The 65,461-nt window shown below is 46.8% G+C and overlaps 3 protein-coding genes across 9 annotated transcripts in view; 1 reads left to right on the top strand and 2 right to left on the bottom strand.

Annotated features, from left to right (window-relative positions):
* Positions 1–17,826: 17,826 nt before the first annotated feature.
* gng13b (guanine nucleotide binding protein (G protein), gamma 13b) lies at positions 17,827–31,896 on the bottom strand. Its single transcript, XM_072694296.1, has 3 exons — positions 31,485–31,896; positions 27,139–27,275; positions 17,827–20,735 (listed from the first exon to the last, which is right to left on the bottom strand). Exons 2-3 carry the CDS (start codon positions 27,234–27,236, stop codon positions 20,630–20,632), a joined length of 204 nt encoding a protein of 67 aa, XP_072550397.1. The 5' UTR covers positions 27,237–27,275; positions 31,485–31,896; the 3' UTR covers positions 17,827–20,629.
* A 6,980-nt stretch (positions 31,897–38,876) lies between these two features.
* On the top strand, positions 38,877–59,789 carry traf7 (TNF receptor-associated factor 7). Its single transcript, XM_072693908.1, has 21 exons — positions 38,877–38,938; positions 43,608–43,737; positions 43,935–43,992; positions 44,301–44,392; positions 45,566–45,682; positions 46,222–46,314; positions 47,937–47,970; positions 48,542–48,725; positions 49,633–49,767; positions 50,057–50,274; positions 51,197–51,270; positions 51,865–51,913; positions 51,996–52,123; positions 52,714–52,796; positions 53,356–53,395; positions 53,503–53,619; positions 55,515–55,637; positions 57,028–57,147; positions 57,512–57,643; positions 57,809–57,928; positions 58,120–59,789. Exons 2-21 carry the CDS (start codon positions 43,645–43,647, stop codon positions 58,132–58,134), a joined length of 2,025 nt encoding a protein of 674 aa, XP_072550009.1. The 5' UTR covers positions 38,877–38,938; positions 43,608–43,644; the 3' UTR covers positions 58,135–59,789.
* Positions 59,790–60,379: 590 nt separating this feature from the next.
* The window catches only part of caskin1 (CASK interacting protein 1), a 118,743-nt gene continuing 113,661 nt past the window's right edge, over positions 60,380–65,461 (bottom strand). For all 7 annotated transcript variants that reach the window (XM_072693898.1, XM_072693900.1, XM_072693901.1 and 4 more), the window contains one exon: positions 60,380–65,461. This exon is cut by the window's right edge and continues 618 nt beyond it. The gene's annotated coding sequence lies outside the window, so the exon portion shown is untranslated.

Genomic DNA, 65,461 nt, shown 5'->3' with positions numbered 1-65,461 from the left:
GGGTTCCCCAGCTTGATGACCAGCTTGGTCATGTCGGTCATGTCGGTCATGTCAGTCATGTCGGTCATGTTGGTCATGTTGGTCATGTCGGTCATGTCGGTCATGTCAGTCATGTCGGTCATGTCAGTCATGTCGGTCATGTCGGTCATGTTGGTCATGTCAGTCATGTCGGTTATGTTGGTCATGTCGGTAGATCTGCTAGTGGATCAAACTATGAAAATCTACACTACACTGGTCAGAAGCCAGACTGGTCCACCAGTTCACCCAGTCTGTTTCCAGTATAGGGTATGTTCTCACCTGCAGCTTTTCGGCCACCTGGACCATCAAAGCTTTGGGCTTTCCAGCAGTAGTGGAGCTAAAGTTTCTGCTACTGCACACCACAGGGTGGCGCCGCAGCGAACTCATTCAGACAGTTAAACACTGGGAAGAGTCAGACACTGTGGGAGGGGTCAGACACTGTGGGAGGGGTCAGACACTGTGGGAGAGGTCAGGTAGGAGTCAGCCAGCACATTGCTGCTTGTGTGAAGGACAGAGGTATTGATGATCTCTCAGAATTAGTAAAGACTGCCCCGCCTCTCCGCCTCGAGGCTGTCTCGTGATGACGGGCCGTCCTGTAGACGTGACTGTAAGAGGCTCCTGCTGATTTACTAACAGCTGGGCTTCAATTCGCTGAAAGGATAGAAACTCTTAAGCTCCTTAGCGAGCCGGGTCGGGTGCGGGGAGCATGTTTGGCCGGACTGGGAGGTACTTAAACACACATTAGAGGAGAAAGGCTTCAGTGGATGGTGGGATCGCTCAGCTGTGTTGTTCGGGAGCTAAGCTGCTTCATCAGCAGGCCGAGCTAAAGAGCAGCTCCGCTCTGTCTGACTGTGTTTTAGTGAGGGCCACATCACCGGATTAGGGGTTAATCCTCCTCACTCTCTCGAACCGCGGCCACGGATGAGTTCAGTTGCAGTACAAACCCATTTACAATTACATTACAGTTACATACAGAAGAGCTGTACAGTGCAGTACAGAGAGTCACTGAGTACTGAGTGAGAGTACTGAGTACTGAGTGAGAGTACTGAGTGTGAGTACTGAGTACTGAGTGTGAGTACTGAGTGTGAGTACTGAGTACTGAGTGTTAGTACTGAGTGAGAGTACTGAGTACTGAGTGTGTATTCAGTGTTAGTACTGAGTGAGAGTACTGAGTGAGAGTACTGAGTATGTATTCAGTGTTAGTACTGAGTGAGAGTACTGAGTGTGTATTCAGTGTGAGTACTGAGTACTGAGTAATTACAGTCAATAATACACAGTTTATTTAGATGCATTAAAGTGGAAATGAATATTCATGGAGATTAATTATTATCAAATATATTAAATACATTATTAAAATATATTCTATATAAAAGTATTTATGCTGAGTGAAAGTGAGGGTAGAAGTATTTATGGTAGTGAAGGTAAACATATACTGAATGAAGAATAATAGTGAGCATATAAATATGAGTATATGAGTATTTATGATGAGGGATGGTAACTGTATTAGTGTTTATAGTCAGAGTTACTAATCATACTAATCAAGTATTTATAGTTACTGATATTAAGTATGTGTAGTATCTGTAAGTATCTGTAAGGGGTCGGTGTGTCCTGCTGCCTACCAGCAGAGGGCGGCAGCAGTGAGGCACTGTTACCCAGGAGAACTTCAATTCCCAGAACCCCTAGGGGTAATCAGTGCCAACCATACACACCTGGTGGTCACAGCATTTAAGAGGGTGAGAAATGGCCCTTCTCTGTCACACCTTTGTAGATGGGTGACCGGTATGGTACACAGAGCTGAGGGGGGTGCTTTGCTTTGCTTTGCTTTGCTTTGCTTTGCTTTGCTTTGCTTTGCTTTGCTTTGCTTTGCTTTGCTTTGCTTTGTTTGCTTTTCCCGCCTTTTTTCACATTGTTATTCTAAAGGGTTAAACTCCACCTGTTACCTGTCCTTGCTGGAGGTGCAGTGGTAGGGTGTTGGACCTTCACTGCCAGGGTCTGGGAGCAGCTTTCCTCCCACAGTGCACAAACATGGTGAACATATGGGGGTAGCTGTGGCCCAAAGGTTCCAGAAGTGGGCTGGGGGCTCGTTCAGGCCGCTGGGCCGGGTGAGAAGTGGGTGGGGGAGTGTTCACCAGGTTCTTCTGTATGAAGATAAACCTCTATTACAAACATCTCTGTAGCACCAGCACGAGTTCCACTACTGCCTGTGTGTGTGTGTGTGTGTTAGAATGCAGTCTGTACACGGGCTCATGTCGGGCGCAGTGTTTTTGCAGTATCAGCCCTCGTGGTGTTTACCGCCCGCTGCCTGTTGTGCCGGGTGGGTCGACCCTCTTTGCTAAATGACTCTTAAATCTCCTCTGGTGGTTTTAGCTGGGGGCGGAGTCTGCCGTGGCTTATGGACAGAAGATGCCCTAAATGTGTGTTCATGTGGGCTAATGCTCCAAGACGGAGCCATTAAAGATTTAGCGTGACGGTCATGTTTTATTGAGCAGCATCTCAGAGCAGAGAGGAGGACCTCCGAGCCCGAGCAGACACGTTCCTCACTTCAAAAAAATAAAATAATAAGATCTGGGCCTGATTTCCTTACGCCGGCACGCTCCCATCCTTACCCAAGTGCTGATCTGACCTGAGAGGGTCTCCTGTCTCCAGAAACCCTTTATTTAAGATCATACTCAGTGGCGATGAATGGAACCCGGTGTCGGTCACCATGACAACAACACAGATAGATTTATATGGAATGATGAAGATGAAGATGAGGGTAAAATAGTGGCGAATCTGAACTAATGCAGTTTTCTTTAGGGACTACTTTCTGTAGCTGCACTACACCCTGCAGCATGTATCCCTCCACCATTTTAATGATCTGGTTCTAAAAGCAGGTTCTAGAGCCAAACTCTTCTCAGAACTCTGTTAGAACAGTGTCTCAGGCATCAGGCAGCGTCTTCATCACCATTAGGTGAAGAACTTTCTGTGAGGAGCTTTTAGTAGAGCTTCAGACGTCTGCTTCCCTTCACCTCCACTGTAGAACCACAGCTCTGACTGGGGGAGCTTATCTAGAACCTCCACTGTAGAACTCCAGCTCTGACTGGGGGAGCTTATCTAGAACCTCCACTGTAGAACTCCAGCTCTGACTGGGGGAGATTATCTAGAACCTCCACTGTAGAACAGCTCTGACTGGGGGAGATTATCTAAAACCTCCACTGTAGAACTCTAGCTCTGACTGGTTATCTAGAACCGAGCGTTTTACACTAAACCCCCTCACTCACTCTGAGTTGGTTCACCTCCTAAAAGAAGAAATTAGAATCAATTAAAGTTCTTTTATTAATTATTATTGTGTAATTTTATTATCATCGCTCTTCAGATCTCTGAATCTTTGATCAGATACTCTTCATGTTAATGTTGGCTGATAAAACAGGATAAAAGGGTTTAATAGTTTTATAATAGACAGTTTTCTCAGTCTGGCTCCACCCCCTCTCTGAGCCCTAACAAACTGAAGCAAGGTGTAGGACACCCCCCCCCCCCCCCACCCCCCGGACCCCCATATTTCACACTTACCTGTATTTCATATTAATCCTAATATTATGTTACATTTTAAAATGAGATACTTTAAGATTGTTTAAATTAAAGCTTCATATAATCCACTGATGTGTTCAGAAGCAACTTTTCCAAAATATGTTCTCGCTGTCCAAATACTTCTGGTCCTGACTGTATACACACACGTCTTTAGAGGCTGAGGAAGTAAAGGGCTGCTTTCTCCCCGTGGCCGTCCTGCTTCTCTGCCCCGTCTGAACATCAATAGTTAATATCTGTGAACTGGCTGAGTGCGCTTTAGCCGAGCCTGTGCTGCTTAATTAGGCCTGAGGGGCGAGAGAGAGAGAGAGAGAGAGCGGTGGAGCCTCTTGTATAGAGACTCGGATGGGTCTGATTCAGGCCGAGGTTTAGAGAGCCAGTGGGTTTGGACTCACCTGCAGGCTGGAGTGGGTTTTTAGAGGACGCCAACACTTTAGAAGGACGGGTGCAGCCTTGGTGCCCAAAAACTGCCTTCACTGATCAATATTTCATGTTGGGCGAGTTTTGCTCGGCCTCTCCCCGTCAGCACGCCTGCATCTCCCCTCATTAATAATCTACAGCAGGTTTATGTGCTCTATTTTCAACTATTTCAGCTGGAAATAACAAACAAGCTGAAATCAGGCTTCCCTCATAGGCAGGGTTAACTGAACCAGACTGTGGGGGGCGCTGTAACAGTCACTGAACAGTCTGTTAAATCCATACAAACTCTATTCATTCAGATCAGTTCTACACCGTTTAAAGCAGACCAGCTCTCCCACCTCAACACATCAGAATATCTACCCATCACATCTACAGTACACTCCTGACCCACCATCACATCTACAGTACACTCCTGACCCACCATCACATCTACAGTACACTCCTACTGACCCACCATCACATCTACAGTACACTCCTGACCCACCATCACATCTACAGTACACTCCTACTGACCCACCATCACATCTACAGTACACTCCTGACCCACCATCACATCTACAGTACATTCCTGACTGACCCACCATCACATCTACAGTACACTCCTACTGACCCACCATCACATCTACAATACACTCCTGACTGACCCACCATCACATCTACAGTACATTCCTGACTGACCCACCATCACATCTACAATACACTCCTGACTGACCCACAATCACATCTACAGTACACTCCTGACTGACCCACCATCACATCTACAGTACACTCCTGACCCACCATCACATCTACAGTACATTCCTGACTGACCCACCATCACATCTACAGTACACTCCTGACCCACCATCACATCTACAGTACACTCCTGATCCACCATCACATCTACAGTACACTCCTGACTGACCCACCATCACATCTACAGTACACTCCTGACCCACCATCACATCTACAGTACATTCCTGACTGACCCACCATCACATCTACAGTACACTCCTGACCCACCATCACATCTACAGTACACTCCTGATCCACCATCACATCTACAGTACATTCCTGACTGACCCACCATCACATCTACAGTACACTCCTGACCCACCATCACATCTACAGTACACTCCTGATCCACCATCACATCTACAGTACACTCCTGACTGACCCACCATCACATCTACAGTACACTCCTGACCCACCATCACATCTACAGTACACTCCTGACCCACCATCACATCTACAGTACGCTCCTACTGACCCACCATCACATCTACAGTACACTCCTGACCCACCATCACATCTACAGTACGCTCCTACTGACCCACCATCACATCTACAGTACACTCCTGACTCACCATCACATCTACAGTACGCTCCTGACCCACCATCACATCTACAGTACACTCCTGACTGACCCACCATCACATCTACAGTACACTCCTGATCCACCATCACATCTACAGTACACTCCTGACTGACCTACCATCACATCTACAGTACACTCCTACTGACCCACCATCACATCTACAGTACACTCCTGACTGACCCACCATCACATCTACAGTACACTCCTGAGTGACCCACCATCACATCTACAGTACACTCCTGACTCACCATCACATCTACAGTACGCTCCTGACCCACCATCACATCTACAGTACACTCCTGACTGACCCACCATCACATCTACAGTACACTCCCCAATTTGGTTCTGGGAGTTGTTAGGGATCTATACATGATACAGAACCCTTGAGGAACAATTTTAGGAGCATACAGCAACACAGGGACTTAATAGAGCAGCGATCCCAAAGTTGCATCAGTAGGTTGCAGGTTCGATTTCCATTGATGCCATAGCCATCCGCCAGTTACCAGGAGTCCCAGAGGGCATAATTGTCCTGTTTCTATGGTCCCACCCCTCCCTTGATCACTCAGTGTGGGCGATGCTAGCTGACTGACAGAATTAGCAGTTAGCGTCTCCTCCAGGCTCCAGGGTTAAGCTCCGGTGGTGTTGTGCTGGTGGCAGTTGAGAAGGTGGTGGAGCTTCTTCACGTGTCTCAGTGGAAGATCATACTAGCCTTCATTCTTCCAACACAAGTAACATTGTGTTATGGGGGTTCTAGATAATGGCGAAACTGGGAATAATAAACTGGGGAGAAATCCCAAACTGACCTCCTCTGTGACCTCTGTGCTAAAGCAGTGTCTTCAAAGGAACGACATCAAACAGCTGTTTGTTTATTGATTGTTTATCAGCCCTCTTTATTCCAGTGAGCCACTTCCAGTTTCTGGGCAGATCACACACACACACATACAGATACACACACACACACACACACACACACACACACACACTGCTGTCATTACTCTCCAACAAGACGTGTGTAAATGGGTTTGCTGGGTGGGCCTTCCCAACCCACTAAAATAGGTCATGGTGGTGGGGGTGGAGGTGGGGGTGGGGGGGTTGTATTTTTCTCTGTATCAGTAATATGAGCGAGACGGTGGGTGATGGCAGCTCCAACACGCTACACACACACACACACTCACTCTGCTAACAAAGCACCAGAGATTACAGACTGACAGCCTGGGGCTTACATCTCCTAAAGAGGGGCCTGTGGGCCACCAGTAAGTCTCTCTCTCTCTCTCTCTCTCTCTCTCTCTCTCTCTCTCTCACACACACACTCTCTCTCACACACACACACTCGTCTGAGGGAGCCTAGAGGGCCGCTGGGTATTGTTAGTGGAAAGCTTTAGCATTAGCTTTAGCACATTGGTCTCCCCAGTCTCTGTTAAAGTTTCACTACTGAACTGTAGGGACTGCAGCTCCCTGCAGGGGGCAGCGATGATGTCTTCTAACGTCTGCTAATGTTTTTTATGTTCTACCAGTTCTACATTCTCTACAAAATTAAACAGTTAGGATGAACTGAGTCCAACAGTGTTCTAGATAACCTCCCCCAGTCAGAGCTGTTCTACAATCACATTAAAATGGTGGAGGGATACATGCTGCAGGGTGTAGTGCAGCTACAGAAAGTAGTCCCTAAAGAAAACTGCATTAGTTGAGATTCTCCACCGTTTTACCCTCATCGTCATCATCATCATCTTCATCATCATCATCATCCCATATAAACCTCAGAAGACTCGTGTAGCTGCACTGGTGGGTTGAGCCTCTGTTTGAGCAGGGTTCTGAGAAGAGTTCTAGATAGTGAGGGGAGGCAGAGTACTCGACTGGAAAATGACTGGGTGATGTATGATTGATGCTTACCTATATATATAAACCCCTATAATCAGCAGCTCAGTCCCCAGTGTCAGCCGGCCCCCACCCGCTGCACCCTCTACACCTGAAAATCACTTGTTAGGGGTTCGATAATAAGTTTCTGGAGGCGGGGCAGGATGGAAAGCAGCCAATCAAAGGACAGTATTCTGATTATTCGGAAGCTTGCCACTCAACGCTACGTGACCGGGATAATCATCACTATTGATTTATCAGTAGAGGCGGAGTTACAGATGCTGCAGAATTGAGTCTCCAACCACTAGGGGGCGCACTAGCCAGGTTTGGTTCAGCTAAAGTGTCACTGATCAGCATGAAATGTCTTAATTGGATTAATCACAGGTTTTAACGAGGAGTGCGAGTGTGAACATCAGTGTTTAGAGTTTACTCTGTTTAACACCGTGTTCACGATGCTGCTGCTAAACAGCCACAGTAAGCAAGCGTGTGCAGCTATGCAGCTGTTGCCATGGTGATAGCAACTGCCCAAAACTGGCAATGATCAAAGGAGAGCTTCTAATTTCTATTTGTTTGAAGTTGAATAAAAGCACAAGGAACAGGAACTTTGTGTTTATCACATTTTATTGAGCTTGGAGAACTAGAATTTAAGAATAGTGAGAGGGCCTGGCTCAGCCCCCTTCCCCATATCACCCTGGTGTGAGGCTGTGGTGGTGAATGTGGTCAGTTATTGCAAATCAACAAAGAAACATCAAAGTGTCTCTAAATTCTTCATTCTGGACTCAGATTCCCAAAAAGCGCCGTAATGTTCAGATCATGTAAACTGAGCGAGAGAGCGAGAGAGAGAGAGAGAGAGAGTTCTTTCGGGAAGCCCAGCCCAGTATGACAGGAGTGTGTCCCGGTGGGGGAGGTGAGTCAGGGCGACGGTGTAAACACTGCGGCTCTGCGGGGGTTAACTGAGCCGGGTAATGACCCCTCAGTGGAATACCCCGGGCCTGTTTGTTTTCGTCTGTGGTGTGAAGTGTCGTAATTACAGAACGCTGACAGCTGAGTCCAGAGAGTCGTCTAACGCTGTTCCTCTGCTCTGATCACAGCGAGTTCCTGATAGAGATCCGGAACAGTCTAAACACAGGAACCTCACGAGATAACATAGGAACCACTTAGCAACACCGGGCCCAGGGGGCGTCAGAGGGGTGTTCAGTAGAGAAGTGCCCCACCCACCTCATCATCCCCCGCTAAGCGTGTTTAATATGATTCATTATTGTTGAATTCCTGACTATACCTCAGCAAGCCCACCTGAGATACCACAGCAACCGCACAGCAGCACACTACCAAAGACCTGGGATAACAACACCCTGGCAACACACTGGCTACCACTAGAACCATACAGGATTCCCCAGAGAAACACCCTACCCAACACCTAGGACAACATCGGTACCACTTAGCAATGTCCTAACAACCACATAAGTTACCACTGTAACCACTAGGCAACAACCCAGCAACCACATGGGTTAGCAAAGCTCACATAGCCTGGGGTAATAGGTACTGCTTAGCAAGACCCTGTGAACCACACTGGTTAATCACTGTAACCATCAGGAAGCACCATAGCAACAATGTAGGATACCACAACACAATGGAAACACCCTAGCCACCACCTAAGATAACATACAAACTGCTTAGTAACATAGATAACTGCAACCACATAGGTTACCATTGTAACCACCTGACAATGACAACTATCTGGGATACCACAGCAACCGCATAGCAACATCTGTTTAAACACCTGGAATAACATAGAAACTGCTTTACAACACGGAAATCACACAGGCTACCATTGCAACTACCTAGCAACAACCCAGAAGCAACTTGGGAGACCACAGCAACCACTTGGCCACATGCTATCAACCACACAGGCTACCGTTGTAGACCTAGCTTCACCAAATCAGACACCTGGAATAGCATATAGGCATTGCAAATGTCCATATGGTTGCTAGCATAACAGCCACATGTACTACCACTGCAACCACCTGCAATCCCAAAGCAATCGAACAACAACACACTATCTAACACCTAGGATAACAAACTGTAGGAACTACTTGGCAGCACCTATATTGTACCCATCCGGCAACATGCTAGCAACCATCCGGGAACCACAGCAACCACATAGCAACACTCTATTAAACACAGAGGATAACATAGGACAACTTAGCAACCACATGGACTACCATTGTAACCATTTGGCAACACCCTAGCAACCATCTAGAACCGCATAGCAACACCTTATTAAACAACTGGAGTATCTCTTAGCAACCACAGGGAACTTGCTTGCCCTGTGAAGTCACATGGTAAGGTCGTGTTTAGGAGTGCTGGTTCTGCTCTGAGAGAACCGGTGTGTTTTCCTGAGCCCGGTTCTGATTTGTTCCACAGCTCGACTCAAATAAGCGCTTTCTAACTGGACACTGGGCTCAGAACTGGGCTGGGCTGGGAATTCTGACAGGACCTCAGACCCCTCGTCCTCACAGGTTCAGTAAAAGGACACGGTCCGGTCCACTCAGCTGCCGCTATCAGCGGTCCTACAGGGCTGCCAGAACTGGGCCAAAGGTCGAGCTTTCAGCCCAGATCTCCTCTCATTTAATTTACATTCAGCCGGTTCCAATTAGCCCGGAGCAGAGCGAGCAGGAGCCGGGAGAGAGAGAAGAGAGGAAGGAAGCCACTGCAGGTGTCTCTCCACCATCTCCGCTCTGCCCTCGTTTGAGGAAATGAGGTGCGGCCTCGGCTTGGCCTGTGTCTCAGGTGTGTGTGTGTGTGTGTGTGCGGGGGGGCATCATAAGGGTGGACGTGGACTCTGCGGGAATCCGTTGACAGAACTGGATCATGCTCTGCCGGTCAGAAGTTTGGGGACACCTTGTCTTCTGACATTTTTACTGGTCAATTAAAGAGCCAGTCCTGACATAAACCCAGTGTTCAAAAAGCTCATATCCCACAATTCCCCTGGAGTTCACCCCCTCCTCTTACAGCCCACAATTCACAATTCATTTCTACACCAAGCTCTCCACATCCCTCACACAACACACACACACACACACACACAACACACACACACACACGCCACCACCACCACCACCACCACTTCAATTCTATTATTTAAATGTATTGTTAATTCAATGTGAATTACAGATAAAAACATTCAGGGTACTGCAGGTTTAGAACCAGGCTAATAGAACAGTGCTGCAGTGGGTTGTTCTATAGCTGATGACAGAGCAACGCTTAGACAGCTGCGCCACCCAGGAGCCTCAGAGGGTCAGGTTTAATGGTCAGTCAATGTAAATAAAGCAGGTATAGATAGTAAGACAGGCAGAGAGAGTCCGGCCTGCTGAGCTGAAGCAGAGTGTGTGTGTGTGTGTGTGTGTGTGTGTGTGTTGGGGGAGGGTCTAATGGAGAACTGAAGGCCGAGGCAGCTCCTGAACTTAATCCAGATATGAGGGAAAAGCAGGTTAATGGGAGATATTTTGCTGTTAGCAGCCACACACAGATGGAAGCACAGCTCCCAACACACACACACACACACACACACACACACACACACACACACTGTTTACTGCCTCACTGAAAAGCAGCTGCAGGACAAAGGAGGAATCGGGAGTTTGGGAATTTTGTCCTTGTATGGAGCTCGAGCAGCAGCTTGGCCTTAATTGGTCATGTGAAGTGTGTAGGGCCGAGGTAACAGGGTGGACTGCAGGGCGTGGAGGTCTGCAGGGGCTGAGAGAGGGGTCAAGCACTAATTAAGCTGAGCTGACCTCTACTGGAGTGACGATGCGCTGAGCTGAGACATGTCTACTGTCTTTCCCAGAAATATTCCTTCAGTCCAGTGGAAGCTGTAGCAGAAAGTCAAGTCAAGTCAAGTCAAATTTATTTGTATAGCGCTTTTTACAACTGTTGTCGTCACAAAGCAGCTTTACATAATTATTACTTAATAAAGAACAGAGACAGAGAAGAAAGAAGGAATAACATGAAGCGTCAGAGACCCCCGTGAGCAAGCCAACGGCGACAGTGGCAAGGAAAAACTCCCTCAGAGCTGGAGGAAGAAACCTTGGGAGGAACCAAGACTCACAAGGGGGACCCATCCTCCTCTGGCCAGACTGTTTTAAACATTAATGATAAAAATTACCAAAGCAGGTACAACAGAAAGTTAATAGTGGCAGACAGACACGAGTCCATCTAGGTTTCAGCACGGCCACCAAACAGGCAGCAGCGGCAGGCGGGTGAGCCATGGGTGGTGGCGGGTTGGGGGGGGGGGACCCGCTGGCCGGAGTGGTAGGTGGCAGCCATTTACTCGGGGAAGGTAAAGAGAGAGAAGTTAGTTCTAAGAGGAATTTTATGGAGTGCAGAGAATGTTGAGAATCAGCATCTGGGTGTGTCTGACGACTCCGGCAGGTCTGATTATCACAGCCTAATTAAAAGGAGAGAGCCAGAAGGTAACACGGACACGGGCGTACCCTGAGAACACCAGCATCTATCTGCTCCACCGTCAACAAACCTGAGTGATCGCGTGTAAGCAGCGAGACGACAGCTCCAGCATCTCAGAGTACTACAATTCCCTGGGTCCGCGAACCCCTGGACCTGCAGCCCTTATCTAAGAAACATTAATTACCAAAAGCTAAACTAAACATATAAGTTTTCAGTTTAGATTTAAAGACTGAGACTGTGTCTGAGTCCCGAACATTATCTGGAAGGTTATTCCAGAGCTGGGGGCTTTATAAGAAAAGGCTCTTCCCCCTGCTGAGGTTTTCAGAATTTTGGGAACGCGTAAGAGGCCAGCACCCTGAGATCTAAGTAGTCTTGATGGTTCGTAATATACTATAAGATCCTGCAGGTACTCAGGAGCGAGGCCATGTAGGGCTTTATATGTTAATAAAAGAATTTTGTATTCGATACGGAATTTTACTGGGAGCCAATGAAGTGCTGATAGAACTGGACTGATATGGTCAGATGTTCTAGTTTTAGTAAGGACCCTGGCTGCAGCATTTTGCACCAGCTGAAGTTTATTGAGGTTCCTGCTGGAACAACCTGACAGTGGTGCATTACAGTAATCTAGCCTTGAGGTAATAAAAGTGTGTACTAGCTTTTCTGCATCCTGTAGTGATAAGGAGTTTTTTAGTTTAGCGATATTCCTAAGCTGCATGAAGGCTGTTCTACTAATATTAGCTATATGTTGCTCAAATGATAAATCTGAGTCGAATATGACACCAAGATTTTTAGCTGCTAAACCAGGAATGATGGGAGAATCAGCCAAGTCTAACATTAAGTCTGATAGTTTATTTCTAGAGTCTTTTGGACCTAAAAGGAGAACTTCGGTTTTGTCACTGTTGAGGAGAAGGAAGTTATGTGACATCCAGAGTTTTATATCCTTTACACAGTCCTCCATTTTCTGTAGTCTAAATTTATCGTCAGGTTTGGCTGATATATAGAGCTGTGTGTCATCTGCATAGAAATGGAAATTAACGCCATGTCTGTTTATAACTGAGCCCAGTGGTAACATGTATAGTATAAATAATAGTGGTCCTAAAATGGAGCCTTGCGGAACTCCATATCTTACTTCTGCGTAGTTTGAAGATAAATCTTTTATCTTTACAAATTGGAAGCGTCCCGTTAGATATGATTGGAACCATGATAGGGCTGTCCCTGTGATTCCAACCATTTTCTCTAATCTTTCTAGTAATATAGAATGATCTATTGTATCAAAGGCTGCACTAAGGTCTAGTAGGACTAATAAAGATACGTAGCCTTGATCAGAGGCAAGAAGGAGATCATTCGTAATCTTCACTAGGGCTGTCTCTGTGCTGTGATTGAGTCTAAATCCAGACTGGAATTTCTCATACATGTCATTTTTACTCAGGTATAAGCAGAGCTGTTGGGCCACAGCTTTTTCTAATATCTTAGATACGAATGTTAAGTTTGAGATGGGTCTATAATTAGATAATACGCTAGGATCAAGATTTGGTTTTTTGATTAAAGGTTTTATAACTGCTATTTTAAGGGTTTAGGGTACATGGCCAAGCTAAGGAATGAATTTACAATTGTTAAAATTGTCCGATTATAATTGGGAGAATTTTCTTTTAGAAAGGGTTCCTGTGGAGTCCAACTGGACCAGCCTGACCTTACCTCCCTTAACCAGTCAGGTTCTGACTCCAGACCTGGATCTACTTCATCAGCTGCTCCACCTTCTGGAGCGCAGTGGGCGGTGTGATACACACACTGTGCTGAGGTGAAGGTGGTTCCGGTTCCTCCAGTGTTCCTCAGCTCTGTGGTTCTGGTTCTGTTTGGGTTTATAGACTAAAGTCAGTCCCACCGTCTCCTAAACCTCATCCATCTACCAGCTAATGAAGATCTGGAGGAGATCTGAGAGACGGGCTGGTGATGGTCTCAGCAGTGTTAGCAGTGTTAGCCTAGCATCTCCTGTTGTAAACTGGAGAAGTACTGGTCAGAAACAGAACGGGTCTCAGCTGATCGACTGATAGACTGGGCTCAGAGGTCAATCATGGTACCAGTGGAGGAAAAGCTCCTCCTCCTGCTGCTGCTGCGGCTTTGAGCTGCACGTTTCTGCACGGTGACTTTCCACTTCCACACCCTGGGACTGTTCCTCTCACACGGCCTGTCTTTTTTGGGATTCTCTGCGGAGGACAACTCGCTCAAGTCCGAACCTGCCGTCCAGCTTCACACACACAACTGCAGAAAGAGCTACACACTCACATTGTGAAGTTCTAGATAAGGACAGCCTGCCAGCACCAGATACAGAACATACAGACGTCTGTCACTGTAGTTTTATACTGGAGCTACAAGGCTAATGTAGCTAGTACGTAATGGAAGTTTATACCCCACCAGTTAGCCCTGTATGACCCTGACTCTGTATGACTCACTGTTATCTAGAACCTGGCTTTTTTGACTGAAGGGTCTCAAGCTCCCATAGACACTCTCCAACTGGAGGCCCATCGAGCTCGTAACTCGTAACCTGCTTCTGTTGGAGTAACTGTCTCTACTGTCCAGAAGAAGACTTTCTACTAGATTCTGGAGAAGCATTGCTGTGAGGATTTGATTGCACCTGTCTGCACCGGATACAGATTAGAGGTGCATTAGTATGGGGTGTTAACGGCGGGCGGTTTATGGCCATGGTCTGGCAGGGCGAGGTCAGCGGGGCTCCTGCTGCTGGACGTATATGTGCTGTAGAAGGCCTCAGCAGAGCGGGGCCATATGTGTTTATAAATGGAGATTGGAGTGAGGGGTTTCTGAGCGAGCGGATTACTCCGGGCGATTAGATTAGAGTGTCATCTGCTGCAGGTTTCCCAGCAGCGCAGAGAGCAGTCACACGGCTATGGGCATCGCTATGGCGACGGGCGGCCGGATTAACAGTCCTAATCTGAGAGAGTGAAGGGAGCAGGGTCGGAGCCGCGGCGCGTTATCTAGCGGGTTTAGCCTCGCTGCGCTCAGAGCGGCGTAAAACACAGCGCTGAGTAAATCTTTAAGAATGGAGAACACGGTGCTGCGAATGGGTCGCCGGGTCAAATCGAGCACCTCCACAGCGCTCCACCTTCCTTTAGTCCGTACTTCTTCCAGGAGAATAAAGTTCCCCCAAAACATCAGACTGCTGAGATGTTCCAGAGTTCAGAGGGTCAGGAGTCATAACTGTGAAGCCCTAATGATCTTACCCTGGATTTGTAGTGACTTGACTCGGACTCAGCTACTACAAAGGCTCAGTCTTGACTCGGACTCAGCTACTACAAAGGCTCAGTCTTGACTCGGACTCAGCTACTACAAAGGCTTAGTCTTGACTCGGACTCAGCTACTACAAAGGCTCAGTCTTGACTCGGACTCAGCTACTACAAAGGCTTAGTCTTGACTCGGACTCAGCTACTACAAAGGCTTAGTCTTGACTCGGACTCAACTACTACAAAGGCTTAGTCTTGACTTGGACTCAGCTACTACAAAGGCTCAGTCTTGACTCGGACTCAGCTACTACAAAGGCTCAGTCTTGACTCGGACTCAGCTACTACAAAGGCTCAGTCTTGACTCGGACTCAGCTACTACAAAGGCTCAGTCTCATGAAAGGACAGTCTCATGGAGGCCCCGCCCCCCTCAGGCCTTACAGGACTTAAAGGATCTACTGCTAACGTTAGTCTTGGGGTCAGAGACCAAAGCAGGACACCTTCAGAGGTCTAGTGAATGGCCATGCCTGGACAGCTGTTGTTTGGGCAGTATGAGAGGGACCTACACAGTATTATGTGAGTGGTTTTAATGTTGTGGCTGTTAGCAGAGCGGTGGGGTTTTGGGGGATAAATAAACTGGACCGGTGCGTCTCTACTGGTAAAAGTAGACACTGTAAACATGTCGTGTTGACGAGAGATTAGACCTTCATTGTAAAATATTTAAAAATCTCTGCCTGTTTCCATCATTTTGGCCGGTAGAGCTGAGTGGGTTTCCGTGTAGAGGATGCAGCTTCACTCTCACAGCCTCGTCCATCTTCTATTATTCAGAAGAGGAGGATGGAGCTTTTCGCTGGGGAGGAGAGGAGGATGATCTCAGCACGGTTGTGGAACTGCTGTAATACTGCTGGTGGAGTGGCAGAGTGGCAGAGTGCTGCAGTGTGGGGGAGCTTCAGGACTGTGTCCTGTATCAGACAGTGTTTTACTGTAGTGTTACATGCCTGCAGTTTTCAGACTGTTCTAGCAGTTTCACTACCACGGCTAAAATGACCCAATGCCCCTATTTATATAAACTATAATGCCAAAAGTATTCGCTCGCCTGCCTTCACACGCTTATGAACTTGAGTGACTCTCATTCTTCCTCCTCAGGGTTTAATGTGAGGTGGGCTCTCCCTTCACAGCTAGAACAACTCCAGCTCTTCTGGGACGGCTTTCCACAGGCTTTAGGAGTTTAGTGTTTATGGGAATTTCTGACCGTTCTTCCAGAAGAGCATTTGTGAGGTCAGACACTGATGCTGGACGAGAAGGCCCCGCTCGCAGTCTCCGCTCTAACTCACCACAGAGCTGTTCTATAAGGTTGAGGTCCGGTCTCTGTGCAGGACAGTCCAGTTCTCCTACACCGAACTGGCTCCTCCATGTCTTTATGGACCTTGCTTTGTGCACTGGAGCGCAGTCATGCTGGAACAGGAAGGGGCAAAGCTGGGAGCCTGAAAAACACCCCCACACCATGATCCCCCCTCCACCAAACTTTACACTCGGACAATGCAGTCAGACAAGCACTGTTCTTCTGGTGACCGCCAAACCCAGACTCATCTATTAGATCGCCAGACGGAGAAGCGGGATTGGTCACTCCAGAGAACACGTCTCCGCTGCTCAGTCCGGCGGCGGTGAGCTTTACACCACTGCAGCCGACGCTTTGCTGTTATAATAGCTCTGACCGCTGACTGTGGGATATTTAGCAGGGAGGAAATTTCACGACTGGACTTGTTGCACAGGTGGTATCTGATCACGGTCCCGCGCTGGAATTCACTGAGCTTCTGAGAGCGACCCGTTCTTTCACTAATGTGTGTAGAGGCAGTCTGCAGGCCTGGGTGCTCGGTTTTATACACCTGAATTATTTGGATGGGTGAGTTCATACTTTTGGTAATATAGTGTATGTGTGCTTGTTTACTGCACAGTCTAATACAGAGTCTTGGTCCTGGCTTATACTACAGTACACATTCAGGAGTGCGAGCACTGTTCGTTTTACTCCAGCAGTACAAAGTGTATCTGTACGTTTACTCAGGTACAGGATTTGAGGCCAGAAATAAGCAGAGCTTTTCAGTACAGTCAGTATTTACTATCAGCCTGGGGGAATCAGAGGAAGAGCTTCATTATGATAATGCTGTGTTTATATAATGAAGTCATAATAATGAGCGCTGGAGCTAAATATACCCAACGGATTATCAGACAGGAGAAAATAACAGTGACAAAATTCAAACAGCAAAGACCGACCGGCCATCAATGATTTACACCAATCAGCCATAACATTATCACCACTTATGGGTGAAGTAAAAACACAGATTATCTTCACCTACAGAAGCTCCTGACAAGGTGGATCTGTCAGGCAGTGAGGAAACGGTCAATTCTTTAAGATGAAGGTGAAAAATGGACAAGCGTAAGAATCTGAGACACTCTGACAAGAACCAAACTGTGATGTTCTAGACAATGACTGGGTCAGAACATCTCCAGAACATCAGTCAGGTCTTGTGGGATGTTCCCAATATGCAGTGGTCAGGAGCTACCAAAAGTGCTACATAGAAGGACAACCAGTGAACCTGCGACAGGGTCATGGGCACCTAGGGCTCATTGGTCCTCATGGAGGCTCCGCCCACCTCACAACTTACAGGACTTAAAGGATCTGCTGCTGATGTTAGTCTTGGGGCCGGAGACCACAGCAGGACGCCTTCAGAGGTCCTGTGAAGTGAGGTCATGCCTCGATGGGTCTGTTTTGGCAGTGTGAAGGGGGCCGAACTATATTAGGCAGGTGGTTTTAATGACATGATTGTGTGTCGGAAATTCTTCAAAATACGCACAAACACACACACACACACACACACACACACACACATAATAGACACAAGCACATAACGCCAAAGCTGTCTAAAAATCCTCTACTTTATTCAAGATAAATGTTTTTGTAAAACATTCAATAAAAAATGTCATTGCTTATTGCTTATTCATTAATCTAGAACTTGATCTTATGCATAATTCCCCAAAGCACTCTCACTTGTAGAACACCGCAAGATAATTAGACAGTTTTCTAATAGTCCTATATATAAAAACAGAACAAAATCAGAAGTAATAAATTAACCCACGCTCTTTGCCTTGCTTCAGCGCCGCAGCATTCAACAGATGTTGTGCATCTTAGTGTTAAAGCGACAGTTTGGTCAAAAACACCAAATCCCCTCCTTTCACCCCCTTTTAACCAAGGCTTGTTTAGTGCAGGTTTAGTTCATCACAGGAGCTACGAGGCTAATACAGCTAACAAGCAATGGAACCCTATGTACACCAATTAGCATCAGGTCTGATCCAATCACTGTAGTAAACATGGGCACTGTGGTTCCGTTTCCTTCCATTCTACAAAAATGAAGCCAAAACCAAGTTGTCAAGTATGCAAGTCTGCGCAATAGAGAACAGAGGCGGAGCCAAACTCGCATACTCATTTGGTAGACCCGCCCCCTTCTCCCAGACTGAGCCTGAGTGTCTCAGACCGTCTTCATTGAGCTTCCAGCGCAGAAGCAGAGCGGATTTCCCCCTGGATTCCCTGTCTGTCCAGTAAGTGGACAAAAGACAAAGTACAGTCCCTCCACAGCTCAGCTCCTCCATGTAACAAACATAAGGGACACCATCTTCCAGACAAAGCTGTCAATCACTTTATTCCTCAGTGTAGCCCCGCCTTCTTACGACAGAGCGGAGTAAGGGTTAAACTGATTTCTGGGGAGAATAAAAACTGGGCCGATTGCAGCACAGGGAGACTAACTGCTGGACTCTGGAGACTCTGGAGCTGGAGAGACAGTTTAGAGGAGAAAAAGGAGATGGGAAATGGGCGGAGTTGTTTTATCATTGAAACACATGGGGATGGGCGGAGCTACACATCATAGTGCAACCAGCCAGCAGACCTGTGGTGACTTCACTTTTGTGAGATGTTGTGCTGCCCATGCTTTCTACAGTCACAGATGCTTGTAAATGTAAACACCATAGATCAGATCTAAACTGCCCAGACAAACAGCTTTCACAGGTACAGCACTGTTCATTAGCCTCATAGCTCCAGTGCTAATTGGTGGGGTATTTACTTTCATTACTTGTTAGCTACATTAGCCTCATAGCTCCAGTGCTAACTGATGGGATCTAAGCGTCTAAAACTCTTTAGCTTCAGTGTGACACTAAATAAGCACCAATCATGTCTTGTCTGATCAACTGCTTTGGAAGAAGGTCGGCTTGATGTTTTTACCCGAACTATCGCCTTAAGCCTCGGTCAGTGCGCAGTCTCGTGGCTGCAGATGGTTTGCAAACTCTTTACGAAACACGTACATTCTTTTTTAAGGAAACTGTGTACAAGGCAGTATTTGATGGTGAACTTGGAAAGATGTGTTTTTCTCATCAGTTTTCGCTCATCGAGGGTGTTTACGGGCGCAGAGGTAAAAACTGCCCGAAGCAGTCGCTGCCAACTGGATCAGTAGTCGATAAAACCATAAATAAATAAATAAATAGATGATCATAAATAAGTCAATAAATTAGAACAGATCTCATCTGTACAAAATGGTGCTTAAAGTGAGAGTGATGTGTGCCTGTGTGTTTTCTAATTAGTGCACTGGCCCGCTGGACAGACTAACAGACTGCAGAAAAAGAGAGGAAGCTTTCAGACAGTTAAAGCGATAGTTTGGTCAAAAGCCAAATTCATTTGTTTTCTAACTCCAAATGTAGTCGATCAGCCAAGACATGATCAAGTGTTTTCAGTCTGGATTCTTTAGTTTTACGCTGGCGCTACAAGGCTAAGTACAAGTAATGGTAGCTTACCCCCCACCAGTTAGCATGGTGCTAACTGCATGCCTAAATCTACAATGCCTCAAACCGTGTAGAGGGGTTATGTAATCTCTGGCAGATCTGCGCATGGGTTCTGACGCTGTACAGCAGTTTAACACAAGTTTAACTTTAAGACGTGGTCTGAGGCAAGTGCTAAATGGTGGGGCTTCCATTAAGAGGAGCAAACCTCAGATGCCAAACGTGTCTTGGCTCATCGACTACATCTTAAACACAAGGGGGTCTATGCAGTGCTGAATTCTGGTCCTTTTGAGTAATAGTGGAACCCTGTTTGTGGCTATTTAAGTTTTTTTCACCAATGTGAAGAACCCTGTAACCAGGGAAAGAACCGATTAGGTATATAAATGGTTCCTTGAGTTGCCATACCATTGCCTCTTCTTACCAAAGAACCCTCGAAGAAGCAGTTTTTAAGAGCAAATGTTTGGGTAGTTTTATTTTTTAGGCCAACTATCGCTTTAATGATCTTCCAGCTATGCTGCCTCCACTTTTCCTTTCTTTTCTGGAGCCAGGTTGTTTCTGGCAGTGGAAATGTTGCTTTAACTCGCCATCAAAAATAAAGCGCAAGCAGCAGCGACAACAGCGAAATATAACAGACTAAAGGAACTGCACTAATCTGCATATAAAGATATATTTGACATTTATGATTAGAATAATAGTTAATGCATGGCAAAGTTGCAGTCGGAACTTGCAAATCGTGACTGTACGGTGCTAATGACTCAGTGTGAAAGAGAACGCATGTCTGTGTGTGGGCTGTTGTACATTCATGGTGAAAGGGAACAGGGTGCAGGTGTGTTTTGTCCTGCTGGGCTTTCGGGGCGTTGGTTTTTTAGGGGAAGACTCAGGACCGCTGATTTTTCTTCTAAAGAATCACACACTTCCCCTTTTCCACCCACGGGTTGTTCTTCATCAGCTCCGGGTTCAGGAACGGGTCTTCAGGAACGCACTCCTCAATCCACTTCACAAGGCTGAGGAGAAAAAGTAACATCATCATATTAGACGTATTTGTGTACACCTTTCTAATGACTGCATTCAGCTACTTTAAGCTGCACACATTGCTGACACAGATGTGCAAATGCACACACAGCTTGTCTAGTCCCTGTAGAGAAGAAGTACTGCCAATAGAATAGGACTCTCTGGAGCAGATCAACATCATGACCCTATTGGCTCCATGCTGCCTAATAATGCCAGGCATGGGCTAGAGGGGTATAAAGCCCCCCAGCATTGAGGAGCTGTGGAAAAACAATGAGTGAGCAGGTGTCCTTTTTGTCCATATAGTGTAATTTACTATATGAATATATTATATTATAGTATTATATTAATACTGTATTATTTTGTACTATTATTATTTTTATTATTAATAACAATAATAAACTTTATAGAGGGACAGTATAGGGTGAGTGATGGGTAAAAAAACTACATCAAGGTACTTAAAGACGTTTTTTATGACATCTGATTGCAGACTAAATGAATTTGTGTTCTTTAAGCACTCACAAGATTCTTAATGATCAACTATACTTAATAAAGCATTTTGTGTATCACAATAACTACATTCATCATGATACAATAAAATATCATAATGTCTAAAATAGTATTAAAACAAATACAAATTTAGAAAAATAGAATAAAATGCAGTGAAAAACAGTCACATCTGATCAAATAAAGCCAGAAAAGGTTCTAAGATCTAGTCTTAACCCACCTTTCAGGAATTGTGATCTTTAGTTTGTAAACACAGTGGAGTACTGTACTGTACTATACACCTGCATATCTAACACACAGCTCGACTGTGCTTCAGTGTGACTGAGAGTCCACAAATAGAGGTTTACGCAGGCATGCAGCTGAAACCCAAACCTGCTACTCTACACCAGTGCCAGACTGAAACACCGCAACAGAGAGAGTGAGAGAGACAGAGAGAGAGTATATGACATTTCCACAGGCACAGTTCTGCAGATGGAAATGCACCATGACAAAAAACAACATGAGCCCAAGGTTGGCCCGACCTGCGCCCAGTGTTGTTCCTTTAAAAATTGCCCCAAACCTGGACCAAAAGCAAAGACCCTGCAGCATCCCAGCAAACACAGAGACGTCTTATGAACCACATAGCAACCACCTTGAACAGCACAGCAACCACAGATCAATCAATAGATCTGGCACACCAACAAATTAGTAGATACCATAGCACCTGGGATACCATAGCAACCTCCTAGCAACCCCATAGCTATCAAATAGAATACCAAAGCAAGTACATAACAACAGAATAACAACCATATAGCTCAACAGAGCACCTGCCTAGCAACCCCATACAAACACATGGAACAGCTTACCAGCCGCCTAGCAACCACTTAGCAACCACTTGGGAATAGCTGAATCTGCACAATCACTGTGCATTTCTTCAAGATGTGCACAGTATTTTTTCTAGCACTAACACTAAACCTGCAGGTGTGAGGCCCCCGGTATTGAGCATCATTGCATACTATGTGTACAAAAGTATTGGGACACCTGTTTATTCACTGATTCTTCCAAAATCAAAGGTATTAAAAATGAGTTGATCGTGCTTTTTTTGCAGCAACTGTCTCAGCTGTACAGGGAGGAAGGCTTTCCTTTAGATTTTGGAGCAGCATGGTTGTGAGGATTTGATTGCATTCAGCAACAAGAGCGTTAGTGAGGTCAGGATGTTGGATGATGATCACCACCTCACCTCATCATCCCCAACTCTCCAACTCATCCCAGAAATACTGGATGGAGCTCCACCATCATTACAGAGAACACAGTTCTTCCACTGCTCCACAGCTCCTCAATGCTGGGAGTAGATAACTCATTGGAAGGAGGGTTCACCATTTGGACCTATCGTGTATCTAGGTAACGGCACTGACTCATGAGTTGGGAATATGCTGAACATCTGTGGGCTCTCTGGAGTCTATACACACTTGCTAGGGCTATTTCTTTTGAAGACCACAAAGCACCTGTGTGAGTTGCTCTGCTCAGTGTAGTTAAGATGTAAATGTAGCTGGCGTGGAGTTAAAATATTAAATAACACAACTTTTACTGGGCGGCCAATATGAAACGCCTCCACCACTCCAGCATGTGGGAGTTCATCTGAAGCTCATGACGCTGACTCATCTGATTTGGCATTTTTAGTGAAAACGCTGGACGGGTCCAAGCAGATCAAAATAGATGCAGAAAGAGCTCCTGGGATAATGGCTGTGTGGCTTTTTGGAATGATACAAAGATTTAAAGTTAAACCCACTCATTAATCCAGAGTTATTTAAGTGCAAATGGCTCTATTATTGCATTTTCCTCGGCTACCGCTGCTGCAGCACAGCACAGGAACGTGGCCGTTCGGACATCTCTGCAGAGTGGGTTTTGACTGGTCTGGGCTGTTCATGAAACAGTAGTTTGTTCTGAATTACTTCCTGTTCCTTGTATCATCACTTACACTGCTTGTCCATAACATCAGCACCATTTACAGGTCAAGTGAAAAAAATTGATTATCTACAGTGTCTCCTGTCAAGGGGTTGATATATTAGACACAGTCAGTGATCAGGTAGTGAACACTCAGTTCTTGAAGGTGATGAAGGTGTTGAAGCAGGAAAAATGAGCAAGGGTAAGAATCTGAGACACTTTGACAAGAACCAGGCTGTCCATCTGTCTCCAAAACATCAGGCAGATCTTGTGGGGCTTTCTCTCCCGGTTTGCAGTGGTCAGTACCTACCAAAAGTGCTCCAAGGAAGGACAACCGGTAAACAAGCGAGAGGGTGCATGGATCTAAGGTTTTCACTGATGCTCATGGAGACCCCGCCCACCTCATAACTTACAGGATACCACAGGACATCTTTAGAGGTCTTGTGGAGTCCATGCTTGGACGGGTCAGATCTGTTGTGGCGGCACAGGGGTGACCTCCTCAATATTAGGCAGGTGGTTTAATGTTAAAGCATACCAGTGTAGATGTTTCTACTGTGTGTTTATGAGAGTACTATTAGGCTGGCCTTTAACCTTTCAAATGTAATACACACACACACACACACACACACAACAAACTGTTCAGCTCTTTAAATATTAAACACACGATTTACTGTTTCTTTGCGGCTGTATTGCATTTTTAGGGTTGTAAGATGTCTGCTGCTGCACGATTCTGCCTGTGTGATATAATGACACTGTCAGAGGGGGGGGTTTATAAGACCGGTCTAATTTACCCCAGGTGAGTTTACACTAACGAGCTTTGCTGTGTGTGCTTCATTAACAAGGCTCTAACCCCCACCGGCCCAGCACAGGGAGATACAGCAGTCATACAGGAGCTCTGCTTCACTGTAACTGTCCACACTGAGTAAACACATAAACACAGGACAGGTTAACACTGCTGCATTTACACCAGTCTATATCACACCGGGTTTCCAATATACCACCATAGCACAATCCCACAATATCAAATTCCATTAGAATCAGCATTAATAAAGTTAATAAAGCAAGCATTTACAAATGGCATTAATCAAATGAATGTAAAAAAGTTATATATAATATAGTCAATGTAAAAAGAAAAACTTTACAATTAAGAATTCACAAATTAATTACACGAACAGATAAACAGTAATAAGGTTACGAGTTACCATTAATGAAGTTAAAAGTTAGCATTAATAATGGTAAAAGATTAATTAAGTTAAGATGGCATTACTTAAGTGAATAGGTTAGCACTGGTCAGGGTAATGATTCCAGTTAAAAAAAACATACATATTACAACATTTATTACGTTTGTATTTATACAGGTACTGTTATTATTAATAATTTTAATTATTATGATACAATGTTCATACCATTATGAAAATATTATTATAATACATCACAGTAATAAATCATGAAAAGCTATATTTGTCCTCCTCAGTGGCTGTACATGGTTTCTCTATGATGTTTATTTGTGTTCACCCCACATTTTCCGACCAGTCGACCAGAAAATTCTTAAGAAGCTGCAGTCCAGCAGAACAAACACACTCCAGCTGTGTGTGTACACCTGCCTTCTTCATGTGCTTCACCTGAACACACACCTGGGATCCGCTCACACCACCCTCTTGGAAACCACATCAAACACAGCACTGCTGCTGTTCAGCTGCTGCAGAGAACGTCAGCGGTTTGGACAGATGAGCAGTTCTCATGTGTGCATGCCTATCTGCAGTGCTCTGCGTTACATAAACGACAAACGGGAATGGTAATTCTATCCAGAGATGACATCACTGGATGGAAGCAGCATCAATCCAATCAATCACTGCCAGATTAATGAAAATCAGTGTTTAGGAAAGTGAAGCACTCAGTGAGAGATAACGGGTAACAGAGGACCCTGTTATGACCAACACACTGCTATTACCAGCCTGAGCTGGAGCTGACAGCAGTAAAGCGTAAAATGTGCATCACCCTGTTCACTGTTCCTTTTTAAACCCCCTTTTCTGAAAGCGAACAGCAGAAGCCGATCAGACTGCTTTCCTTGTTCACATCACTTCCTCCTCTATGCTATATCCTTTAGCAGGGACCCACAGCCCAAATTGGAATTGACAGGAGATTTCTTATTTCTATTTGGTCAGATCTCTGTTGCAATCAGAGATGACACCATAAAACTTTCTATTTTCTGATCCTAATACAGGTACTGAACGAGGCCGATCTACTGCGCTTAAAAATGAGTGATTAACTGAAACACTTCAGGTAAGCATCTAAAAGTAGACTATCATGCTTAAACTAATCAAACACTAATCCATAACCATCCCCACTTATCCATACAGATCCTCACTCATCCATTCTTAAATATACCCATCCATAATCATCATTACCATTTATAGCCATCCATATGTCTTTCTCCCTATACATATCCATCTATATCATCCATACCTATACCCATCCTAATCTATACCCAAACACACTCATCTAAACCCATCCATACCAATTTTGGGACATATACAGCATGATTCGGGTAAGTGCACTGACTGCTGCTACGCCTTGTTTAACTATGCAGGATTTTGTGACAAACACCTAATTATTCTCTTACTTTGGGTGTATCACTTTATTTAACTTACTGTTTTTTGAACTTATTGTTGTTGAAGAATTTAAAGAGACAGTTTGGCTTATTAAAGAGAAAATAGTAATTATATTGCAGCTTTGGCTAATAGAAAGTATTGGAAAGGAGTACGTGTTGTTCAGTCCACACAGTTTGAACTTCAGCTAAAAAAAAAAGAAACAGTAACAGAAATGACCACAAAAATCAATCACTGACATCTGAAATTGGGATTGGCTATAAAATGTACAATCAGTGCATCCCTACCTTTCAGGATTTTCCTTTTTTCAATCAGCAGTTTAAAATATGTTCTCGTTGGTATATTTGAGCTCAATTAAGTTACAATGGGCTCTGCTCATTCACCCCTAACTGCAGCCATGCTGCTGTAGCCGCACCAGCCCCATTAGGATAATTACAGCAGGTGCATTGCACTGAAACTGCAGCGTCTGAGACAAAATAAACTCTTCAGCTAAAAAAACATTAGTGGACATCTTTCATGCATATCTTGGAGTGAAGTTCTGACACACTGGGGGATTTATCCTGACACAACCCCCCATGGCTCCTCCAGCGGAGCACAGAGCATGAACTGAGCGTGTTCAGTGGACCTGAAAGTGCTTTTAGCATAAAAACAGCAAATGCATGATCGATTCCCCACAGACCTCCTGCCATGCCCAAGACGGCTGATTAGGACGGGATTATACAAGAGAGTGTGAAGATACAGAAAGAGTGTGAAGATACGTCGTCTTTTGTGAATGACGGATTGAGTGAAAAGTATAATGTTTTAAATCTGAACAGGAACAGCAGAATTTCTTAATATTGTTCAACATGCTCAAGACTGCATTTAAACATCTAATGACACATGAGAGTTGTCTGAACATGAGCTTCGGTACAAGAAATTAGTTCACCTACAGGAGCTTTTAGGACATCCATTCTAAACCCACAGGCATTATTAATCTGGAGCTGGTTCCCCTCTGCAGCTCTACCAGCAGCAGCAGCAGGTCTGGAGCTCTGCTGCAGTTACTGAGTCAGTTGGAGGCTTTTCTGCACTCTGCTCTGAGCTCAGCACTCGGCCCTGACCCCGCTCTGTAACTTTACGTGGTCTGACAGACACTCGGTGGCTGAGCTGCTCTCTGTGAGCTGTTCCTCCTAAACTCTTCCACTGTTTAATAATAACACCACTCACAGCTGATGGAGGAAGATCTAGGAGGGAGGAGATTTCACCAGCTGACTGTTTTCTCAGAGGGAACCAGCCTACCTGCAGCTATATTACACCTGTAGATCCAGCTCCTTTTACCTGTCGAAATACACACCTGGACTGATCAACTACATCCACTACTTACTCTGTGACTGTCTTGGAGGATTTCTCTCGTTTAAATGCCAGCTGGTACTTCAGGCTCTCCACCTCCTTCTTCATCTGGGGCAGGTCCATCTCATCCATGACTGCAGTGTGGAAATATCAACTCCGTCACAATAAAACCTGGAAAGCAAAACAATGCCAGGCAGTCAGTTTGTGTTCCTCAAAAATAAACTCTACTTTTAGACCAGTGATCCAATATATATACATACATACATACTACTCCTACACACACAGTCAGCCTCTGCAGAGAAACACACCTCTTATGAGAGGAAGAGCCAGTCCAGTAATGTATGTGTGTGTTTGAGCTAAAGAATCATCCACATCTCTGCACGCAGGTGTTTTGTTGCTTCAGTGCAGACAGAAAAAGCTTTAAAAGCACTTTTCTGCTGCCCAGTCGCTGACATCTCTGATTGCACTCTCCAAAACAGCAGAGTTTCTTTTTTAACACCAGGCTGATGTCAACCTTGGCATACTCTAATTTAAATGTGTATACACTAAATATATTATTGTTTTAAACAAGACTAATGAACTCAATGTACTCCATCCACAAATGAAGACACTGTTCCATGTAATGACACTGCTTTAGACATATACTATTTGGGTGAACAGTTGACTATAAAATGAAATATTTTAAATAAATAAGCTGCAGTGGATACAGTGATGTATTTGAATGTATTATAATGTTAAACTCAATCCATTCCCACCAAAAGTAAGGTAAATGCTCACGATATCCAACATCGCTTTGGGTATACTATGTGGCAGAAGGCTGAACACACTGCACTGAACCTTCAATATTTTAGACTTCAATTCAGTCAACCACTGAAATAATTCAATATACCATTAGTACATCTTGTCTAATATAACTGGAACTGCCTAAAGGCAAACTACTTCCTGCGCTCATCAATACAGTCCCATAATATCCTGCAAATAAATAAAAGGATGGTTCATCAAATGTATGCTGCCTTTTTCCACGAGTACTAATGTTAGACACAAAGGAATAACTGGATATTATATAGACTTACAGTATATGCAATGGATGCACTAAAGACCTGATGTTAAATTCAGTTAACTGGAATTCAAAAAGAAGATATACATGAATACATATAAAATAAATCAGTGTACCACTGAAACATCCAATTACCTAAAGGCAAGTTACTCTGCATCATTTCGGATATGGACTGGTCAAATCATCCCTGCACTCGTCAGTACAGTCTTATAATAGATGGTACTCAGGGTGAATGAAGGCTTAAATACTCAACGTACCTTTTTCCCCAAAGTGAATAAATTCCAGTAAAGATAATACTCATAATAAATACATTTCATTGGTGCATTCATTTGTACATTTGCTGGCGTCTATACTGAATGCAGGCCTGGTGTTTTAAGCAGTCAATTCTATTCTGAAGCTACATAAATAGTCTTATTAAGAAACATTTGGGTAGTTTTGATTTTGAAGGCTTTATGGAAGTAAATGCACTTTTTTCTTATTTTTTTTAAAAAGGACTAAATGAAGAGAAAATAAACGAAATGAGAAAAGAAATTTTTGGACATGTGTTTGAGGGTGTAAAATACCATATTTTCAAAACTTTAATCCAGTTAATGTTGAACCACACCCCACAGTGATGATAATAATAATTCAGTATACCACTGGAATGTCTTGTCTAAAATACAAGCAATTACCTAAAGACAAGTTACTCTGCTTTTAGCATTTTTTAGATATGGACGGGTCAAATCATCCCTGCACTCGTCAATACAGTCTTTTAATAAGCGTTACTCAGATTGAATGAAGGCTAAAATACTCAACAGAATATTTTTTCCCACAAAGTAAAAAAGTCTATATTACACTTAAAATAAATGAATTTAACTGGATGCATTTGTGCTCGCTTACACACTAGATTCATACGCTAAAGCAATTTGAACTAATGAAGAGAAAGGCAACTACTTTGGATACAGGGTGTAAACTTGCATTTTTAAAACTGTAATCCAGTTCATGCTTAACCACACTCCACAATAATAATAATATTCATAATAATATTCATAATAATTGAATGTGATTTTAGCATTGATTCGGATGCAGACTGGTCGACTCATCCCTAAATTCTAACTTAAAGTACAGAAGAAAACCTGAATAAACACCACTGTGGGTGTTCTGTAAAGAGGAAGGCTCACACACTGAGTGTTTTAGAAGGGACAGATGGTAAAGCCCAACAGACTGTATTTTTAAATGAGCAGGATTTTTAACCTGAGGACACTTCTTAGGGTATACTATGAGGATGAGGGTGTATAGAGTTAACATACAGCGCTTGTAATTCTGTTGACCACCAAAATAATTAAATGTACTATTAATACATCAGACTTAAAGTAACTGCCATTGGTCTGCTTTTAGCGTTTTCCATTTAGATACGAGCTCATTAATCCAGCCACAACACTACCTGATCAAAAGTCCTCCTGAGATCAAGCTTGTAATATGGAGTTCTTCCCTTTTTACTGCAGGAACCGCCTCTACTCTTCTGGGAGGGCTTCACACTAGATGTTGGATGCTGTCTGGAGAATTTGATTGCATGTAGCCCACTGATAGTGAGAGCATCAGTGAGGTCCGGTTCTGCTGTCGGATGATTAGTTCTGCCACTCCAACTCATCCCAAAGGTACTGGATGGAGCTCCACCATCACTCCAGAGAACCCCACGGCTCCACTGCTTTGTACCCCTCTAGCTCCCACTCGGCTATGGGCACGGTGACCTTAGGGCCATGTTCTCACGGCTGCTCCAGAGCGCCCGTTCTATTGGCCAGTGCTTTTCTATGTGAGCGCAATAAGTAAGGATACAATTCTCTGCAATTCTGATGACCAGACTCATTCAGAGTCGGGGTTTGGTGGGTTTGTTGTGAAACACTCGGTTCTAGATAACCTCCCCCAGCAGTCAGAGCTGTGGTTCTACAGTGGAGGTGAAGGGAAGCAGACGTCTGAAGCTCTAATAAAAGCTCCTCACAGAAAGTTCTTCACCTAATGGTGATGAAGACGCTGCCTGATGCCTGAGACACTGTTCTACCAGAGTTCTGAGAAGAGTTCGGCTCTAGAACCTGCTTTTAGTACCAGATCATTAAAATGGTGGAGGGATACATGCTGCAGGGTGTAGTGCGGCTACAGAAAGTAGTCCCTAAGTGGAGTACTTTTGGGTATGCAGTGTGTTTGCAGTGGGCTGCTGAAAGGTTCGTGCAGTTGTATTCGGATGGGGTTTAAGTTTAGGGTTCATCTGGAGGACTAGAATAATCGTAAAGTCCTACATGTAGGTCGGTGCATTGATGTAGGTCAGCCCTGATGTGCTTGGATAGAGGGGACTACACCCAGGTTCTGCACCTTTCTGGGTTCTTTTAGGGATCTGAATGAGAACACTGTGTCCAGAGCATCTCTATCTCTCTATATAGGGTCATATTACTGTAGAACCTGCTAGGAGCTCCATTCATTTCTAGAGTCTAGCTACATACTCTGTTAACTGTTGATATCCTGGGGTGTATTAATGAGGTAAAATAAGAAATGACCAGTATAACCATGCTGTAATGAGCAGCTCGGCCTGGTCCAGAGCCTCACACACTCACTAATATCACTAATATCACTAATATGTCTAATTCTGCCTTTTAACCTGCAGAAAATAAACGATTACAGCATGTAATGAGCATAAACTGCTTCAGTAACTGGACCTGCTGCAAGTTTACACTGATTTAGGATGATAAATCTGCGAAGATGAGCTCATAGCATGTATTTATTATTATAACTTTCACCTTTTATGTGTATTGTGCGGTGCGGAGCAATCATAGCTAGCTAATTTACCGGCATGTCTGAAACACTGTGTGCTGCATTACAGCAGAAATATAGCTCATAATAAGCATATTTTCACACCGATCAGAAACATGAGGGGGCATCTGAGGTACAATGCAGGCGGTTTTACATAACAGCATCATTTCGAGGCTGATGGAGGCAGTAAAAATAGATTTTGAAGGCAATTTGTGCAAGCTGGTAAATCCAGGTCCGGAATGTAAAAATCCGCGCCAGGATTTTGTTCCAACTGCCTGGGCGGCTCTGCTGCAGCATAGCTGCAGCAGAGCCGCCCAGGCAGTTGGAACAAAATCCTGGCGCGGATTTTTACATTCCGGACCTGGACTCACCACCTCCGAGTTTTTAACATAAAAACAGGTCCAAGTCACAAACTGTTCAAATTTCTAATGTAAAACCACGTCTTATACACCAGAATTTCTTTACAAATTGCAAATTTATCCGCATTTAGGTCACAAATCAGCTATTTTGTCCATATTGTCGTGTCTGCAGCCGTCTCCTACCTTCAGCTGGTGAGAAGATGCTCTTCCCGGTTCCTTATTTGGCAATACGTGTAAATCCAAGCCCCCAACTGCACATATACCAGGCTGATGCAGCACTGTGGCTCTTTAGACGGTCGATAGGTGAGAAATAGCTAGCTAAATATTCCGGCCGATGATAAAATAGGGTTAGAGAGCTGAGGATCTGCTCCTCCGCTGGTTTGGAGGGGAGTGAAGCGCTGACGGCCAACCGCTGCTGCAGTGGCGGCCAAAAAAATAAATATATGGGGGAAATGATGCACAGCTAAAAGTTGAGGCGATGCTGAATGGACGAAGCCGCCGCGTAAAAGTGACACAGGGCAGAGAGAGCGACACGGGATGAGCTCTGAGGAGCGTGGTGAGGTCTACACACTTTTATATGCAATGCTTTCCACAAAAGGGCGATTTAAAGTGGGTGTCTAATGGGACTGACCGCAGCGTTATTTGCCTTCACACCCGTTTTCCGTAACCTCCCGCCCTCGCGCGACTGTGATTGGGCGGTGGTCGCTCGTCCCCGCGCTGGGATTGGCTACTCGTGTATGTTCGCAAGCAGTGTGCCCGAGTCTGCCTATCTGTGAGAGGAACCTGCTAGCCAATCCCAGCGCAGGAGGGGCGGGACGTGCCGGAAAAGCGGTGGGAAGAAAAATAGATGCTTTTTCTCTTCAGTTTCTGCTAAGTTTAGATTCTCCATAAGCACGAAGGTCACTGAGGTCTGCCTCAGAGAGGCCTCACACGCTGTTTATGCCCTAATATGGACAAATTCCAATTCCTCTCCAATATGACAGTATGATAAGTGTGTGTGTGCAGTTTGGAGAGGTCAGACGCCGTCTCTGCCTCAGACTGTGAGAGCAAAGTCACCATACTGAATCTTAAGAGCATACACTCAACACACTTACACACCGGAAATGATCTGTGTTACTGCTGGTGTGGCACCAGCGTATCAGCTCTGGACACCTCTACTTAAGAATGCATTCAGCTACTAGCTAAGATTTCTGAAGAAACACTGAATGAGCAGGCGTCCCTATACTTTTGTCCATATACTGTATATATATATATACTGTATCTCTCGCTTCTTCCACCGTCTTTAGCTGCTCATTAGGCCCGTACCCCAGTAGCCTGGACTTCAGCAGGCCTATCCTCAGCTCGGCCGTGCGCTAACAGCCACTATAAATACCCATATGAAGCTCTGGTGATGTATGATGTGCCAGCTTTGATATGTTGGCGGTCCATTATGGAGAGAGAATGTGCAGTTAGGCTGTTTGCTGATAAAGTGGACATCTGTGGTGTGTGTCTGTTTGGGCTCCCAGCCGGACCTCCTCCACTATCGCACCTCACACAGTCGCATTAAGAGGTGTGAGATGAGCCGGACACACGGCTGGACATGTGTGTCACCGCCATCTCTGCCCGTTGAGACTGTAGCTGAAGTGATATGAGAAAGCCAGAGGGGTGTTTATTATCGTATATGATCATATTTAATAATAATGTAATAAATAAATAAAGGGTTTGTTTGATCTGTGTAACTAAACAGTAAAGGTATTTTACATGTAAGGACAGTGCGCATTGTGTTTCACACAGATAATTAGAGGAATAACAGGTCTACTGAACATGATTGATCTCTGAGCCCAGATTCAGTCGATCAGCAGAGGCATGTCTGGTATCTGACTTGTGCTTCTGAGATGCTAGGCTAATGTTGATAACAAACACTGGATTTAGACTTTAGTCACCATCTGGGATCAGGTTGAATGATGAATGCAGTATGTGGGCTGGATATGGCCCAGGATTAGGCCAGGATTAAGATGGGATTAAGCCAAGATTAGACAAGGATTGGTAAGGCATGTGGCCCTGGATTGGAACAGGATTGAACCTGAATGTGGCCTGGGATTGGAACAGGTTTAGACCTGGATGTGGCCTGGGATTGGAACAGGACTGGGCCTGGACGTGGCCTGGGATTGGAATAAAATCAGGCCTGAATGTGGCCTGGGATTGGAAAAGGATTGGGCCTGGATGTGGCCTGGGATTTGAACAGGACTGGGCCTGAATGTGGCCTGGGATTGGAACAGGATTGGGCCTGGATGTGGCCTGGGATTGGAACAGGACTGGGCCTGGATGTGGCCTGGGATTGGAACAGGATTGGGCCTGGATGTGTCCTGGGATTGGAACAGGACTGGGCCTGGATGTGGCCTGGGATTGGAACAGGATTGGGCCTGGATGTGGCCTGGGATTGGAACAGGACTGGGCCTGAATGTGGCCTGGGATTGGAACAGGACTGGGCCTGGACGTGGCCTGGGATTGGAACAGGACTGGGCCTGGACGTGGCCTGAGATTGGAATAAAATCAGGCCTGGATGTGGCCTGGGATTGCAACAGGATTGGGCCTGGATGTGGCCTGGGATTGGAACAGGATTGGGCCTGGATGTGGCCTCGGATTGGAACAGGACTGGGCCTGAATGTGGCCTGGGATTGGAACAGGACTGGGCCTGGACGTGGCCTGAGATTGGAATAAAATCAGGCCTGGATGTGGCCTGGGATTAGAAAAGGATTGGGCCTGGATATGGCCTGGGATTGGAACAGGACTGGGCCTGGATGTGGCCTGGGATTGCAACAGGATTGGGCCTGGATGTGGCCTGGGATTGGAACAGGATTGGGCCTGGATGTGGCCTGGGATTGGAACAGGACTGGGCCTGAATGTGGCCTGGGATTGGAACAGGACTGGGCCTGGACGTGGCCTGAGATTGGAATAAAATCAGGCCTGGATGTGGCCTGGGATTGCAACAGGATTGGGCCTGGATGTGGCCTGGGATTGGAACAGGATTGGGCCTGGATGTGGCCTCGGATTGGAACAGGACTGGGCCTGAATGTGGCCTGGGATTGGAACAGGACTGGGCCTGGACGTGGCCTGAGATTGGAATAAAATCAGGCCTGGATGTGGCCTGGGATTAGAAAAGGATTGGGCCTGGATATGGCCTGGGATTGGAACAGGATTGGGCCTGGATGTGGCCTGGGATTGCAACAGGATTGGGCCTGGATGTGGCCTGGGATTGGAACAGGACTGGGCCTGAATGTGGCCTGGGATTGGAACAGGATTGGGCCTGGATGTGGCCTGGGATTGGAACAGGACTGGGCCTGGATGTGGCCTGGGATTGGAACAGGATTGGGCCTGGATGTGGCCTGGGATTGCAACAGGATTGGGCCTGGATGTGGCCTGGGATTGGGAAAGGATTGGGCCTGGATGTGGCCTGGGATTGGGAAAGGATTGGGCCTGGATGTGGCCTGGGATTGGAACAGGACTGGGCCTGGATGTGGCCTGGGATTGGAACAGGATTGGGCCTGGATGTGTCCTGGGATTGGAACAGGACTGGGCCTGGATGTGGCCTGGGATTGGAACAGGACTGGGCCTGGATGTGGCCTGGGATTGGAACAGGACTGGGCCTGGATGTGGCCTGGGATTGGAACAGGATTGGGCCTGAATGTGGCCTGGGATTGGAACAGGACTGGGCCTGGATGTGGCCTGGGATTGGAACAGGACTGGGCCTGGATGTGGCCTGGGATTGGGCCTCTAAAACCCTGTTTACACCTGGTCGCTTCATCCGTTTTGAGTATCAGGATTCTGGATCAGGCCAAACCCCATAAAACTGCAGGTGTAAACACAGCCATTTCCACCAGATCCAAACCCCATCTCTCAAACCGCCCGGGCCGTACTGAAGTGCTTGCTGGGACGCACCCATGAAATCACCTTCTCTAATTGAGAGAGTGTGGATAATGTGAGGAGAGTCGGGGATGTGGACAGCGTTAGTATTGTGAATTCTGTCACATGGACTCGATGCAGATGCCTGGTTTCTGCTTTCAGACGCCGCAGTCTTCCTGCAGGTTGTTGCTCTTCAGATGCCTTTAATGCGCTGAATGGAGCCGACAGCATCGCCCCATGTCTTACGTGCAGAATCTGACGTGCGTTCTTTCCATTAGACGCTCTGAGAGCCGAGGGGTAAGAGCACTTAAGGGCATCTTGAGTGCTGCAGTGTCATGAACAGGAATAAAAAGGCCTCTGCTCCCATTCAGTGGTGGTGCTCCATTAGTCCAGCTGAAGGCCTTCTGCCTTCTGTGTGCAGCAGGTGAAGCGTTCATTTCCGGCCTTAGGAGCGTTTCTGTAGCTCCGAGCAGCCACCAGAGCTCATTCCGGGCGTCTCCGAGCGAAGGGAGACAGAATATCACAGCTGATGGGCTCTATTGTTCTGATCTCTCCAGCTTTATGAAGCCACAGAAACGCTGGACCCTGGTCCAGTCCATGTCCATTAAAGCTGGGCCCCTCCAGCAGGGCGAGCGTCCCCTGCTCTCACACATTCACGCTTATTGCAACACTACAGAAACCGCGTGGAGGAGATCGGACCAGCCCTTCCGGCAGCTCTCAGTTCTGACCCAGATCTCAGCAGGAGTGTTTAATTAACGCTGGGTCATGTGACGCTTCATTTGTGCGGTGTGTGTGAGAGTAGCCACGAGGTTCACACAGACGCTCATCTGGCTCTGAACCCACACCACCCACCCAGACCCGGCCTCCAGTTCTCCTAATGCAGTGTGCATGAATAATTCACACCATTCCATCAAACCATCAGTCTCTGTGCTGCAGGAACACACCCGGGAGATACAGTCATGTGAACAAGTTAGGACACCCCATGAAAACCTTTGTCTTTTTCAAACATCTGGAGGTCTGATCTTCATGTGATCTTCATTGAGAGATGGAGGTAATCTGACCAAACTCACACACCTGAAGACTTGTCTTTAATCATCATTTATAAAATAGAAGAAGGAGGGGAGAAAGCCCCCCCCTCCCCTCCCACACACAAACACACATTTATCACTCCCTCTAATGTGTAGAATCAGAACCAGGAGCAGAACATCAGCTGCAGATGATCAGAACATGGTTGGAGAGGATTATTCTGGAGGAGTCTGTCTGATTTAAACCTCAGACGTTTAGTCTGGTCTGCTCTGGATTGATGGTTGAAGTGAGGGGTGAAGAAGATCACCATGGCCAGATCCAGAGAGCTCTCTGAGGCCTTCAGAAAGAAGGGTGGAGATGCAGAGGAGTCTGGAAAGGGCTTTAAACAGATCTCAGAACAGTTAGAGATCAGACGCTGTTCCACCGTCCACTAAATCATCTACAAGATCAGACTGTCCCAGAAAGTTCAGCCCAGCAGCAGAACCACAGGATGAGTAAAGAAGACTCCAACGGTCCTAAAATCTCCTCACAGGATCTACAGGTAGATCTCTCCCCACTGCTGAAGCCAGAGCACAGCTTCTATCATCAGACAGAGAGCAGACAGGTCAGATCTTCATGGGACATCAGAAGAAAAAACATCAGAGTTCTAGAATCCAGTAGGAGGTCTTTACTGGATCAGAAGGAGCTGCTTGAGGAAGATGATCATCTGTCTAAAAGCTGAAGCTGAAACGTCCCACAGCTGAAAGATCTCTGCATGGAGGAGCGGGACACACTTTCGCCAGCTGACGGCAGAGACTGTAGATCATTCAGGAAACGTCTGACTGAAGTAAATGCAGTTAGAGCTCAGGGTGTCCAAACCTTTACCTCACAGGGAAATGATCTGATTGACTGTGACTGTATAATAACACTACTACGAATACTACTACTAGAATAATATTTCATTATTTTCTTTGAATAATTAATTATATTCTAAAAAATAATAGCTTATTATTTTAAAATAATTACATTTTAGTTTACTATTACAACTCATCAATAATTATATATAATCAATCTTAGCAAACTATTGCTTTAAATAATGAATTATTAGCATGAACAACACCCTTAAAATAACTACTTATTTGATATATATAATATAAATATTATTAATAATATTTTTATTTGTTTTAAACCAGTTTTCTTGATGACTTATGTGTGACTGATATATGTCTTTACCTCTCAGCAGTAAAGACTCATAGAGTTCCACAAACCTGTTTAACTGAAAAATACTACACAATGCTAAACAATGCTATATAATAATATATAATACTATATAATACTACATAACCACAGTGCAGCTGTATAAAAACCATAAACAGCAGAATATTTAACAGAAACGTTTAAACACCTCCTGATCTTTCACTTTTATGATCCTTCAGCCTCTTTATTAAAGACCCATCAGAGCCGGTTGGTGAGGGTTAGAGATCTCTGTACATTCAGTTCATACCCCTATAACGTGTACCTTTAGAATACTCCTCTGTGTAGCTGTACAGTAAGACACCAGACATGATTTAAGACTTAAGATTTCATCATTTTAATTCTGCTGATTTACTTGAGTAACAACATAGAGTTGATCAGACGCTCCAGTATTTAAACCTCACCCTGCACTGATATAAACCAGGTTACAGACCAGGGCGAAATAACCACCGTTTATTAAAGCACATCTTCACTGTTATAAATAATAATTACTCAGCATTTATTCATTCATTTAGACTGAAAAAAGATCAGAACCTGTGCGCTTTGATCAAACAGCGCCCTCCTCTGTCTGGACCTCTCCACAGTGTCTGAACCACATTGAACAGCAGTGATGTTGAACTACACCCAACTCATCAACCCTAAAATCAGATTAAACTCAGACTAAACTCAGACTAAACTCAAAATTAAACTCAGATTAAACTCAGACTAAACTCAGACTAAACTCAAAATTAAACTCAGATTAAACTCAGACTAAACTCAGACTAAACTCAGACTAAACTCAGATTAAACTCAGACTAAACTCAAAATTATACTCAGACTAAACTCAGACTAAACTCAGATTAAACTCAGACTAAACTCAGACTAAACTCAAAATTAAACTCAGATTAAACTCAGACTAAACTCAGACTAAACTCAGACTAAACTCAGATTAAACTCAGTCTAAACTCAGATTAAACTCAGACTAAACTCAGACTAAACTCAGATTAAACTCAGAATAAACTCAGACTAAACTCAGATTAAACTCAGACTAAACTCAGACTAAACTCAAAATTAAACTCAGATTAAAGTCAGACTAAACTCAGATTAAACTCAGACTAAACTCAGACTAAACTCAAAATTAAACTCAGATTAAACTCAGTCTAAACTCAGACTAAACTCAGGTCGTGTGATAATAGAAAAGTATAGCTAAATATGAAAGGACAGCTGATCATTCACACATTAAATAATCCATCATAAACATCTAAACACTGAACAGTTCTATCGATTATGATCTCATTGTCACTTTAAGAAGCGCAACCTCGGACTAACCAGTCTTGCATATTTAGAAAACACGGCGCGGGGTGGACTGTGGGAGTTGTAGTCCCGTGGCGCTCCTTCCAGCTGTATTGCCTTATATGGTTTCAGATTTTTCCGTACTACATTTCCCAGCGTCCCCCGCGCGGCGTTGCGAAAACGTTAGAGAAAATGAAGAATGTATCTGCAGAGTTAGCTTACAGGTGAGAATCTTTGATTTTTTGATGGATACAGGTGTAAATAATAGTGTTTGTGATAAAAACAGACGAGCTTCAGGGTAAGATGTCGTGTGGATGCGGTAATAAGGGCGCGAGCGGAGTGATGGCGAAAACTTCCTCCGCGTTCGGGAAGAGCCCACTCGCCTGTTAGCTTAGCTTAGCATAGGCAGTGTCGAGCTGAGCCGAAAACACGCAGACTCCCACCAAAACCACCCAGACCCGCCCTGAGGGGCTGCACTCACTAAACGAGCCCGCACCGCACTTTCCCACCAGCTGTCGGGTCTACTGGAGGACAGGCAGGCGGCTCTGACAGGTAGAGCTGCGGGGCTTAGCTTAGCTTAGCTTAGCTTAGCCAGGCTGAGGCTGGACCCTGACCCGGACCCTGGCTGGAGGCTCTGGCTGGAGGTTCTGGGTGGAGGTTCTGGCTGGAGGCTCTGGCTGGAGGCTCTGGCTGGAGGTTCTGGGTGGAGGTTCTGGGTGGAGGTTCTGGGTGGAGGCTCTGGGTGGAGGCTCTGGCTGGAGGCTCTGGCTGGAGGTTCTGGCTGGAGGCTCTGGGTGGAGGCTCTGGGTGGAGGTTCTGTGTGGAGGCTCTGGCTGGAGGCTCTGGGTGGAGGCTCTGGGTGGAGGCTCTGGCTGGAGGCTCTGGCTGGAGGCTCTGGGTGGAGGTTCTGGCTGGAGGCTCTGGCTGGAGGTTCTGGGTGGAGGTTCTGGGTGGAGGCTCTGGCTGGAGGTTCTGGCTGGAGGCTCTGGCTGGAGGCTCTGGGTGGAGGTTCTGGCTGGAGGCTCTGGGTGGAGGTTCTGGGTGGAGGCTCTGGCTGGAGGCTCTGGCTGGAGGTTCTGTGTGGAGGCTCTGGCTGGAGGTTCTGTGTGGAGGCTCTGGGTGGAGGTTCTGGCTGGAGGCTCTGGGTGGAGGTTCTGTGTGGAGGCTCTGGCTGGAGGCTCTGGGTGGAGGCTCTGGCTGGAGGCTCTGGGTGGAGGCTCTGGCTGGAGGTTCTGGCTGGAGGCTCTGGGTGGAGGCTCTGGGTGGAGGTTCTGTGTGGAGGCTCTGGCTGGAGGCTCTGGCTGGAGGCTCTGGCTGGAGGTTCTGGGTGGTTTAATGCAGATTTAAGAAGAGTGAGATTTTTATTGACCTCCAGTTTGTTCGGAAGGATGGAGAGACTGACCGCAGTGTTTCCTGACCTTTATAAAAGAGTTAAAGTGAAGCTTCTCTTCTTATTGGAAAATGAGAAGCTTCAGTGTGGAGCTGTGGGGTGTCCGGGCTGCTCTCCTCTGGGTGTCCTAAAATACTAAGATTTACTCTGAAGTAACTTGTCCTGAAAGTGCAGGATGGATATTAGGAGGTTAGATGTTGATGGATTATAATAAAGAGGTTCTCTACGAGACGAGCTCTCCTCACTGAGAGACGGGCCAGCAGGAGTGCCCAGCGTTAGTCTGGGCCACAGGTCTGGGGCAGGCAGGGAGGCAGGCAGGGAGGCGGGCAGGGAGGGAGGCAGGCAGGCAGGGAGGCAGGGAGGGAGGCGGGCGGGGAGGCAGGCAGGGAGGCAGGCGGGCGGGGAGGCAGGGAGGGAGGCGGGCAGGCAGGCGGGGAGGGAGGCAGGCGGGCAGGCGGGCGGGCAGGCAGGGAGGGAGGCGGGCAGGCGGGCGGGGAGGCAGGCAGGCAGCAGCAGCAGCAGCTGGCTCTGTATTACAGTCTCGCTGCAGGTGTGGTTCTTGTGGTTCTTGTGGTTTTGGGAAGTTCTCGTCAGGGTTTGTTCGGATGATGATTTTTTCTTTAGGGACTACTTTCTGTAGCCGCACTACACCCTAAAGGCAGCATGTATCCCTCCACCGTTTTAATGATATGAGGTTTTAAAAGCAGGTTCTGGAGCTGAACTCTTCTCAAGTCTTATTTGAGGTTAATGTCTGGTTCCGTCACCAAATCTGTGAATTATTCTGACTGGATGATTATCAGTTAAACAAAGCTTTTCACCCCAAACCCACTAATCCCACTAACCCCCCCCCAAACCCACTAATCCCACTACCCCCCCCCAAACCCACTAATCCCACTAACCCCCCCCAAACCCACTAATCCCACTAAACCCCCCCCAAACCCATTAATCCCACTAACCCCCCCCAAACCCACTAATCCCACTAACCCCCCCCAAACCCACTAATCCCACTAACCCCCCCCAAACCCACTAATCCCACTAACCCCCCCCCAAACCCACTAATCCCACTAACCCCCCCCAAACCCACTAATCCCACTAACCCCCCCCCCAAACCCATTAATCCCACTAAACCCCCCATTTTTCCCACTAAACCCCCAAACCATTAATCCACCTACCCCCCCAAACCCACTAACCCCTCCCAGCCCCTCTCTGAAGGAGTTGTCTGCCCTGTTTTTAATGGTGGAGATGTTTGGTAGTTCTGTGGTGTTCTCCTGCCCCTCATAACTCATTATTCATTTTTCTAATCTCTCTTTATCTCTTACAGTTAGACGTGCTGCCTCTTGTGAGATATGTAAATGCGCTCTGTTCTGATTGGCTGCTCTGTGTTGGGCCTCATTCAGAAAGTTAGCCCAGGCTGAAAGCATGGTTCTAACCGGACTGAGCGGCTGTGGGCGTTATAGGTGTGTGTGTGTGAAGGTGTTGTGTGGTGGGTGTTTAGGGCGGGTGGTTTGTGCGGTGTAGTTTCTGTGTAGGTGTAGAAGATCGGACCGTCTGGCTGTGTTTACACGGTGTTGGAGAACTCGGACTCCTCCGGTACTGTTTCAGGAGCTCAGCAGTCGCTGGTTCATTTCCAGGTGTGGTTTAGTCTTATTTGTGGGAATCTGATTGGTTCCCTGTGTTATGTAATTGTTGCTATGGAAACTTGGATCAGGTTTGATTAGTGCTGGGAAGACTGGATCTTAAGATGAGCTGTTTGAAGTGTATTTAGTGTTTGATTACTGGAAGCTGCTCTGTCCGGCCCCCTGAGCCTCGGCCAGCTGAGTCACCGGCTCTCTGATGCAGCTTATGTTTGCTCTCAGACCGAGAGTTACATAAACCTGTAGAGCCCCGACTGCAGACTGGTGGACTGGTGGACTGCAGACTGGTGGACTGCAGACTGGTAGACTGGTGGACTGCAGACTGGTGGACTGCAGACTGGTAGACTGGTGGACTGCAGACTGGTGGACTGCAGACTGGTGGACTGCAGACTGGTGGACTGCAGACTGGTGGACTGCAGACTGGTAGACTGGTGGACTTCAGACTGGTAGACTGGTGGACTGCAGACTGGTGGACTTCAGACTGGTAGACTGGTGGACTTCAGACTGGTAGACTGGTGGACTGCAGACTGGTGGACTGCAGACTGGTGGACTGCAGACTGGTGGACTGCAGACTGGTGGACTGGTGGACTTCAGACTGGTAGACTGGTGGACTGCAGACTGGTGGACTTCAGACTGGTAGACTGGTGGACTTCAGACTGGTAGACTGGTGGACTGCAGACTGGTGGACTGCAGACTGGTAGACTGGTAGACTGGTGGACTGCAGACTGGTGGACTGCAGACTGGTAGACTGGTGGACTGCAGATTCATTATTCTAGTCGTCTTCTTTTTCTTCTGTGTTTTTCTGCAGTTTATGAAGTCATTTATTGGTATGATTTTTGTACTCACCTACCAATACCCTATTAACCATGTGGGATACCAACGCAACCACCTACCAATACCCTATTAACCATGTGGGATACCAACGCAACCACCTACCAATACCCTATTAACCATGTGGGATACCAACGCAACCACCTACCAATACCCTATTAACCATGTGGGATACCAACGCAACCACCTACCAATACCCTATTAACCATGTGGGATAACTGTGCAACCACCTACCAATACCCTATTAACCATGTGGGATACCAACGCAACCACCTACCAATACCCTATTAACCATGTGGGATACCAACGCAACCACCTACCAATACCCTATTAACCATGTGGGATACCAACGCAACCACCTACCAATACCCTATTAACCATGTGGGATACCAACGCAACCACCTACCAATACCCTATTAACCATGTGGGATACCAACGCAACCACCTACCAATACCCTATTAACCATGTGGGATACCAACGCAACCACCTACCAATACCCTATTAACCATGTGGGATACCAACGCAACCACCTACAGTGTTTCCTCTAGAATGTATTTCAGAGCGGTGGTATGCCCGATAATAGAATGCTAGTTTAGTCTACATTGTTGTTGTTAAACGATTAGCCAGGCCTGCCCTGCCCTTCACACTTGTGTATGTATAAGCTGCATTCTGTGATGCTAACAGAGTTCTCTGATTCGGCCCAATTTGGACGTGTGTCGGTGTGAGTTTGATGAATGTGTTGTGAATATTTATGTGTTTATAACTACAGTGTATTCAGTGGACAGTGCGCTCAACCATTAATACCACTAATGTTCTGAATGCAGTCAGTAAAACCAGTATAATCACTGGTGTAGAGAAGAGAACGTGCACTGGACACTCGGGCCACCAAACCAGTTAATATCGTGGTCCTACTAATTTTGGTAGTGTTTCTAATAAAGTGGCCAGTGAGTGGGAGCAGAAGGTGGGTGTTTCTGTTAAAGTGGCCAGTGATGTAGGGGTCTCTGCACACAGTGTTTAAGACTGTATTCTCTCTGCAGGCTGTGAAGGCCCTTCTCTACGTGGCTTTGATGGATTATGAACTCTAGTAAAGCACCGCGCTACAACCGTTATTCAGCAGGAGCGTCCATTGCCGCCACTGTCGGTAGTTCATCTGATCTCAGTAACGGGGTGAGCGAACCCTGCTCTGTCAGCTCCATTGCTGACGCGGCAGCAGAGACACCTTTATTTATTTATTTATTTATTTATGATTGAATTCCTGTGATTATTTGTAATAAATGACCGGTACAGTGTTGAACCCTGCTCTGAATCATGTGGTTGAATTAATAAGACTATAGGAGATTGACTGTTTGTGTTGCTTCATGCAGGGCAGAATGGAAGCTACTTTTGGACCCACGTTTTCTGCAGTCGCACCAGTCAGCAAAGGTAAACACAGGCTGCCTGATACTGTATTTATATTCCTGTGACTATGGAAACAGATGAAGTGTTAGATCTGCCGTGGCTCAGCCGAACGCTCTGACTGTGATTAATCTTCAGCGCACTCACAGAAAAGCTATAAATATCAGACATGTCTGCACTGTGGGTAACTTTACCTCCTGATCCAATCAGCACCCCTAGAAATGCATGTACTGTAGTGGAGAATGACCTGATTCTGCCATTGATCAGAATCAGGAGGGCCCTCGGGCTGTGCAGTGAGATCGATGCATTCTGATAATGATGCTGTGAAATTTCAGCTGAGACGACCGGTAATTACAAACAGCACCGCAGGACCCCTTCCTCCTCCAGCACCCTGACCTACTCGCCGAGGGACGACGACGATGGCATGGTAATTACAGCCCAGTTCTGCTGGAATCCACTTTCTAACACTGCTTACTTACACTGTGGACCCGCTTCCCAGAACCAGATTAAGCCTAAGACTAGACTTTGAAGATTGTTCAGTGATGAGTCACCACTGAAAATGGAAATAGAAAAAAAAGAGTGTCCAAAAATATCTAGATACTCTTCAAAAGCCAAACAGTCTATTAAAGACACAGCAGCTGAGGAGTTTAACGATGCTTCTGTGAAGAACCTCCTCTGAACATCTGCGGGGTGAGTGGGAGTGATGGAGATACAGCTTTATTGATCATCTTACAGCTCCATTGATGATTTTGGTAGCCGTTTGACATCAAAACCTGATTGGGAATCATCTGACGTCACTGATGTTTTATGTGGTTGAATGCAGTCAAATGTTCCTCACAGCAATGTTCCAACATTTATTGTAAAACCTTCCCAGAAGAGAAGGAGCTGTTACTGGGACAAACTCCCAAATAATCATCATGATTTCAGAGGAAACGCTGGGGGAGCAGGTGTCTGGATACTTTTGGACATGTAGAGACACTTTCCTGGATCTCAGATTTACTAAACATGCTTTTAGTCCGGGCTTCAGTTTAACCTGGCTGTGGGATGTTGCCTTGATCAGATGATATTTAATGCTGATGTTTGTTTAATAATTGAGTTTATTAAAATGAAAGAATTGAGCAGTTGAGGGAACCTCAGTGTGTTCTGTGTTTAAAGGGAAGCTTCCCTTACTGTAAAGCTGTTCCTGTGTTTTGCTGGTGGCCAGTTTTGTTATGGGTCAGTGAGCTGAATGTAGGGGTCAGTTCTGCGGGCTGGTGCTGAGGTGTACAGTGTACTGGTCAGCGCTGCTACAGCGTGTGTTCAGCAGAACAGGTGAGGAGCTGAGGCGCGCCCTGCTTCTCCATCTGCTGCAGTGCAGGGAGCGGCGGTAGTTCTGCTGATCAGTCGCTTCGCTGTTTTTATCGTTCTCTGATTACTGCTGAGCTCTGGCTCCACCTGAGGGAACCGCAGCCTGTCCGGTTCTGTCCGGCCTGCTGCGGCATCCAGATTGGGCTTCCTGGCCGAGGAGGGAGCAATTGTTTATAATGATGTAAACAGGGGAGGTCAGGGACAGACAGACAGACATGATTTAATTAGTGTTCCTGACTCTCTGTGTGTGTAGCCTCCCATCAGTACTCCACGCCGGTCGGATTCGGCCATCTCTGTTCGCTCCCTTCACTCGGAGTCCAACATGTCCCTGCGCTCCACCTTCTCTCTGCACGAGGAGGAGGAAGACACGGTCAGTAACACCCCACCTTCATCTCCAAACACTACAGCCCAGCTTTCACAGCCCACTGCTGGGTCACTACACTACTGAACAGAGAGAGAGTAGAGTAGTGAAGTCCAGTAGAACCAGGTTTGGTTGGTCAGCTGGGTTCTAGATTTATTACAGTTTTATAATCATGTAATTATAGCATGTGAGTAATGACTGCGTAATGAGTCTGTACTGTGTGGAAGTTACTCAGAGGTTCCGGTCTGACTCGGTTCTAACAGCAGAGGTTCTGTTTGTTTATTGATGCTGATAATTAACCCGTCCGTGATTAGACACACTTGTCCTGTGAACTCTTCTAATTCTAAAAAGTGAAGGAGGTTCAGTTTCCAGGCTAACGTCCAGCTCTCCGGCTCACAGCTGCCCTCTGACTCTCCTGACGGCTAATTGAACCTTTTCACATGACGTCAAAATCAGCTGACCCTGGCGGGAAACTGACAGGATGTGCTGTTCTCACTCACTCTCACTCGCTCTCTCTCTCTCGCTCGCTCGCTCGCTCTCTCTCTCAGGAGCCGCAGGTGTTTGCAGAGCAGCCCTCAGTTAAGCTGTGCTGCCAGCTGTGCTGCAGTGTGTTCAAGGACCCTGTCATCACCACCTGTGGGGTGAGTTGTCCACCCTTTTAGCGTGTGTGTGTGTGTGTGTGTGTGTGTGTGTGTGTGTGTGTGTGTGTGTGTGTGTGTGTGTTTGTTGTGAGCTGGACACACTCTTCATATTGATTTCCTGTCGGTTGAAGACCTGTCCTTGACCCGTCTCCTGATGCTGGGTCAGTGCGGACTGCAGATGGAGGATTTACATTTACAGCATTTAGCAGACGCTCTTCTCCAGAGTGACTTTGCTTTGCTATTTACCCAATAACAACCTCAGCTAGTTTAAATAGACTAAAAATTCAAAGATCCTCTAAGTTTAGACACTAACCTCATACACCGCACTCATTTACACACCGCTGAGAAACGAGCTGTAAAGCTGTGTATCTGAGCAGCTCAGAGTAAACAGGTGACTGTGATATTCCCAGTGCTCTCCTAGAAGAAGGCCAGTGTTCCCAGTTTCCATTCAACGTCTAGTGTATCTAAATGATTGAACCTTCATTTAACCAGGATGTCCCTAAATATTCAAATCTGGTTTTCCAGAGAGACCTACTTACAGGATAGCACACATCACAGTTCCTGGAGTTTACAGGAATGATGAAATCAAGCATAACTAACAAACCTCAGCCGATTTACATAAACCCATTCAACACAAACACTGAACTGAACACAAAATCCAGACTCAACAGCTGCAGGTTATACATATATACAATAAATATACTCTTACAGTTTGTGCAAAGCTTTAAATGTTCAGTTGGGCTGTAATCACATATAGATTACAATGTAGTTTGTTAAGCTTCTAATTAAAAATAAACTTTAAACTAATTTCCAATAATCAGAGTATATTAGAGTTTATTGAGGAACGCATGAGCGCAGTAGCTAACCGGTTCACTACATGGGTCTGGTATCTAAAGAAATACAGCATTTTGCTAAAAAGAGTGTATTGCTAACAAGCTCCTCATCTCTGTGAACACGCCCACAGCTTCTTTATGTGCTTATATGCAAATTAAATACGTCCATATTATTCAGTACAGCAGCATGGATCCACTCAGTTTACACATTTAACCAAGAAATGAAACTACATCTGTAGAGCTGCTCCACCCTCAGACTGGAGCGCAGTGGGTGGAGTGATACCACACACTGCGCTGAGGTGAAGGTGGTTCCGGTTCCTCCAGTGTTCCTCAGCTCTGTGGGGAAGGTTCTGTTTGGGTTTATAGACTAAAGTCAGTCCCACCGTCTCCTAAACCTCAACCATCTACCAGCTAATGAAGATCTGGAGGAGCTCTGAGAGACGCACTGAGGGGTGAGCGGTTTTGGGGGCGTGTCTACAGAGATTGGTGACAGTCTGGTGAAGTCCAGTGTTTGTTAGCAATGTTAGCCTAGCATCTCCCATTGTAAAATAAAGAAGCTCAAGTCAGATACAGAACGTGTCTCGGCTGGTCGACTGAATCCGGCTCAGAGATCAGTCAGGATGGTGTGGTTTGTTGCCAGGCTGCTCCTTTAAGGCGCTGGTTATTCGGGTGGGGAGCAGGACCGTGATGATCAGACAGTAATGATATTTAAAGGATCTGTATATTTTCAGGCTGAAACACTAACACTAAAATGTTAATGTCTGCCTCTCTCTGTTTCTGTTCCTCCAGCACACCTTCTGCAGGCGATGTGCTTTAACCTCAGGTAGGAACAGCAGTCCTCTGACCTCTCCGACCTTCACTGTCCGCTAAACCTTTCTCTTCCTGATTTGTCTGCTCACTCCTCAGCAGAGAGGAAACGCAGGGCTTTACTTCTTCCTTTTACAGTTCCACCCCCTCCCCAGATTAGTCATTTCCAGTCCCCACGCTATCTGGAACACCCCCCCCCCCCCCGGGGTTCAATCACACAATGCTTCCAGAGCTGGGAGGTGAAGGTGAAGACAAGCACGGCCTTAATCCAAGACCACACTGAGTGAGGGAGGACACTTCTGCTTTCTGGGACTCCCTGTCTCTGACTGATGGCTGTGGCACCACTCCTAGACTAGTCCCTCTTTATGTTAGGGGTGCCCTTATTAATCTAGACAGTAATATCAATACCCCTGACCTTTTCTCATTTATTTACATATTATTATTATTATTATTATTATTATTGATTATGCTTGATTATTTCAGTATGATCAGCACTTTTTAGATGAAAGCCTCAGTGCCTGTTTGGCCACCAGCAGCTCTGAGGTCAGTGCAGGTCAGTCTGACTGTGTGTTTGTGTGTCTGTGCAGAGAAATGCCCGGTGGACAACTCGAAGCTGACCGTGGTGGTGAACAACATCGCTGTGGCCGAGCAGATCGGGGAGCTGTTTGTCCACTGTAAATACGGCTGCCGGCCTGCAGCCTCAGGCAAGCCAGGAGCCTTCGAGGTCGACCCACTGGGCTGTCCTTTCACCATCAAACTCAGCACCAGGAAGTGAGAACACACATCCTCTCTGTTCACTCTCATCTGACCACCAGTGCGTCACACGTTAAACCCGAACGTTCTCAGCATCACTACTGCTGCTGAGAGAAAAACCACAGCACCATGACTGATCTCTGAGCCCAGGTTGAGTCGATCAGCTGAGACACGTTCGGGATCTGACGTGAGCTTCTTTAGATTACAACAGGAGATGCTAGGCTAACACTGCTAACAAACACTGGATGTAGACTCTCACCAGTTTACTCATCTCTGTAGATTCGCCCCCCAAAACAGTTTGTCTCTCAGAACTCCTTCAGATCTTCATTAGCTGGTAGATGGTTGAGGTTTAGGAGACGGTGGGACTTAGTTAAGTCTATAAACCCAAACAGAACCAGAACCACAGAGCTGAGGAACGCTGGAGGAACCGGACCCTCTTTCACCTCAGCGCAGTGTGTGGTATTACTCCGCCCACTGCGCTCTACAGAGCGGGACGTGATGAGGATGATGAAGTAGATCCAGCTCTAGATTAAATATGGAAATAAGATCTGTCTGTGCTGAATCTCCTGAATCAGTTATTATTTAATATTTATTCAGTTCTGTTTTTCTACACTGCAGTCACCACCCTGCCCTGCTCCCAACACACCTGATCCAGCTAATCAGCTAATTAACAATCCCTGCTGGAGGTGAAGATTGAGTTGAACCTCTGAAATGTGCAGGTCAGGGTCCTTAGGAGGAGAAAGGGTTCATAAAACTGCAGCTCAGGAGTTAAAGTCCTGCTCCTGGTTCTGGTTCCTCTGGTGGAAACAGGCTTTTTGAAACCTTTGCAGCCTCTTCTGTGTGCTGAAGGCCAGGCCCCAGGGACTGACTGTAACACTGTGGTGTGTGTGTGTGTGTGTGTGTGTGTGTGTGTGTGTTTGAACAGAGATCACGAAGGGAGCTGTGATTACCGGCCGGTTCGCTGCCCAAACAACCCCAGCTGCCCTCCACTGCTCACCATGAACCTGGAGGCTCATCTGAAGGAGTGTGAACACATCAAATGCCCTCATTCCAAATACGGGTGTGTGAGAGAGGAGCACACACACACTAACAGACACACACACACTAACACACACGTTCAGTGCTTAATCCTCAGCCTGCGCGGACCCGGCAGCGCCTGCTGTCTTTTTATTGTAGTGACATTTTGATCTCCGCTGTTCTGGTTAAGGATGCTGAGCCTGGTCAGAACCGTGAGTTCTACAGATTCACATGTGGGGTAAAGTGATGTGGACTGCAGGTCCTGGTGTGCTGGTATGTGCTGGTATGTAATTGTGTAAATATTTAGGATATTTCTCTTTGTTTTACTGTAGATGCACCTTCATCGGTAACCAGGACACGTATGAGACTCACCTGGAGGTGTGCAAGTTCGAGGGTTTGAAGGAGTTCCTGCAGCAGACGGACGATCGCTTCCATGAGATGCAGGTCACTCTGGCGCAGAAAGACCAGGACATCTCCTTCCTCCGCTCCATGCTGGGCAAACTGTCTGAGAAACTGGACCAGCTGGAGAAGAATCTGGAGCTCAAGTTCGGTGAGAGAGCGTCAGGACGATACTTCAGCTTTTCTTTTCTGTTTGACTTCTATTGATCTGAGCACTGAACACTGCGAGAAAGAGCAGGATCTTACTAATAAACCAATCAATAAATAATAACATGGAGGACACTTCTCTACTGGAGAGAAGTACTGCCAATAGAATAGGACTCTCTGGAGCAGATCAACATCATGACCCTATTGGCTCCATGCTGCCTAATGCCAGGCGTGGGCTAGAGGGGTATAAAGCCCCCCAGCATTGATGAACTGTGGAGCAGTGGAAGAACTGTGTTCTCTGGAATGATGGTGGTGGAGCTCCATCCAGTACTTTTGGGATGAGGTGGAGAGTTGGTTATCCAACATCCTGACCTCACTAATGCTTTTGTCGCTGAATGCAATCAAATCCTCACAGCAATTCTCCTCCAAAATCTAGTAGAAAGTCTTCTTCTCTGGACAGTAGAGACAGTTCCTCCAACAGAAGCAGGATCAGCTCTTTAATCCCCTTGATTTCAGAAGAAACGGTGAATGAGCAGGTGTCCCAATACTTTTGTCAGTCCAAAATATCATAACAATAAGTTCTGAGCTTTAAATAAAAGTCAGTAGAACCGTGTTTTACTGTGAGTAATTCTGGATCACTTCTGGTGGTCTATTTATTATAAAAAGTGGTGATTTCACCCCCTTCTCTCGCCTCCTGGTGTTGTGGCGTTTCTCCTCACGTTTCAGACGCAGTTTATTTACGGCATTTATAATAGCAAAGGCATCCTAACCTAAACGTGCTGTGATACGCAGAGGTGTGTCTCTGGTGTGGCTTATTTACCCTAAAGAACAGTACATGCAGTTGGACCATTTGACCAGGGGTGCACAAACTTTTGCACATGACTGTACATCCAGACTGAGAGCGCTGTTGCTATGCTGTTTTCCAGATGTGCTGGATGAGAACCAGAGTAAGCTGAGTGAAGACCTGATGGAGTTCCGCAGAGACGCCTCGATGCTCAACGTAAGCACAAGCGTTCCCACCTGGATATCAGGGCTGGGTGATGCAGCAGAAGTGTTACCACGGTACCCGGGGAGATGTTCTCTCCGCACAGCGTCACAGCGTTCAGTTCAGTTGGGTGTGAGAAGTTGAAATGGGCAGGAAGCAGCAGCAGCAGCTCCACATTTAGAAAGCACAGTCAGAGACTGATCACAGTGACCGTTAGTGCTGGTCAGTGTTTCACTGCACGGAACTTTACCTCTAAAGGTAAATCGCACTGATTCTGCTCTCTGTAGAGGAACATGCAGCTGCTCAGTCCTGATCTCCACAAAACTATCAGCTGATTGTGACATCATTGATCACAGTAATGAGAAAATATCATTACAGCTATAATCAGAAGGATCTGTATAAAAATATTATTTTATTTGTAATGATTGTTGAGCCCATTTGAAACCCCTTTAACCAGGTGCTGAACTGTTCAAGTATCTGAAGCATCCGTTGATTTGTCATGGTTCTGTAAACAGCATTGAACCCTTGAAGAACCTCTTTCAGGTGATCTAGATTTCCTGTAATGTGACCTGTGGTTAAATTGTGTGTAATTCTCCTCCCTCTCCTCAGGATGAGCTGTCCCACATTAACGCCAGGCTGAACATGGGCATCCTGGGCTGTGAGTATCTCCTCCCACCCCGAGCTCTTCTACACTGTGCTAGTTCAGCGCTGTGCTCACTCCGCCTCTCTGTGTGTTGCAGCGTACGACCCTCAGCAGATCTTTAAGTGTAAGGGCACGTTTGTGGGCCACCAGGGGCCGGTGTGGTGTTTGTGTGTGTACTCCACCGGTGACCTGCTCTTCAGCGGATCCTCCGACAAAACCATCAAGGTCTGATTACACTACGAAATTTACACCTTCACTTTGGATGAATCATACGTGTGTGTCTGTGTCTGTCTGTGTGTTTCTGTGTGTGTTTCTGTGTGTGTTTCTGTGTGTGTTTCTGTGTTTCTGTGTGTGTTTCTGTGTGTGTTTCTGTGTTTCTGTGTGTGTTTCTGTGTTTCTGTGTGTGTCTGTGTGTTTCTGTGTCTGTGTTTCTGTGTGTTTCTGTGTGTGTCTGTGTGTGTCTGTGTGTGTCTGTGTCTGTCTGTGTCTGTCTGTGTGTATGTGTGCGTATGCTAAACACTACAGACGATCTATATCACAGAATATTATCGTGCTCGGTTTCATGCTCATGTTGGGCAGTTCACTGTTTCTGAGCCCTGTTTATTATATACAGTAGTTGTGGAGTGCAGTTTAGTTGAATGAAGCAGGTTTAGAGTAGAGGTCACTGTACTGTATACCTGTAATTTACTGAATATACTGAATACCTGTCATTTTAGTGTTGTTGTTGTTGATAGTAATGATAATAATAATATATATAATATATAATATATATATTATTATAATTGTTAGTATTGTTCCTGTTGTTGTGAGTTTAGGTCTGGGACACGTGCACCACTTATAAGTGCCAGAAGACGCTGGAGGGTCATGATGGCATTGTGCTGGCGCTGTGTATTCAGGGGTGAGTGTGTGTGAAGTGCCCACCAGTGTGTCTCTCTCTCTCTCTCTCTCTCTTTCTCTTTCTTTCTTTCCACACCACAGAGAGAGAGAGAAAAGAGGGGTTTAAGCAAACTAGACTAAACTACTACAGTTCCCACAATACCCTGCAAATCCAATGGATTCCAGCTTAAGGTGTCTGGGGGGGCATGCGTGCTAATGAAAATACCATATTTACCTCCCTCTCTCTCTCCCTCCCTCTCTCTCTCCCTCCCCCTCCCTCTCCCTCTCTCTCCCTCCCTCTCTCTCCCTCCCTCTCTCTCCCTCCCTCTCTCTCCCTCCCTCTCTCTCCCTCTCTCTCCCTCTCTCCCTCCCTCTCCCTCCCTCTCCCTCCCTCCCTCTCCCTCCCTCTCCCTCCCTCCCTCTCCCTCCCTCTCTCTCCCTCCCTCTCCCTCCCTCTCTCTCCCTCTCTCTCCCTCTCTCTCCCTCCCTCTCTCTCCCTCTCTCCCTCCCTCTCTCTCTCCCTCCCTCTCCCTCCCTCTCTCTCCCTCTCTCTCTCTCTCTCTCTCTCTCTCTCTCTGCAGGAATAAGCTGTACAGTGGTTCGGCTGATTGCACCATCATTGTGAGTGAAGCTCTGGGTTTTCATTTCCAGATTCTACTCTCTCCCTTTCCAGTGTTTTCTAACGTGTGTGTGTGTGTGTGTGTGTGTGTGTGTATGTGTGTCCTCAGGTTTGGGACATCCAGACCCTGCAGAAAGTGAACACGATTCGTGCGCATGATAACCCTGTGTGCACGCTCGTCTCCTCACACAACATGCTCTTCAGCGGCTCCCTCAAAGCCATTAAGGTGAACCTCCTCCCCTACGGCGCTACAGCACTACAGTGCTCCTCCCCTACGGCGCTACAGCACTACAGTGCTCCTCCCCTACGGCGCTACAGCACTACAGTGCTCCTCCCCTACGGCGCTACAGCACTACAGTGCTCCTCCCCTACAGCGCTACAGCACTACAGTGCTCCTCCCCTACGGCGCTACAGCACTACAGTGCTCCTCCCCTACGGCGCTACAGCACTACAGTGCTCCTGCCCTACGGCGCTACAGCACTACAGTGCTCCTCCCCTACGGCGCTACAGCACTACAGTGCTCCTCCCCTACGGCGCTACAGCACTACAGTGCTCCTGCCCTACGGCGCTACAGCACTACAGTGCTCCTCCCCTACAGCGCTACAGCACTACAGTGCTCCTGCCCTACGGCGCTACAGCACTACAGTGCTCCTCCCCTACAGCGCTACAGCACTACAGTGCTCCTCCCCTACGGCGCTACAGCACTACAGTGCTCCTCCCCTACGGCGCTACAGCACTACAGTGCTCCTCCCCTACGGCGCTACAGCACTACAGTGCTCCTCCCCTACAGCGCTACAGCACTACAGTGCTCCTCCCCTACAGCGCTACAGCACTACAGTGCTCCTCCCCTACGGCGCTACAGCACTACAGTGCTCCTCCCCTACGGCGCTACAGCACTACAGTGCTCCTGCCCTACGGCGCTACAGCACTACAGTGCTCCTGCCCTACGGCGCTACAGCACTACAGTGCTCCTCCCCTACGGCGCTACAGCACTACAGTGCTCCTGCCCTACGGCGCTACAGCACTACAGTGCTCCTGCCCTACGGCGCTACAGCACTACAGTGCTCCTCCCCTACGGCGCTACAGCACTACAGTGCTCCTCCCCTACGGCGCTACAGCACTAGCTCTGTAAAGCTCCCTCCTTCACTTTTAGCTCTGGAGCTACGAGGCTAACATGCCTAACAAGTAAGGTGTAGAGTTGAGCAGGATCCACTTTTCTCACAGTTTTCAATCAATCAATCAATCAATCTGCCCACTTCAACTGTTCAGCTGCTCTGAATCAGGAGAGAGAAGCTGGTTAGCATTAGCTTAGTGAGCAGCGCAACGGTCTGCTCTCCACAGCACTAACTCAGTCTGTCTGACTGAAACCGTACTCTTAAACACTGCGCTGACCCTAGAAACCCGTGTCTGAGAGAGCGAGGTTTGTGTTTGCAGTAACAGGAAGACGAAGTGACCGGATCTGCTGTGTTTGGACTCACAGCCAGCTATCCAGGCTTTGATAAGTTAGCTAGCAGGCTAAACACCACAGCACAGGCCGTGTTCCAGCTGGCTGAGGCTCAGTCTCACCTGTGAATAAAACCTCAGGTCTGAGAGCGCAGAGTCGAGGCAACGGTCTGAGGAGGGTTTCCTCCGTTTCAGGATCAGTTAGTAGACCTGCTTCACTCTTAGCTTCACTAAAGAGGAGTCTGAGTGTCGATTGGTCAGTATCTCGTAACACAGCCTCGTAACTCCTCGACATGCAGTGAAAAGGCATATGTTCTAATGTCTTTCTGTGTGTATGTAATACAGATTTTAATAGAAACATCAGGACACATCGACTGTGCCCTGCCTGTGCAGTCGCAGACTCCAGAGGGTTAGATGCACATGCAGGAGTGATCTTATTTGGCCATGGATTAGATACACAACAGAAATCTAAAGCTGAGAAGAGTCAGAACCGCCTCCTCGCTCTGAGAGCACACAGTGTGCTCGCCTCGCTGAGGCCACGGCGGGGATTTGGGGGGAGGTTGAGTATAAACAGCTGAATGACCTCATCACTGTGGGACTTTCCCAAGTTCTGTCTGCATTACTTATGGTGTGTGTGTGTGTGTGTGTGTGTGTGTGTGTGTGTGTGTGTGTGTGTAGGTGTGGGACATTGTAGGAACGGAGCTGAAGCTGAAGAAAGAGCTGACTGGTTTGAATCACTGGGTTCGAGCTCTGGTCGCGTCTCAGAACCATCTGTACAGCGGATCCTACCAGACCATAAAGGTCAGAACAGCTGGAACACCTCAGCCGGGCCTCAGTTTGAGTGGGCCGCTCTGTCCTGGTTTGATAAATGACTCCTCTTCAGCTTTACAGGAGCTGACTGGTGCTGCGGACAGATAGAGAAATATAATAGATACAGAAAGAAGGTCAGTAATAGGACTGCTGGCTGCAGCTGGAGAGTCAGAGAGGTGAGGGTCCAGGGTTCTCCAGCAGGCACACACGTATGAGTGGAGTATTTGGGCTGAGGGTGCTGAAACCAGAACCCTGTAGTTGTGATCAGTGATTCTGTTGTTGCAGAAAGGACAGAGAGCAGCGGAGGGGGGCGTCAGTACAGACCCGCAGGACTGATAAAGCCACTGTTCTGGTCTAATTAAGGCTCCAGGGAGGAGAGACAGGAAAGAGACCCTCAGTAAACTCACCACTGCTTTCATCTGCAGCCGGGAGAGAGAGGGAGGGAGGGAGGGAGGGAGGGAGGGAGGGAGGGAGGGGGCGAGATATGGGGGTCAGTCGGTTCTCTGTCCTTCTCTGAGCATTTCTCGCTCTGTCATGCTGTATGGGAGGGATTTAAGTCCAGTGCTCTGATTGGTCCAGCTTGTTAACGCTTCTTGGTTACCATAGTAATGGCTGATGACTTGGGGCCATAGATGCGTTCAGTTTTTCCATAGCCGATAAGGACAGCCGACTCTGCAGGGAACGGCGGTCACTCGCTCTGCCTGCTGGAAAACAGAGCATGTGATTTCTTCAGCCTCTCTGAAGCATGCTGCAGATCAAAAGTTTGGAGACACCTTGCCAATCTTCTTTTCATATGAATAATCAGATTTTTTTGTTTGCAGTAAGTGATAATATATAAGGAATCAGCCGCTGTAAACTAAACAAGCGCTTATTTATAAAAAAACATTGAAGTATCAGAAAGTGAATTATTTGTATCCCACAGTTCAATGCTGGGGCGGCTGTATATCCCAATACCCGCCTGGCATTGGGCACGGTGACCTTAAGGTGATGTGTTCGCTCCAGAGTGTCCCGTTCTAATAGTCTAATAGTGCTTTTGTATGAAGATTACACATCTGTGGGTAAACACCTGTGTCAGCAGTGGGTGCACTTAGTAAGAAGGGGTGTCCACAAACTTTTGGTATATAATGTACGCTACAAGCTTTTGGGTGTGGGTCAGTGTTCAGAGAAAAGCTGCTTTTCAGGCCAAGCAAGATATTTGAACATGTAGCTGAGCGCTGAGGAGACCCCGTTAAACACGGTCTGTATTGTTTTCCTATCTGAGTGAAAATCTGAACTGAGAGAACTATGGGTCTCCCCAAACGGCTGTGGGAGGTGTAAATCAGTCCGGGCTGTATTTACAGTAATCTGACACACTTTCTGTTCTCTTTTTCCTCTCTTTTAGATCTGGGACATCCGCTCCCTGGAGTGTGTGCATGTCCTCCAGACCTCTGGGGGCAGCGTGTACTCCATTGCAGTCACCAACCACCATATAGTGTGTGGCACCTATGAGAACCTCATCCACGTAAGAATTCATCCTGATTAAACCCAAACGCCCCCCTTCGCCCTCAGGGGCGGCTGTTCAGAGCTTCATGCAGTAATCCGGACCACCTGTGAAGTGGGCGGGGTTTAATTAACTGATTTCTTAAATAAATAAATACCAGCAAAGTTTTAATGCTTAATCAGACCCATATTGGGGCTTCCATCATTTAACAAGAAACATTTCCTTTAGTTAAAAAGTAAATATTTACATATATAGGTTCTCTGTGATGGTTCTCTGGTTCTATATAGCCCCAAAATGATCGCAGAACCTTTTCTGGTGTTCTGTAGAACCCTGTTTGCTGAGTGTGTTGCAGTCTGTGTAGATCAGATGTTTGATCTCTCTCTAGGTGTGGGACATCGAGTCTAAAGAGCAGGTGCGGACGCTGACAGGTCACGTTGGGACAGTCTACGCCCTGGCGGTCATCTCCACTCCAGACCAGACCAAAGTGTTCAGTGCCTCCTATGACCGCTCGCTCAGGGTAAGGCTCCGGACCGGACCGGACTGGACCAGGGCTGCTTACTCTCTTCAGTCTGTTTTTATAAAACTACAGCAGCTTCAGATCAGGTCCAGCTGTGTCTCTCTGCTGCCTCTGTGCGGTTCTGATTGGTTCTGTTCTGGCTGACCGACTGGTTTACCTGTGCAGGTGTGGAGCATGGACAACATGATCTGCACCCAGACTCTGCTGAGGCACCAGGGCAGTGTAACGGCGCTGGCCGTCTCCAGGGGGCGCCTCTTCTCTGGAGCCGTGGATAGCACAGTGAAGGTCAGAAACCTCTCTCGCTCACTTTTCACTTTCCTCTGGGTCGTCATGACCCGCTGACCAACTGCAGCACCGCTGACCATTGCTGTACTGATAGAGAGCTCACAGTACCACAGATCCAGTATGAGGTTCTAATGATGTTAATATCTAGTACTGTTCTCTGACTGACTGCGGTGTGTTCTCTCCTCGCTCAGGTGTGGACGTGCTAAAGAGGCCACGGCGGGACGCTGCGGTTCTCCCTCGCCTCATGGCCTCGCAGTGGGGATGTATTTCGGACCTTAGCGTGTGTTGATATACAGTGTGCGGTTCTGTTCGGATTCCACCGCTTTTGAAGGACACCGGAGAGGCCGGCTGGAGCGGGAATGTGCTTCCTGTGTTTGTCTGGACTGCGTGCAGATCAGCAGCCGGGCGAGGCTGTCTTACCGCCTTATGGACTCCGCAGCCCGTCTGAGACTCGCTAATAAATTGATTTTGGCCACAGAAGGCTTTACAGTGGCCTCCGTAACCGTGACGACAGTGACTGTCCGGTTCTGTAAATAGGATCTTTGCTCTGTTCTAATGAAGACCGCTCGTGCTGGTCTGTTTGCGCTGATGGTTCTGCAGGCTCTGTTTTCTGGACCGTGCCCTTGGAGCCTCAGGGGGACTCGACGCGGGCGCTGACGGAGCGTCTCTCTGGACGGGCCGTTTGATCCGTTTCTAATGAGTTCTGATCGGTGTGTGAGTGCAGGGGAGCGCCAGGACGCTCCAATCCCAGGGTTTTCTGATTCTGCTCCGGGTTTTCAAATTTCCCGGCTAGCCGTCAGATCTGCTCTGTGATCAGTCCTCTCCGACTCGGCCCCAGGTCTCCCACGTCTCCCTCAGTGTTGTTATGGCAGAGAAGTGGGCGTGACTGCTGCTCATGGTGGGAGGGGCCATGTTAATTAGGTGATATTTGAGTTGAGGGTGATGTCCAGACCTTTTCTGAGTAATGAGAGCGAGAGAGACCACAAACTATACAAATCTGCCCCTCAGGCCGGCGCAGGAGCTCCTCTCCACTCACTCACTGGATACTGAGTGAATGCTAAGTGCCAACTGATTGTCTGCTAACTGCGTGAGTGCTGGATGAATGCTAAGTGCTAACTAAGGGAATGCTAAGTGAGTGCTTACTGTCTGAATGCTAGCTAAACAGATGTTAACTGAGTGCTAACCGAGTGAGTGCTAACAGCGGGGGTGTCTGTGCTGTTGGCCAGGTTAGCTGCGCTGTGCTAATGCCTGTTCTGTGGTGTGTTTCAGTCAGAAGTATTTGGACGGTTTTGACGGAGAGTGTTCTCTCTCCGTGTGTGTGTGTGTGTGTGTGTGTGTGTGTGTGTGTGTGTGTGTGTGTGTCTCACTGGTGTATCTGCTTTATTCACTCTTTTATAATCTCTATGGACTCAAATCTGATTGGATCAGTCAGTGCGGTTCTGTTCTGAGGCTCGGACCCGGTCAGACGGATCAGCGCACGTATGAAGTTCCTGCAGACTGAGCACACAGCCTGGTTTGGGACGCGGCGGTTTGGGTGTAGGTGTGCTCCAGCTGGCTCCAGAGGAGGGACCGGGCGTCACAGGGGTGCCAAATGTTGGAATTCCGGGTCAGTGTAGAGTTCTGACCCGCAGGTGTTTCTCAGTGTGACGTCACTAAAAGTTCTGAATGGAGTCTGTTGTACTTCACCGTCTGTGTCTGTGTCTGTGCTGGGGTTCTGTCTGATGTTTGTGTTTTCCCTGCTTACAGTGATCATAAACATGATGAGATTTTACACACACACACACACACACACACACACACTCTCTCACACACACACTCTCACACACACACACACACACACACACACACACACACACACACACCGTACCCAGTGCAGGTGAATAGAACCAACGCTAACCCTGCTAATTAGCCCTGACTCTAACAAGGCTACTGTCGCTAACATGTAATGTGTAAATACTGAGGACTAAATACAGTCCTAAATACTAAGCTCTGGAATGATGAGGCTAATAGCAGCTAATGTCCATGCTAATGGCTAATGATGCTCACAGATAATGGACATTTATGCTTGGCTAGCTCTGAAGCTGAGAGGCTAGTGGACGCTCCTGCTGTGTCCGAGCGCTGGCGGTTTGTTCCATTAGGGGACTGAACTGAACAGCCGGTGAGGTCGAATTAACAAGTGGGGAAACTCTGGACTCTAGATGAGACAGGGGGGACGAGATGTGACCTATGTCACGACCTTTGACCTTTTCTGTGTGTTTTTAAATTCGTTAGTTCAAATGTACTGAATTAATCATCTGCTAATTACAGCCTGCTGATGAGCGCTCGGACACAGCGTTACTCGGAGCGGCAGGCCGTCCGAACATGGCCAGCGCTCCTGCCAGCGCTGGGCTTCCGGTGGCCTGTGCCTGCAGGCGGAGAGGAGAGGAGAGGAGAGGAGAGGGAGCGCTGGAGTTTTATAGAACATTTATCTTTATTAGAGCAGGTGGTTGTTGTGCATCACTGCAAGCACACCACATTTCCCAATGCCAGTCACAGCAGGTCATATACAACATCGACACGATATACAGCCTGCACACACACGCAGCAGTGCAGTCGCCGGCCTTCTTTTACACCTTATTTCTCTGCAAATAGGAGGAAAATAAAATCTGCATTTTTTAACCAAAGAATATTTTTCACCAGAGCTTTCTTTTTTTTCATAATCTCACTTTTTTTTTTATATCTGCAAGAAAAGGCAAAACAAACCAACGAAAGATAAACAACCATGACAGTAAAAATGACAGAAATGCTCGTTAGAAAATGGAAAACCGGATGTTAATAAAGAGGATGAAGTTTCACAGCAACACATTCAGCTATTTACAAAGCCGGAGGACGGCGGAGGAGGACGCCGAACAGCTGAATCGACACCAGAGAGCAGAAAACAAAAACAGAAACAGTCCGTCGGCAGTTTCAGAGCAGAACAGAGCGCAGATCTGCTCCCACGCCGGCCCGGCCTACAGCGAACACGGATCCGAGAGAGTGGAGGAGGAGGAGGAGGAGAATCCAAACCACAGACGAGCTGAAAGCAATGTCAGAGAACTAAAGCAAGGCACATACATGTCTTTAAAAAAACAAACAAACAAAAAAAAGAACATTGCATAATAATATCATACGACTCATTTCATCAAACTACAGAACGGGCGAAGTTTGGCCACACAAAGCTACCGTAATAAAAAAGAAAAGAAAAATAAAGGATCTAAAAATTCCACCTAAAGCCCTCTTTGTGTTGCACATCATTATTAAATTCCTTTTTAAAAACATCTTCAATAATATAATCTATCCTTTAAACTCAATATTATAAATATTCTCTTCTCGACCACAAGGGGGCGGTATTGCGTGTATGCGGGTGATCTCTGTAGTTGTGTATTTTCTATGTAAATGTGTGTTTTGCTCTTTTCAGCTGAAAAAAGGAGCTAAATCATCACCAGGAAGGAGGCGGGAGATTGTCATGGCAACGAGAGGGATGGTGAGCGGGATGTGACTGTACTGCAGTTAAACCGCTTCCTGTTCACACCGTGAACCTGCTCTGAGCCTGGAGTGGCGTATAACAGCGATGGTTCAGCGCCAGAGTTAGCCCAAATGTTGTCGATCGGCCAGGTCCCGTTTCACGCTGGAGCTGTGAGGCTAATGTAGCTAACAAGTAATGGAAGTCTATTATCCACCGATTAGCTCTGGGACTGAGTGGCAGTCTTCAACCAGTGAGTCACACAACGTCAGAAACCACATCAGCATTAGTCTGCTCCAGTGTACTGAACAGCACACGGTTCGAGACGATGCATGTGTGCACTTAGCGTCATGCTAACTGTTGAGGTTACAGTACTCTTCAGCTACATTAGCCTGGAGCTAAAACTGAGCGCGGCTGATCAGACGATCGGGACGTTAGCTGAGCTCGATTTCTTCTGAAATGTTGACATGAACAGGTCTAACGTTACTGAGCAGCTTTTCCTATCTAGAACCTAGTTCTAGAACCCAGAAAGTTGCTGTCAGGTAGCTAGAGATGGTACCCTCAGTGTGTGTGGTCATTAAATGATCTAGAACGAGAACGCTGTGGGGAGCAGGCTCGTCACCCTGGTGGTGTAAAGTCATCAGGCTGCTGTGTGCGGTAGCTCCGGTCCTCCAGGCCTGCTCCAGCGCTGTTGAGGTCGCTCACATTGCGGCGGGGGAATTAAACAGCTGTCAGCAAGGCCATGGAGTCGCCTGGTATCTCTACTCTGATTTTCCTTGATGAGCTAATTTAGCTAATTCTGTTATTTACGTCTGTATTACGATGGAAACAGATTTCCAGGAGAGCGCAGTCATTCTGCGAGAGCCGAAGCGAATCCAGGGATTTATTTACAGTCAGGAGAACCGATCTTCAGTACTGTCAGGAGCTGTGATCTGAATGGCAGGTTTGGTCGTTCTCTTTATTCTGGGGGCTCTATTGATCAGGAACTTTACTACAAGAGGCAGTATTCAATTAAAGTATCTGTCCTGCACCGAAGTGGTGGAGCGAGCTTCCCCTCGGGGTCCGAGCGGCAGAGTCGCTCACCGTCTTCAAACCCAGACTGAAGACCCTCCTCTTCTGAGAGTACTCAGTGTAGAGTGTGTGGAGGACGGTGGTCTTAGAGGAATCCTTCAGTCCTAGTCTGTATAAACTAGCTGAGGGTATTCCAGAGTGAACAGGGAAGCTCTGAGGGACAGTGAGCAGTTCTGTAAATCGCCTTCAATGTAACGTATTGGTCAGTTGGTCAGTCAGTCTGGGGCCGTATTGGTCAGTTGCTTTAATCTGAGGGGAAGTATTCGCCAGTAGTTTTACTCGGTGTTAATGTGAGCTACCTCACCCACACTAACGTCATTAGCTCAGTACCCAGGCGCTTAACCATCCAACCTGAGACTTTACCTACTCTGTGGTTTGGAGCGCAGGACTGGAGTCTAGAACCATGGCTAGTCAGACCCTTCAGCGGTTCGGGTTTCAGTAGCCAGGCTTTGGTCTTTCTGGAGAAGCAGATCAGATGTGTTAAGAAAAAAGAAGGAGAACGCAGCTCACCTGACTTCACCTGCTGAAGAACAGCTTCTACACCACACACACTGCATGCACACACTCTTACACACACAGCTGCAAAGCATAAGCAGCATCTACAGCGAGCGACGCCTCAGCGGTGCCAGCCTCAGCAGAACTATCACTCTACAGCATCGGCCACCTGGCAGACGTGCTGGAGCTCCTGATTCGTGCAGTTCAGCCTTAAGCTCTCAGACTCAGACATGCAGGTTCCTTCACTCGCCCTCCTGCTCCCTCACCCAGCTCCTCTCAGGCCTTGTGCTTTCCTGTGCCGAGGCTCAGAAACGAAGCCGTCAACGTAAGATCCTGAAGCCCTTTGGGTTTCCATCAGAAGCACTGTCCACCCCTATCTGGACCAAACCGCTTGAGGCCTTCACCATCAAGATACACACCCTAACGTTCTGGAGACCACCCCATGCACATCAGCACAGCCTCAGGACAGCAGTTTCTGGAGGAAGAGTAGACTGGACGAAGATGGACATAATAAAGGCAGCAAACAGCAGTTCCCAATCCTAGACACGTGGTCAGTCATGGTCGTATCTACCAAACAGTGGGCTGTGACTGGTCAGCACGGGGTTCTTGAACACTGTTCACCTGGTCATTAATGTGTGTTGAGTATCAGAGTTATACAGAGATTAGAGCTGATCTACATTAAAATGCAGGTCAGAATCTAATTGGATCAATCAATCAAAATCCCTCCCAGTGCATAAGTAACCCCTCCCAGTACAACTAAACCCCCCCGAGTGCACCCAAACCCCTCCTAGTACAACTTAAACCCCTCCCAGGACATTCAGACCCCTCCCAGTAAAACCTAAACCACACCCAGTACATCTATATCCCTTCCTAGTACAGCCTAAACCCCTCCCAGCACTGTGATAGCGCCTCCCCTTAACGGGAGCATTGCTGCTTTCCCTTTACCTCCTGATTTGAGTTTCTTCTTAATGAAATATGAACATTAATGACTGCAGAACGCAGAACCAGCGTTCAGTCAGGAGAACCGGAGACGCATCTGAATACCAGCCGACACTGAATCAGATCAGGTTACAGTCCAGATATTAGTCCCATCAAACCACCAGGTGTACTGGGATTGAGAATCACTGAGCTAACGCTAACCCAAATGCTCACACTAATCTACTAGCCCTAAATGCTAACACTATACACCACCCCTAACACCAACACCCTACTACAGCCACTGCTGCTCTAACTGCTGAAGCTGAAGGTGTCCTAAAGCTGCTGTCCTAACACTGCGATGATGTCAGGGGGCGTGGCTTTGCTAACAGATAAAGCTGCAGTTGACAAGGTGCTTTCCGAACTCCGGCCTGAGCGGATTACACTCCACACTCTCCACAGCGCCGCCTGCTGGCTCGTGTGTGTGTGCATACGAGTGTGTATGTGTGTGTATTAGCGCTGAGGTCACCTGTCGTGTTAAGGCACACGGGACACTGCGCAGGAGGGGGAGGGGGGGGGGGGGCTCAGGGAACGGGCAGCAGGAGTGCACATGCAGACCAGGGATGGGCATTTCCATTTTTATGAATATTTAAAAAGTAAGAAGTGATCTGATTGGTCGAATGGTTGAACAGTGCATAAACAGCATGAAAACATCGCCGCAGTAGCGAAACCGTCCGCTGTAGTTATACCACTGTCTGATGTTGACCCAACAGAAATGACCCAGATCTACCAAACAGGTCTGATCATTTCTCACCGTCCAATCAAGCGATCGTTTCAGACGTACAGGGCTGATCTACTGTGACGACCGGATCCAAGTTTGGTTGAATTTGTGATGTGACAAAAACCAGTGCATTTACATGTGCCCACTCAGCCTTCAGCAGTGTAGCCCCGCCCATTCATCCAACAACAGTTTAGCCCCGCCCACTCACAATGAAGTTAAAAGGAGTGCTGGAGACCCTTTCTGAATGAGGCACAGGACACAGTAGGCTGAGGAGGCAGATATATGAGTGTTGTATTATGATTATTATTATTATTATTATTTATTATTATAACTTTGTTTAACTGATTTAAGTCATTTTTTCAGGATTTCTGTAAATCTGCATTTCCGGATTAAACTGAGTGAAACTGATGCCCATCCCGGGGCGAAGCAGAGGAGAGCTGAAGGTTGGGATGGGGAGGTACAGGAGGCCGAGGCGAGCGCACGGAGCAGAGCAGGATTTACACAGGAACTCCAACCACTACTGTCAACACGGCCCACTACTGCCCTCTACTGAGCACGGCTAATACACACATGACAGCGAGCTTAGCGGCTTTCTTTTTTTTCCTCTTTGTTTTGGTCGTAGAAAAATCGATATTTCTGTCATCAGTTCATAGAGTTCTGAAACATAACAACACTGTATTTGTACCATTTACCATGAAATAAAAACAAAATAAAATATTTATATATATTTATATATATATATACTTATATATATTACTGTACTAATGCATGACTCTCACTATGAGATTTT

The sequence above is a fragment of the Salminus brasiliensis genome, chromosome 12, assembly GCF_030463535.1.
Source record: "Salminus brasiliensis chromosome 12, fSalBra1.hap2, whole genome shotgun sequence".
Lineage (NCBI taxonomy): Eukaryota > Metazoa > Chordata > Actinopteri > Characiformes > Bryconidae > Salminus > Salminus brasiliensis.
This window is presented reverse-complemented; position numbering and strand designations above follow the sequence as displayed.

Coding starts and splice junctions, on each gene's coding strand:
- gng13b (XM_072694296.1), bottom strand. CDS start 27,236: ATGGATGAGATGGACCTGCCCCAGATGAAGAAGGAGGTGGAGAGCCTG. Junction 20,736..27,138: donor TCCTCCAAGACAGTCACAGA/GTAAGTAGTGGA, acceptor TTTTCTCCTCAG/CCTTGTGAAGTGGATTGAGG.
- traf7 (XM_072693908.1), top strand. CDS start 43,645: ATGAACTCTAGTAAAGCACCGCGCTACAACCGTTATTCAGCAGGAGCG. Junction 45,683..46,221: donor ACGAGGAGGAGGAAGACACG/GTCAGTAACACC, acceptor TCTCTCTCTCAG/GAGCCGCAGGTGTTTGCAGA. Junction 51,914..51,995: donor GAACATGGGCATCCTGGGCT/GTGAGTATCTCC, acceptor TGTGTGTTGCAG/CGTACGACCCTCAGCAGATC.